At 51.1% G+C, this 70,616-nt stretch overlaps 1 protein-coding gene across 2 annotated transcripts; it reads left to right on the top strand.

The window, feature by feature from the left end:
* The first annotated feature begins 14,114 nt into the window (after positions 1–14,114).
* WNT9A (Wnt family member 9A) lies at positions 14,115–47,489 on the top strand. 2 transcript variants are annotated; one of them, XM_066352758.1, is made up of 4 exons: positions 14,115–14,318; positions 40,734–40,990; positions 42,363–42,625; positions 45,403–47,489. In XM_066352758.1, the coding sequence occupies exons 1-4, from the start codon at positions 14,224–14,226 to the stop codon at positions 45,880–45,882; spliced, it is 1,095 nt and encodes a 364-aa protein (XP_066208855.1). In that variant the 5' UTR covers positions 14,115–14,223; the 3' UTR covers positions 45,883–47,489. The 2 variants fall into 2 exon arrangements, with proteins under 2 accessions (XP_066208855.1, XP_066208846.1); XM_066352749.1 differs by having other exon boundaries at positions 14,136–14,318; positions 42,363–42,613.
* Positions 47,490–70,616: the final 23,127 nt, after the last annotated feature.

The raw sequence follows: 70,616 nt of genomic DNA, 5'->3' as shown, positions 1-70,616 counted from the left end.
GCCAATGTCCAGTGGCCTTTTTCTAGGGTGGTGGCATTTCCAGCTCTCTGTCCTCTGGGGCTTCCATCTTTGTCAAGCAGAGTTTGGAAGGGCCAGAGGCAGCCCTGGTCCAAGTCAACTCATGAGTCCAAGAGGGTATAAGATAAGCCTAAATGAAAGGTCCAGACTCCTCAAAGCTGCTGTGAGCCATTTGTGCTGGCTGTCACTCTGAACTCTGGTGGTGTGGCAGACACCTGACACCCAGGCAAATACAGGGCCCAAGAAGCTCTCTCCACCCAACAAGGGATATAATTGGGTTTAACGCCACCCCCTTCCGGGGCTTTTGCATAGTCCTGAGATTAGCTCATCTGTGGACACCAGAACCAGAGTTTAGATCTACGACTGAGTTCTGTGCCCAAGGGACAGGTTTAGACAATGGAAAGAGGCAAGACTGGAACACTCGAAGTTCTCTGCTGATAAATCAGATACAGACCACCAGGGGTCCCCTCATAATGAAACCACGTTGAGTGCTTTGACTCACCTTGCCAGGTGGCCTACTTCCAGGGGAGCAATTGGGGGCCCCAGGGAGAAAAAGGGTTATAAATGGCCTGGGCTTGGCCCTGGCTGGTTAGCTCAGCTGGTTAAGAGTGTTATCCCTTAATGACAATGTTGTGGGTTCGGTTCCTGGTCAAGGCACACACAGGAAGCAACCAATGAATGCACAGCTGAGTGGAACAACAAATGAATGCTTTTCTTCTCTCTCATGTCTCTCTCTCTTCTCTCTGTCTAAAAAAAAAAAAATTAGCCCTGGTCTGGATAACTCAGTTGGTTGGAGTGCAGAGGTTGCCAGTTTGGTCCCAGGTCAGGGCACATACAGGAGCAGCTCCATGTTCCTGTCTCCCTCTCTCCCTACCTCTCAAATAAATAAATGGCTTGGGGTCTGGGAGACCGGGGTCAGCTCTGGGCCACATGCTGTCAGTAATCAGGATTCCCAACAGTCTTTGCTGGGGAATGGAGGGAACGAGTGTTGGTCACTTGGGATGCATAGCACAGCCCAGGGAGAACCATGGCTTATGTGGCCTTCACCCGATGGAAACTGAACATTAAGATCAATAACATGGAACATCGCATCTGAAGAGACCCCTAGTGTATTAGTTGTTGGTTGTCGTGAAAGAAATCAGCACAAGTTAGAGCTGAACAAAACTCATGTATTATGTCATCAGTAGACACAGTAGAATGTGGCTGGGTCCTCTGGTCAGGGCCTCCCCAGATTGAAAACAGTGGGCAGTTGTGTCCTGACAGGGGGCTGGAGTGAGAACAGTGTTTCCTGAGACTTTTTGGGTTACTGGCAGAACCCTGGTCCTTGTGGGGGCAGAACCGAGGCTCTCGACCCAAGTGTTGGGAGACCTGTGAGCTCTCCCTGCAGGGATGTTCAGAGCCTGCCCACCACCACCATCACATGCTTCTGTCACCAATTCCTGCTCTTATCCTTGCCCCATAGCCCACAGGACCACACCCTAAGCTCCAGACCTGCATGCCTGCTTGCTCAGTGCAAGGGCTTGTGTGGTCAGATTCACTTTCTTCCCTGGCCCTGGTGCACTCTGGCCTTTCTAGTGATCTCCAGGCACTGACGACTGGGCACATGCACTCTGCTTGCTTTGCCCAGTTGGGAAACCATAGTGGGGAGCTTGCTTATCTACAGCGAGCCTTGCCTGGCCTGGTTAAAATGGACTTTGCAGTTAGCAGAAGGCACTTCCCTGCAATGGACAAGTCAGCTGGGTTCTGTCGGAAGATTGACTTAGGAATCAGCAATCACCACCCATTCCTGATCCTGGGGAAAGCTGTGACTTTGGAAGAATAGATGTTGATTACATACATCCTGCCTCAAGTTTTGCTTTCCTAGGCAATATCTCATATCAGAGTCACAGGATGTCAACTCAAATACCCAGCCTTGCACCACAGGGGTAAACTGAGGCACATCGGGGTGGTAGGCCTAGACTGGATCTTCTGTCCCATCTTGTCCCCCTCATCCCACATGGGCCCCAATCTCATCTTCACTCTGTTCCTCCCTGGCTTAGGGACAACCTGACATCCTTATTTCATATTTCTCACCTCTGTAAAGTTCTATCTCCAAATATAGTCACACTCTGAGGTCCTGGAGGCTGAGTTCCAACATATGAATTGGAGGGGGCACAATGTAGCCCATAACAGTCTCCTCAGATTCTGGCCGTCGGCTCAATCAGGAAATTTACTTGGACCCTTGCCTATGCTTTGCTAGGGGAATCCAGGCTAACTCTTTGGGGTCACTGCCCTGTGCTACCTGCTGTCAGTGTCTGAAAACCTTCTGTTAAACTTTGTCTAGTTTCTCAGTTGTTTTGGGAGGTAGAGTAAATCTAGTTCCTGTTATCTAATCTTGGCCAGAACAGAAGTCTCCCCAGTGCAGATGGTTAGCCTGCCACCAGACCCCCTTTTCCCACCTGTCCTCTTTCCAGCCATGCTTGTCCCTGGGACTGTGCCTGGGAGAACCCACTCTCCTTCTGGCTCTAGCTTCTCTGCTCACCAAATCAGTGACCTCTTGCCCATCTGTTTTCTTTCCTTCAAAATCTGTTGTAATCTCAAGTCAGCTTCTCCAGGTCATTTTTTTCCATTGGCCTTGCATCTTTTTATTCATTTATTATCATTTTAGTAAAGTCTTGGGAGGAAGAAGTCAATGTGTGGGCTTAGCAGTCATCTTTAGTCAGGATTTTTCTCATGTCCTTCGACAGTTAAAATTGCCGGGAAACATTATTTGAAAACATATGTCCTCTGGGGGACATTTATAATACTCGTAATTTTGTATGATTACAAATCATGCTTTGATCTCTACACCTGTCCTTGGTGTTTGTCGGCCTGTTACTTTTCTAGCATAAACGCCTAGAGACTGGGTCAAAGATTTGACAAGGTTCGAACTCTAGTGCCAGATGGCCTACAAAATTTGCACTGCCCCGCCAGCCTCTTCCTCCTGTGATAAAAGCACTGGAAAATTCTGTGTTTTATTTTCATTATTTTAAAGTCTCTTAAATACCTCTGAAAGCCATTTATGGCAAAGCTAAGGGTGTGTGACTCTTTCTTTTTCGAATAGTTCATTTATTCTCTTTTATCTTTTTTTTTTTTACTTAAAAAAATTTTTTTTTGATTTTTAGAGAGAGAGGAGAGAGAGAAGGGGGAGGAGCAGGAAGCATCAACTCCCATATGTGCCTTGACCAGGCAAGCCCAAGGTTTCAAACCGTCCGGCGACCTCAGTGTTCCAGGTCGACGCTTTATCCCACTGCGCCACCACAGGTCAGGCTGTTTGTTTTTTGATAGAGACATAGAGAAAGAGGCAGATAGGGACAGACAGACAGGAAGGGAGAGAGAGATGAGAAGCATCAATTCTTCATCACAAGACCTTAGTTGTTCATTGATTGCTTTCTCATATGTGCCTTGACTAGGGGCTACAGCAGACCAAGTGACCCCTTGCTCAAGCCAGCGACTTTGGGCTCAAATTAGTGACCTTGGGCTCAAGCCAGGAATCCCATGCTCAAGCTGGTGAACAAGGCACTCAAGCCAGATGATCCAGTGCTCATGCTGGTGACGTCGGGGTTTTGAACCTGGGTCCTATGCCTCCCAGTCCGGCACTCTATCCACTGTACTACCACCTGGTCAGGTTCTTTCATTGTTTTCAGTCAGCATGTCCCTGCTGCTCATTTGTGCCTCTTCCCACCTCACGGTAGTGCAGGGCTGCACAGGTGGGACCAGCTCGTGGTCTGGCTCAGAGAACAGTTGTGAGTCCCGCTGGCTCTGCTGTGACACCGCCAGCCACCTGCACTGGCATGAGAACAGCGCTTCACCTGCCACCCAACTGATGTGTCTCAGGAATGTCTTCCCAGTACAGGTCAGGTTTGAGCTAAGAAGGTCGGAAGAGGTTCATAATAAACACTTGACCACATGTGGTTCTGCAGCACTTCACACAGGTTCTCTGAAGCTGCTCATTCAGAAGTCCACACAGGACAGAGAGGATGGAGGTGAATGTTATGTCCTTGCATGGGGCGCTGCTGCTCTCTGCCCTGCATTCTGAACACCCTGGCTGGCTGGAGGGTCCAGAAGGAGCTGGGAGCCTCACCAACAGCAGGGACAACATGACCTGGCACCCAACCCTCAAGGATCCAGGCTGCTGAGTCTGCAGGATGAAGTCATGGGAAAGGCAGGTCCAACTTGGGGGTGGGGGGACTGTTCAGTGTGCCTGTCCCTTGGCTGCTGGCATCTGGACGCCTACTGACAGCCCCCCTCCCTGGCTTCAGAGGAGCCTGCTAAAACTGGGGTTGCTCCTGGGTCAGGGCCGATCTCAGGGAACACGCTGAGCATCTGGAGAGGTTCAGCATGGCTTGTGTATCCCCATCTGCTCTTGTGGGCCAGTGAGGTCCTGGAGCAGGGGCACCTGACAGAACACGGTAGTCTCAGGGTCAGAGCTCCACTGGCCAGAGAGAAGAGTAAAGAGCCTGAAATCAGGATCTGTGCTCCCCTTCAGGGAGCCTGAAGCCACTGGACTCCCGCCAGGGGCAGGGGCCTGTAGGGGCAGAAGCCAGGCCTTAACAGGGAACGGTGCCCCTTCCACTTGTGCTCTAGGTGGGAACAGTCTTTCAGTCTGAGCACCTGCCTGCGTTCTCTGCAGGCCCTTTGGCAAGCATGGATCAGCACCCACTGAGGGAACCACGTCCTACCAGTGGCAGATAAACCAAGGAAGAAGAGGCTGTTCAGAAATCCAGTTTGGAGTAGGTTATTCATGTGAAATCCTTTCTCAAATCAGGTGTCAACATCAAATTAGTGGACAGACTATTTCTGCTTTCATTAAAGAATGTATTCAATATTTTTAAAATTTCTTTTGAGACTCTTTGACCCATGGGTTATTAGAAGTGTGTAATTTAGTTTCCAAGTGTTTGGAAATTTTCCAGGTGCCTTTCTGGCACTGATTTTTTTTTTATTTTTAGATTTTATTTAATGATTTTAGAGGGAGGAAGGCAGTGGTGGGACTCAACCGGTTCACACCGGTTCTGCAGAACTGATACCTAATTTTTCGTTGAGTTCGGTGAACCGGTTGTCAAAGTGGCACTTGTCATCAGGGTTCTAAGGCCTGGGCAGCCGCCCAATGTGGAAATCACAAATTTACATTCCTTATTTTTTTTTTAACATTCATCTGTGCAACAGTGTATTCTAAGTGCCAGTAGTAATTTCATCCCATGCATAGGTGAAAAAAATTGCAAGTGAGGATGGCAATCAAGAAGCAATATGAAAGTATCTTAAATAAGTTTTATGTTTTTTGTCAGGTGTTAATATTTTTTCGCTAATATTTAAAAAGCCTTTCTTATAACATAATCTAGTTTTGTGTACATCTTTTATTGTTCTTATTAAAGTATTAAATGCATGAAATAATAAACTACCTTTCAGTATAGTGTTTTTTTTTTGTACTTAAAACAGTCATTAGGGCAGAGAACCAGTTGTTAAATTATTTGAATTTCACCACTGGAGGAGAGAGAGAGAGAAAGGTGGAGGAAGGAGGAGCAGGAACATCAAATCACTGTTGCTTCTTATATATGTGCCTTGACTGGGCAAGCCCAGGCTCTCAAACTGGCGATCTCACTATTCCAGGTTGCTACGTCATCCACTGTGCCACCACAGGTCAGGCTCTAGCACTGACTTTTAGTTTGATTCTATTGTGGTCAGAGAACACAACCCAATGACTTCGTTCCTTTTACATCAGCTCAGGTTTATTCTATGCCCTGAGGTTTGGTTTGTGTTCCACAGCCATTTGAAAAGAAGGTACATTTGGCTGTTGTTGGGTGGGTCTTAATCAGATCTCTTGGGGCGTTGAATTTTTCAATGTCCCTGCTGATTTTCTGTGTAGTAATTCTTCCCACTGCCAACTGAGGGACATTGCTGTCCCCAACAATTAGGGTTTGTCTACATCTCATTTCAGCTCTATCAGTTTTGCTTCATGGGTGTGGAGTCTCTTGTTGCTTGTTGTGCACATTGTGGAAATTACAATGAAAATACAATGTATCAAATATGTAGGATACAGCTAAAGCAACGCTGAGGAAAAGTTTATAGCACTGAATACTTAAACATTAAACAAGAGGACACTGCTCAAGTAAATATTCTAAGTTTCCATCTCAAGAAACTGGAAAAACAGGAGCAAAATAAAACCAAAGTGAGAAGGAAGTAGTAAGAGCAGAAATCAATGAAACTGAAAACGATAGAGAAATCAGTGAAACAAAAGCTGGCTCTTAAAAAAAAAATCAATAATGTTTATAAACCTCTAGTAAGACTGAAGAAGATACAAAGAGAGAAGACACAAGTCACCAATAACAGGAGGAAAGAGGGGGACATCACTATAAACCTTGGAGCATTACAGTGATAATAAGATAATGTTTTACGAAAAACTCTCTGCTGATAAATTCAACAACTTAAGAAGAAATGAACCAATTTCTCACAAACTAGACTACCAAAACTCAACCAAGATGAAAAAAAAAAAACAACCACAACAGCCCTACTATCATTTAAAATATTGATATACATAAGAAACAGATTTATAGATACAGATAACAAACTAATGGTTGCCAGATGGGAGGGGGTGAGGGGTCTGGGTGAAAAAGGTGAAGGGAGTAAGAAGTACAATTGGCAGTTACAACATAGTCACAGGGATGTAAAGTACAGTATAGGGAATATAGTCAACAATATTGTAATAACTATATACGATGCCAGGTGGGTACTAGACTTATCGGGGGATCATTTTGTAAGTTACATAAATGTCTAACCACTATGCTCTACATCTGAGACTAATATAATATTGAATGTCAATTGTAATAAAAAAAAAAACTCCCCAGAAAGAAATCTCCATGACCACAAGGTTTCATTGCAGACTTCTATCAAACAGTTAAAGAAGAAATAACACCAGCCTGACCAGGCGGTGTCGCAGTGAATAGAGCGTTGGACTGGGATGCAGAGGACCCAGGTTCGAGACCCCAAGCTTGCCAGCTTGAGCGCAGGCTCTTCTGGTTTGAGCAAGGCTCACTAGCTTGAGCCCAAGGTCGCTGGCTAGAGAAAAGGGTCACTCAGTCTGCTGTAGACCCCTAGTCAAAGCACATGTGAGAAAGCAATCAATGAACAACTAAGGTGCTGCAATGAAGAATTGATGCTATTCATCTCTCACCCTTCCTGTCTGTCTGTCCCTCTCTCTGTTTCTGTCATGGATAAAAATAAATAAATAAATAAATAAATAAATAAATAGAACATCAATTTTATACAATTCCTTCTAGGAAACAGAGGAGATGGGAATAGTTCACAACTCATTTTAGAAAGCTAGTATTGCCCTGTCTAACTCCTACACTAGGCAGACAGTACAAAAAACAAAACAAAACTACAAACTAATAGCCCTTATGAATGTAGAAGCAAAAATTCACAACAAAATATTAGCAAATTGAATCTAGCAATGTATGAAAAAAATTATATAACACCACAACCAAGTGGGGTTCATTCCAGGTATGCAAGTCTGAGTCAACATTTGCAGTCAATCTATTTAACTTATAATATCAACAAGCTAAAGAAAAAAAACAAACCCATACAATCGTATCAGTACACAAGAAGCATTTAGAAAAAAATCTAACACCCATTCATGACAAAACTTTTAGATTGAGGGGGAATATCTCTGCTAACCTACAGTTCATTTCATACATGGTGGAGAAAAGTGAATGCTTTCCTTTTAAGGATGAGAACAAGGCAGGGATGTCTGCTCTCACTGCTGCAAAACATTGTGATGGAAGTTTTAGTCAGTGGACTAAGACAGAAAAAAGAAAAAAGGCATACACATAGGAAAAGAAGAAATAAACTATTCCTATTGGCAGATGGCACGATTATCTACATAGGAAATTAGAATATTTTCCAGTGAATATTAAGAAAAAACAAAACAAAACAAAATACAAAACCTTCTAGAACTAGGTGAGTTCTGTAAAATTGCAGGATACAAGAACAAATGCATGAAACTCAACCACATTTCCACATACTCATAGTGAGCCTGTGGATACTGGAGGGTATCACACAGCACTGTTTATAACCACTCTAAAGAAAATAACAGTTACAAACTGAACTTGTGTAAAATATGCACATTCCAAGTTTGTGGATTGCAGGATTCCACTCTCTCCACATTGCTATACAGATTGAGCATGATTTCAATTACAATCCCAGCAAAGCTTCTTGTTGGCACAGACAAGCTTATTTTAAAACTTATATGAAAAGGTACAAACCCTGGAACAGCAAACAGTCCTGAAAAAGAAGAAAGTGGAAGAATCACCCTGTCTGACATGAAGGCTGCTCTACACCTACAGAAATCCAGACAGCACGGTATCACAGAGGGACATGCAGAGATGAATGAAGTTGACAAAGAAGTCACAAACGGCCACACACATGTACAACTGATCTTTGACAGATGTGCAAAAGCAACTTCAGTGGAGAAGGACCCTTTTCAACAAATGGTGCTGGAGCAACTGGACGTCCACAGGTTAAAAAAATGAACCTCGATCTAAATCTCACAGTTTAGATAAAAATGAACTCAAAACAGATCACAGACTTAAATGTAAATGGTAAAATATAAATATTAAACTTCTATTTTAAAAAGGATAAATCTTCAGAATCTCAAGCTAGGAAAAGAGTGTAGACAAGACCAACAGCATGAGCTGTAAAAGGAAATATTGATAAACCTCATCAATAGTAAAAAGTTTTGCTCTGCATATGAATCAGGATGAGAAGACAAGCTATAGACTAGGAGAAAATATGTGCATACCAGGCATCTGACAAAAGAATCATATCCTCAATATATAAAAAGCTTTCAAAACTCAACGTAAAATAATCCAAGTAGAAAATGGGCAAAGATGAACAGACATTTCACCAAGGAGGAGACAGAGATGGCAAATAAAAATAATTGATATTCAACATCTAGCCATTAGATAAATGCAAATTAAAACCACAATGAAATATACTCTATCAGAATGGCTAAAATAAACACAACGACAACCCCAAGTGCTGACAAGGATATGAGAAACTGGACCAGTCTCACACTACTGATGGGAATGAAAGGTCAGCTTCTCTGGAAACAGTTTGGTAGTTTCTTACAAAACTAAACATGCAGCCACCACATTACCCAGCTATTGCCCTCCTGGGCATTAGTCCCAGAGAAACAAAACATATGTTCACACAAACCCTGCATATGAATGTTTGCAGTAGTTTTGTTTGTAGTAGCCAGAAGCTGGATGCAACCTCGATGTCTTTCAATGGGCAACTGGTTAAACAGACTGTGGGACATACATACAGTGAATTCCTGTGCAGCAATAAACAAGAACTATGGATATGCTTAAAACCTGGGTAAATCTCCAGAGAACTATGCTCAGTGCAAAATCCATCCCAGAAGGTGACATACTGTATGATTCCATGCATAAAGCTTTTTTGAATACACAAGTGGTAAGGGGAGCAGTGTGAGGGATTCTGTGCTGATGGGGATGTTCAGTTATGACTGTGGTGGTAGACACTTGAACCTCCATGAGTGATAACAAGAGCACAGAACTAAATACATGTGCACACAAATAAGTGCATGTAGTGAGGTCAATGGACTATGTCAATGTCAGTTTCCTGGCATATTGTCCTAGGGTTTTGCAAGATGCTACCATTGGAGTAAGCAGGGAAGGGCTCAAGGTTTGGTTCTCGTTATTATTATTATTTTTTTTACAGCTGCATGTGAATCTACAATTCTCTCAAAACAATGTTTTCAAATTTTTGAAACATGTTAAAAAATGCATAGTACACATCTAAGTATCCAACTCACATCTCACAAAGAAAAGTTGGAATGACTAGACAGTGTCCCATTGTGAAGAATTAGCTCCACATCTATTTGGCATCGGTCCCAAGAAAGGTCCTCTGGTGCTGCACAGAGAGTGTATGCATGCTAGAACAGGATGCTAGATGAGGATGCTGGACTGGAAGCTGGACAAGGATGCTGGACGAGGATGCTGGACCAGATGCTGAACTGGATCCTGGATTGGATGTTGAATTCTGGATGAGGACGCTAAACGAGGATGCTGAACTGACATTGAGCCCTTCCCTTTCTGACCTGCAGGGGGCAGCCTGGCCAATCAAGGAGAGGGCTGTGGTGAAGGCCCTGCTGGTCTCAGCTTTCCAATCCTAACTGTGTGAGCACCAGTGTTCTCCCACCTCCCCACCCCACCCTGCACAGCACACACACATGCACACATGCACGCACGCTCCACAGCTCATGAGCTCATTCTGCCCACGACTGACAGGCTGGGTGGGATCATTTCTCCTTGAGCTCTTTGTCCAGCTCAGTTTCAAATGACTCATGAGTGGTCCCCTAGGGAGACCTCCTGCCTGGCCTCATAAACCTTCCCAGTTAGGCAATGCTTCCTGATAAGTGGTTGTTCACCCACTCTCCCAGACCACCCGAGAGAACTATTCCTCTTCCCGGGCAGCAGCTGGCAACATGGCCTCCCCAGCTGTCTTGTCTCCTTCTTCTCTCCTCTTCTGTCTCTGGCCTGGGGGGGGAGGGGACTGAGAAGGTCTCTGAATAGACAGTTGAGGACTCACCACTGCACCAAATACAACCCTGAATATGTTGGGTGGCTTGCCCTCACCCAGTCTGGGGTCATGGTGGCCTCCTCTGACTTTGCAGGAGTTTGCTGTTCAGTGAGGTCTTGGCAGCCTCACTGCATTGCTAGGCACCCCCTTCCCTAGGGCACAGGACCTGTTGTTGTGCTGACTCCGCCAGTTCACAGTGCCAAGGTCTCATGAAGTTGGATGTCTGCAAAAGCTCTGGGTCTGATGAGCATTCACGGCCTACTGCCTTTATGCTTTGGCTCCCTGAGTGGGTTCTGCATCAGAGCATATACTCCTGCCTTGTGCCCATGTAGCTCTCTTGGGGCTGTTGTGCATGTTCCAACTCTCATTAGGAGTGTGCAGGAGGGAGATAAACCCAGCCCAGCCTGGACTGCTCCTTATCGGCCTTGCTCTGCACACGGTAGCTGCAGTCTCTGGACCAATGACAGCTTGTCCTGCCCCTGACTCTGATGTTCTCTCCTGGCCAGTTACTCTGTGCCAGGCAGGCCTGGAGGCCATGGGGATGAAGGAAGCCCAAAGCTTGGCATCTCCAACATGGCCACTTTGTCATTGACCAGAGCACACCATACTAGCCGAGAGACCTCTGCCCTCTGGGAAAACACTGCTCCTCAGGATGTGCCCAAGGCCAGTGAGATGATCTGGGATGTGATTAAGCTGGGAAAGCAGGAGGCTGGGCTCAGGGATTTGTCCCCTAGCTTGCCCTGTGCCCTTCAGCAGTTCTCTAGGTCTCAGTTTACCATCCAAATCAAGTGAGCAGTTGCTGGTCTGTCAATGGTTGTTCCCCATGAATTCACCTTCCTTCTCCAGTATGGACACAAATGGAGATTTACACATATTCACTGGGTGGCCAGGGGAGGTGTTACAGATAATCAGTTAGTACAGGTGGACTAGGCAGAGTTTGGGGGAGGCAAGAGCTATAGGCACAGAGGTGATAGCACCAAAGTCCCATCTGGAGAGGGATAGACTCTACAAGATCTCCTTGAAGGACACCTTGGCTCTCCCTGCAAGTTAAGAAGGACTCTCAGTGACTGTGGGGGAAGTGGGAATGCAGGCAGGGGCAGGGCAAGGCAGCCAGGTGTGATGGAGGGGGGGAGGGTTCAAGGCCTGGCTGCTCAATCCTATCTGGGAAGGCAGTGAAGCCTGTTTCCAAGGTCCAGCTGGGGTGAGGGTAGCTGATGGTACCACCTCCATCTGCTGCCATCTCCTCAGACACAGGGGACAGGGGCTGGGGCGGCCCCTCACAGACCTCAGGTATATCCCCAATATCCCAGCATCACCTGGCATTCCCCCTATACCATGTGGCCCAGTAAAGTCTGGTTCTTCTATAGGCCTTGTTTGTTCACTATCCTATCCCCTTGACCCTGCATCCTGCACTGAAGGGGTCTCTTGGAACCCTTCCCCCGTTGATACTGGGGTTTCAACTGGGGTACTCAGGGCTGGCTGAGCTGACAAGATCATGGTGGCTGTCCCCTTCTGGAGTCCACAGGAGATGCTCCTCTTTTCAGCCCCTTGGGCTAGATGTTGCCCAAAGGTCCCAGGCTGGGCCTGGGGCTCTTACCTCCTTCCTCATATTCACTGGGTGGCAACAAGAACCCTGTGCTCTGGAAGAAGGGAGTTCTATAAAGTCGCAGAGCGTTCCAGATACAAACTTACAATCTCATACTTCATTTTTCTTGGACAAAATCTCAGTGCCTTTAAATATGTCATCACTCTGTGTCCCCATGCCACACTTCGTACTTCCTGGGTGTAGGGGCTAGCCTTTCAGGTGAAGGTGCTGTGGGCAGAGTCTGCTGTGGTGGGGAGGGCAGGGTGCTCCTAGACCTGTAGCCTGGGTGGGCTGGAGCTCTCTCTGCTGTGCTAGTTGGTTGGTGAGGTGATTGGGCAGGCAAAGGAGAGCCCTCTCCCATAGAAGGGTCCCTGGAGTGGAGAATGACATGAGGCTGTCACACCCATGTAAAGGTACAGCTATGCTGCTGCTTCTACAACATAACCACACGACTTAGAAAGAGCCACTGCCTCCTGGTGGTTGATGGGCTTCAGATGGGGAAACAGGCCCAGAAAGAAAGTGATCTGCCTAGGCCCCATCTCCTCCCTGCCCAACCCTCACCCAGCCATGCACCGAGAGCTCCCCCAGAGGACAAGGCATGCTCACTTGGGTGGCCTTCTCAGAGAGGCAGGAGCTGAGCTGGGTTCTGCTCCAGGTCCATGGTGGGAGTGCATTTTTCATTCCCCTGCTTTGCCTCTCAGCACTGTCCAGAGATAGGTCACCGAGGGTAGGTTCTCAGCCCAGGACTGAGAATTAGGCCCTAAACTCTGTCCTCCATATTCAGACGCTGATAGGGAGCTACACTCTGCCCTGTTGACCCAATCTCTCACCGAGCAGCCTAATCAGCCCACAGGCCCTTCACTGTCATCTAAAGGTCACCAACATTGTGTTGGCATCCAGCACAGCCCAGCAGGATTCAGAGCTATGTTCTCCTCCTTGTGTGGCTGCTGACAGGGGGCTTATAAAGGTTCTCACTGATGCCACACCCCCTCCAGTGTCTGCTAATTTGTTCATCTGTTTTAGTTTAGATTTTGGGGTCTTTAACACAATTTACTTCAGAAGTGGCTCCATCTCCTCTCCTTTCCGCCTCTACCCACTCCAGGCCTCGCTGTCCCCTGGAATCCCCTTCCTCCAGTCTCCCCTATACACAGGCTCTGAGAAGGAGGTCGACAGAGGATCAACAGTGGCTGTGACCTTGGCCACTACCTCCTCTCCTTCGATTTAAGGATGGGGAGACGGAGGTCCCAAAAGCTTGAGTTCCTCGGTCTGGCCCTGAAACGGCCAGGTCACCTAATTCCCAGGCCAACAGACCACGGAGCAGCGCCCCCAACCCCACCCCTCGCTTCCTGAGCGGTCAGGTTTCGCCAAGGGCGCGGACATCACCTGCTGTCCCGTTTCCCTTTCTTCCAAACGACCCGGGGAGAGGACAGGCGCGCAATTCAGCTCGGGCTGACACCGGGTCCCCAGAAACTCCAGTCCCAAGCGTCCCAGCCTTGAGTTCCACCTTGGGCCCGCTCCAACCCACCATGCCACCGCCGCTGCCCGTAGTTCTCCCCGCGGCTCCCCGCCCCCCTCTACACTGCAGGCCGCCGGGCTTCCACCCAGTGTCCACCTCTCCCTCCCCCCGCTCCAGCCGCCACCTCCGTCGCTTCCCAGGGCCGCCCACACTCTTCGCCAGCTCCGCCTCCACAGCCGCCCGGGCTCGCAGCGCGCTCCTGCCCCTCCCGCCGGTCCCTCCGGTCCCACCGCCCCTCGCGCACCTCCCCTCCCCAAGCTTTCCGCGCGCCCCAAGGCCCGCGGGGCCGGGAGGCGGTGCCGCGGGAGGGCTGGCTCGGGTTTCCGCCCGCCCCCGGCGCCGGCGTGACCCCTCCCCGGGCGGGGCGGGCCGGGCTCAGCTGGCGGCCCCGCCCCCGGCCTGGCGCTCCGGGCGCTATAAGAGGGCGGCGGCCGTGGGGCGCCCTGCACGGGGCCAGGAGCGCGATGGTCAGCCGCCGTGGCGCGGCAAGATGCTGGATGGGCTCCTGCTGGCGCGCTGGCTGGCCGTGGCCTTCGCGCTGACGCTGCTACTTGCCGCGCTGCGCCCCTCGGCCGCCTATTTCGGGTAGGTGCCTGGCGGCCCTGCGGACGGGCTGGCGGGTGGGCTGGCAGGCCCGGGGCGGGGGCGGGGGCGGCGCCCAGGCGGGGGAGACCAGGTGCGCGGGGCCGGACTGGTGGGGGCTGCCGGGTTTCCTGAAGCTGTTTGCGGCGCGCGCGTCCCTGGGTCAGCGAGTTTGTGTCCCCCCCCCCCTGCGCTGTGCGGGGAGAGGGGCCCGCGTACCCTACGGGCTGGCGTGGGGCTGCTGTCCTCCCTGACTCCAGAGTCGTCGTTGCCGCGGGCGCAACCGAGCGCTGGGATCCCTGGAGCTCGGGGACCAAGGTGTGGCCCCGGCTCCCTTAGGCCGCCGAGTCCTTGCCAAATGGCTGGAGCCTCCCAGCCCCTGCCCACCCACCCCCCTTGCAGCTTCCCCCTCCTTTCTCTCCTCGAGAAGTTAATGTAACAACAACAAAAAAATACGTACAAAATCCAGATGTTCCTTGCACTGAGCCCCAAAGGAAAAAAATAACTCCAAGTCGGAGGAATTTATTTTTCTTGTGCTTTGCTTCTGACGCTCGCTCGGGCCCGAGCTCGCGGGAGTGCGTCTATGTGGGACCCGGACAGGGCTATGAGCGCCGCCGCCCGCCGTCTGGAGGGCTGCTGCCCGGTGCGCTTCTCCGCAGCAGCCGTGTGCGTGTTTTCAGCGCGTTTCTCTCCGCTGTTCCTTCCTGCCCTAACTCGCCTTTTGCTCCCAGATCTGGGATATCTAACACAGCGACCTTTGGGGACCCTCGCTGCGATACGCATTTGGGCACACTTAAGTTTCGAGTGGCAACGTTCTGGCAGCTTTCGGCTCTTCTCTGCCTCCCCGCTTCCCGTCCCTAGCCGACCCGGGAATTTCGGCCCACTCTCTCGCCCCGGCCCCTGTCCGAGGCGCCCTTCTGGCACGCCGGAGCCGCTGCCCTCCGCCCTCCGCCCTCCGCCCTTCACCTGTTCCCTAGACCCTGGCCCCCCGCTCTGGAGGGCGGCGGCCTGGCCGGCAGAGGGCCCTGTTGGTCCAGAAATGTGGCACCGCCAGGGCGGGGAAAGGCCGACTGGGCGAAGAGCCCTGCAGGTGTATCCTGTTCTCAAACAAAATAAAATATTTTCATGGGAAACTTTTCCTTTGTGTTTTTTCTTCCCCCGCCCCTTTCTCCTGTTCCTTTCTCCTGAGTTGTCTTCCAGGGTCAGCTCCGTGTCTCCTTACCTGGATCCCCCACCCTAAGGCCCTCTCCTGTGGGTTTGGCCCTGCCTGAGTTCCAGGCTGTGTGGAGGCTGGCAAGCCCCTGCGCACCATCTGTGCAGCCTTTACCTCGCCCTCATGGGCAGAGGGAGGGTCAAAGGATGGCCGTCTGGCCGCAGGTCCACGGGTGAGTCACACGGGCCTGTCAGCCAGCTGTGCCTTCTTGCTGTCCTGGCTCAGCTGCAGGTCTGTTCACCAGGCTCTAGACACACCCTGGGCTTGTCTGTTCGAGTTGGGCTCTGCCTGGAGTCTCTACTGCTGCTGCCCCATTCCTCCTGGGGAAGATCAGTTGGGGGTGGGAGTGCTGGGTCTTGGCAGCATCCCCTTTCCCCCCTTTCCTTGTGCTGTGCACCTCTGGAGAAGTCTGAGCTGTTGACGTGTGGATTTTAGCTCCCTCTCAGAGAAAAGTCCCGGTGGGCATGGCGTGTGGGGAAAGATTGGCGCACTATGGCTCTTACAGCCCATTGAGCCCTGCTCTTTAGCCCCAAAGACCCCATGAAGTGAGACTTCTGGGGAGCATAGGAGGCAGATGTGTTGCCCTGGTGACAGCTAGCTCTGCTGTAGGCACTTGCCACCCCAGCATCAGGTGAGAGAGCCAAGAGTCTGCTTGGTGGAGATGGAGAGTGAGAGCAGCAGGCCCAGCACCAGCTAGTCAGCAGAACAGGGGAGGGACCAGGTGCTGGAGGGGTCCACCCCCAGCATACACCTCAGGACAATGTCAGGACAGAGTTGATTCCTGAGGTGGAGCCAGGCCTGGGAGGAGGGGAGGAAGGTGACTGACATATGCTCTGCTTTATGCTACTGTATATGGAGACCTTGCTTCTCTGGCACATAGTGACTTGCTGGGCTGGGGTCTAGGGTCCTTTCTCCTGGCTCAGCAAAAGGGCAGAAGCCAGAAAGAGGAGGAGATGGCCCAAGGGAGACAGGGTCCTGCTGGATCCAGGGGGCCTCGCTATGTTGCGCATGGGGCAGAGAGAGCAGGCGGAAGGATCCGATCCAGGCCCTCTTACCCTTCCCCCTCTCGGAAATCTCTGCCTGGCACGGAGGCTCACAGTCAGGGCAGCTCCAGTTACAGCCCAGAAACCCGTAGAGTCTGGCCTGGGGGAGGGTCACGTGGGCGGCCGGAGTCCTCCCTGCCCCCTCCCTGAGGCTGCAACCCAACCCATGAGCTGCTGCCCTGCTCCTGCTGCCCGCCTCTGGCCTCTGGCCACTAGGCAGGACCCTCTAGGTTGCCTGCTGGCTCCTCTCTGGAATGATTAGCAGGTGGCATTTCCATCTGGTTTTCTGGGGCTTTAGAAGTGCCTGTGATGGGGGGCCTAGAGCCCTTGGCCTTATGCCCTCCTGGAAGGAGGGAGGAGCCCGGCTCCCAGAAGGTGGGCTACCGTGGGTCTCTTGGCTATTTGGGGATATAGACTCATGTATCTGAGTGTGTTGAAAGCTTTGCTCTACCTTGGTTTGTGGGGTGCCTGGCCCCTCTCCTAGCCTTATCCTCAGGTGTGTGCTGAAACCTGTTCAGGAAGGGACTCCCCAGACCCAAGGACAAAGGCACTGCTACTTCCTGAGTGGGGAGCCAGGGACCAGGTTTGGGGCTTGGGCTCTGGCACACCTTACTGCCTTTTGCTTAGAGATTCGGATGCATACTTAGGCAGCCCCTAGCAGAGGACCTATATCACAGGGTTGCCACAGGTGAATGGAGGCCTATGACTTGCAATGTGGTTATCCTTCAAAGGAAGTAGGAATGGCTGTCTGATAGTGTTGGCCCCTGCCCTCTCCCCTTCCTCCCCCCATTCTGCAGGAAGCATTTACAGGCTGGCTTGGGAGAGTGGGGCCCTGCTGTAAGGTCTGCAGACTGGCCCTACCTCTGGTCCAGGATGGCTGGAGGCCTGCATGGAGGAGGCAGCACTAGTCATGGCACCGAGGGCTCCTCCAGCCATGTGAGGAATACTCGAGCAGGTCGGAAAGGCAGCTAACAGCAATCTGGGCCACTGTGAATGGGGGGCCAAGTGGGTGTGAGTCTCTTTTTGTTATTGAAATGTAATTTATATTTTTTAAATTTACTTTGTTAGAGTAGACAGTTCAGTGATTTTTAGTTCATCCACAGGCTGTGGAGCCAGCACCCTCTCTAATTCTAGAATATTTTCATCATCCCAGAAACCTCATATCCCTCCACCCCACCCACAGCCCCTGGCAACCACTAATCCACTTTCTGTTTCTGGATTTGCCTGTTCTGGACTTTTCATAGAAATGGAATCATATGATATGTGGCCTTTTGTGTCTGGCTTATTTCACTGAGCATATCATTTTCAATATTCACCCATGTTATAGTGTATGTCAGGGTTTTGTTCCTTTCTGTGACTAAAAATATTCAACTGGATGGACCCATGCAGTTTTTCTTATTTGTTAATTGGATATTAGGGTTGTTCCCAACTTTTGACGATTGTGGGTAACACTGCTGTGAATGTCAGTGTACAAGTTTTTTGTCTTTTTTTTGTATGTGTGTGAGTGTTTTTAATTCTTCTGGGTAGATACTAAAATGGAATTGCTGGGTCACATGGTCGTTCTGTTTAATATTTTGAGGAACCACTGAACTGTTTTCCACAGTGGGAGCAACATGTTACATTTCCACCTGCAGTGCACAAAGGCTCCAGTTTCCCCACATCCTCATCCCTGATTGTTATTCTCTGGGTTTATAACTCTTAATTATTTTTATCTTAGCCATCTGGTGGGTGTGAGTGCTTTTTATTTGCACATCCCTGTTGACTAGTGAGGTGACACCTTTTCATGGGCTTGTTGGATATCTCTGTGTCTTCTTTGGATAAATGTCTGTTCTGTTCTTTTGCCCGATTTTTGGTTGAGTTTCTCTTTGTTGTTTAGTTGTAAGAGTTCTTTATATATTCTGGATTTTTCTTGAACTAAGGAGAACCTGGTTTCTTGACCCGTAACAGCACTCTGTCTGGCCCCTGCTGTCTCCACAAGTCTTCAGAGCTCGGCCCTCCAGCCTGACTATGGGGGGAGCCAGGGTGCAGTTGATTGTTTACTATCAACTGGTCTGGGGGCCTGATGGGGACCCTGGCTGAGGAGGCTGCCTCAGCACAGCTGTGAGGTGCCACTCTGGAGGGGCTGCCATGGGGGGGGGGGCTGTGCATGCGGGTCAGGAAGGTGAGGGCTCTCTCTGTGTCTCCATTCACCCAGCCTGGGACCCAGCTGGAAGCCATGTGGCCACATGCCTGCTGGCTGCTTGGAGGAGGGGTGCCCAGCTGATGTAGGATGGGGCAAACCTGGTGCAGAATGATAAAGCTGCATGAGGAGCCTGTGAGGAGCAAGGAGTAAGATAAGGTGCTGCTGAGAAAATGGGACAGCCCCCATGGGGCACAGGGGCTGGGGGCTGGAGCTCATCTGTGGGTGACCAGGGAGGGTCTGGAGGGATGGCGGTGAGGGATGGATCCCCAGTTACTCCCCGACTGGGAGCCAGTGGTGGTGGTGCCTGGATCTGAGCAGGCAGGAGTTTGGATGATGGTCTTGAAGGTGCTGTCCATGGAGACCCACCTCAGGACAGCCATGCCTGGATCCAGAGTTTGGGGGGAGGCCGTGGAGAGCAGAGTGCTTTGGTGGGAGACTGTCTGGATTGGGAGAGTTATGTACCAGGAGCAGACGGGGAGAGAACCTAGTGAAGGACCTTATTGCCATGTCTGGGACAGCCAAGGGGACATAGAGAACCTGTTGAGGTCACTTGGATGTGGTTCTGTGAGTGAGAACTTCAAGTATCAAGTGCAGGGTGGGGGCTGCTAGCTGGGGGCAGGATGACACTCGGATCCAAGGAGGCTGGTGGGAGGTATGTGGAGGGGCCTAGCTTCCAGCCTTCAAAGGAGGGGAAATTCTGCCAGTTCACATGGCCTGGGGCCCCTGAGGCCATCAGAGGGACTGAGGTGTCCTGGTCTCCCAGGTAGATTCAGGGGAGGAGTGAAAGGCAGGTAGAAAGAGCAGGCAAACGGGCAGAGGAGATCCCTTGGGGGGACTAGCTACTTTTTGCATCTCTGATCTCCAACATCTGTTCCTTCTTCCTCCCCTCTCCTGTTCTATCTGCTCTGGGGGCCATGAACGCCCCACCCCTCTGGTGCCAGCCTGCCCTGGTCCCCTTCTATAGGCCCTGAGGGACTCTCCTCTGGCCCCTATACAGAGACCAGGTAGAGGCAGGTGGGAGCATGGGGCCACGTTGGAGCTCTGGGCTGGGGCCTCATGATGGTGGCACTGTGTGCAGGCCTGGCCCTGGGGCCGGAGGTGAGGAAGAAGCCGCAGCCACCTGGCTCCTCAGCTGTGTGAGCAGATGTCCTGCCACAGCTGGCCGTCTGGGTTGGGGGCGGTGGGACAGCTGGTCTAATCTTTCTCCTATCCTTGCCACTGTGGCCCTGGACCTGACTCCAGTGCCTCCACACGAGGAGGACCCTGCTCTGGCTCCAGGGTGGCCCCATCCAAGTGCACCACCCGCCGCCTGCCCAGGGGACTTTCGATGTTGAGAACAATAGGAGAAGTGTGTGGTAGCTTTCTCCTGGGAAGGAATCTGCGCACATGATTCCTCCCCGTGGGCTGTGGGCCCTGGGCCCTGGACTTGGGAGGAGTGATGAGCTGATAAGGGCCTGGCTCGGCTCTCCTGGCTGTGGAAAAATGACACCTGTTAGGGGCCAGCACTCAGCCCCCTTAATCCTGGTCTGGGGCACCAACTCCCTTTGTGTATTGTCCCTGTGGGTGGTGGGTGCCCCTGTGGTACCCACCTGGCTCTCTCACGGGGCTGCAGGGAGTTTATGAGGAGGTACCATTGTCTGGGAAGTAAGAACAGGCCCCACTTGGAGGTAAGCCTCTGGCAGGTGGGGGGGGGGGGCAGGGCTGCCATGCTCCAGGTTGGCCTCAACTGTCAACTATTCCAGGAAACCAGGAGATAGCCCAGTGGTGTCATTCTTTATTGTAGCTGGAGCTTACCTCTGAGGAAGCCAGGAGTGTCTCTCATGGGGTCTCTCCTCCAAACTGTGCTGGACTAGAAGCCTGTGAGATTCCCTTTCCCCTGGCCCTGGGCCCAGAAGCCCAGTATGAGCCCCAAGGCATTCATTCCCCTGCTACCCTTGGCTCTGATCTCTGCTTGCTGTACCCACACCTGCTGGCCTCAGGTGCATGGATGATTGGCCAGGTGCAACAGACCACTGGCTTGGACATCTGGACCCTGGCTTTGTGGTGGCATGGGTGCTGTGCTGATGGGTGAAAGGCTCCCGGGAGTCTTCCTGGCACGGGTGTGAGGTGTGGTCTGGGAGCTCTGCAGGATGAGGATAGGGTAGGGTGGTTAGCTGTACTGCAGGCCTGGTGGCCTGGGTTGGGTGATGACCAGCCTGCTTTCTCGAGAGAGCTAATCATTAAGGGACATCGGTTGGTTGGGCTGGGCTGGTTGGCAGGTAGCTGTGCTGGGAGCCACCACAAGAAGACAGCCCCCAACCTGGGTGGCACGAAGCCTCCAGGCTCTGTGACCCAAGGACCAGCCTGTGTCCTTCCTTGCCCCTCCCAGTGGTTCTCTGCTGGCCTGGTGCCTCTGGCCACAGGAGGAAGCCCGGCCGCCCAGTTGGCAGGCCCTGCACCGCGAGACCAGCAGCCGGACGGGGGAATGGAAAAAGGCGAGCCTCGGGCTACGTTTGTTTTTCTTAGAGATATTGAGGTGGATGCGGCCAGGGAAGTGGTCTGGCCCATGAGGAGAGGCTGCCAGGGGCTCCCAGAACAGAGCGTGTCAGAGCTTCTCCCTCCCAGCCCCGGCCACCCTGTCTGTGCTCTGCACCTGGTAGGCCAGCTCCAGGAAGTAAGCCATTCACTGAGGTGACTGGTGCTGGCTGAGGTGGGGTCCCCTGGGGCTCTCCAGGCGCCTGCCCAGCATCCTGCCTGCCCCTCCATATGACATCCTTATGGCTCTGTGGCCACCTCTGAGGCCTGGGGTATGGTGACTGAGACAGGGGTGGCCTGTAGGAGTGCATGGACTGAGCCTAGCTTCTCTGGTTCCTCCAAGAAACCGCCGCAGCCTGGCTTCTCCTCTCAGCTATCAGTGAAGCTGGGGTCCCACAGGCTCACTCTTCCACTCTGGGCTCCAGCATCCTGCTCCTGAAAGGGGCCAGTTTGTGCCCCTCTGAGTCTGTGGGTCATGCAGGTTCAGTTTACTCTGGGTCCAGAGTGGATAGGGTCATTTCCCTTAGGCAGTGCTGTGGGTCCTGGTGCCCTGCAGTTTGCTGAGTCATACGTCTGCCCACTGACCCCCTAAGGGGCTGGATCTGGGTGAGAAGCTCCCCGTAGGTGGCCGGACAGTGATGGATCTGGGGGCTGACTGAGAGCTCTCTGTTCCCTGACATAATAGGGCCCTGTGAGGTGGGGAAGCTGGGGTCCAGTGGCTAGAAAGCCAACAAAGGTGACAATCATTATAGACGTGAGGTCCTCGCACTGGTGTGAATGCCCTCCTGTCCCATGATCTCTTGCCCACAGTCTCCTGTCCTGGTTTCCTTGGCATGTTGGGCTTTGGGTGACAGGAGCCCTTGGAAGCCCCCAGGCCCTATCAGTGCCTATGCCCACTGTACCCTTGTATTTTCTGTCCACACACTGGATGAGAGGTCGCAGGCTGCAGGAGAATGGAGGGTTAATCTCAGAACCAGTGTTTCAGTGCTGGAATTTGTTTTGAATTTGATTCACACAGAAATTAAACGCCGTCTGGTGGGGCTGAGGTTTCCTTGGCAGGGCACTGTGGCTTCTGGAACTCCAGCCTCTTCCCCTCCACCCAACCCAGGGTCTTGTCTCCCTATACCCAGGGAGCTGAGTTTGCGGGCAAGGTGGCCGTTGGGGTGGCCAGGCCTGTTGACAGGAGAAAGGGCCTTCAGAATTTGTTGTCACCCCCCCTCAGCAGGAAGTAGTGAGACATTTGGAGGGGGGCTTCTGGGCAGGGTGGGCTGAGTCTGGCTGAGACATTCAGGGCTGGGATCCTGGTGACAAGGACATCTCTGGCCCTGGACTGGGCCACAGCTGCACCCACTAGCCCCTATATAGCAGTGTTCATCTGCTACCTGGCTGTCCATGGGGGCAGATTTGATGGTGTGTGACCAGCTGAGTGCTTAGCAGGGCAGTCCCTGTCCCCAAGCATGTGGGCATGACAACCTCAGGCCTGGCCCTCAGAGAGGGACAGTTGTCCCCAGACTTGGCTTTGTCTCTCCTAGGTTCTTTCCCACTCTCTGTGGGGTTGGGGTAGAATCTCTGCAGAGCTGCTGCAGGTGGTGGGAGGGGGAGGGGGAGGCTCTCAACAGTGTGGGACCCAGTCCAGGACAATCTTGTCTCTACTTCATTACCTTGATAACATCTGCAAACATTCCTGATGTCACATTCTGAGGTTCTGGATAGGCGTGAATATGGGTCCCTTTATCCTTTGCTTAAGATTATCCCTGTAAGCAGTTTCTCTTTTTTTTTTTAGATTTTTTTTAAAACTTATTTAATCATTTTTGGAGAGAGAAGAGAGAGAGAAGGGGGGAGGAGCAGGAAGCATCAACTCCCATATGTGTCTTGACCAGGCAAGCCCAGGGTTTCGAACCAGCAACCTCAGCGTTCTAGGTCAGTGCTTTATCAACTGCGCCACCACAGGCCAGGCAGCAGTTTCTCAAATACAGTGACCGGCAGGGTCAGGGGTCACTTGACTCTGGGGAAATGCCATGGGAGCCCTGCCAAAATGATGGCTAGTCAGTGTGTAGCACAAAGCACGTCTCACTGTCTGCAAGGAGTGAGACACCCAAGCTGACCCAGCAAGTCTGAATAAAACCATGTAGAATGGGGGAAATTTTTAAGAAACAGACTGATTTGAAAGCAAATTAAAAACTGCTGAAGGGAATTAGTGACCTGGAAGATAGATAGGTCAGGAGAAATTACTGGAGTATGGCCTGGGCAAGAGACACACAGAAAGCAGAGAGAGGGGTGAGGCCTGGGCAGAGAGGAAGCCACGCATCTTCTCCAGGGTCCAGAGGTGGGACCAGGTGGTGTCTGGAGAGAATGGTCAAAGATTTCCTGATGTTGCTGGGAGCAATGAAGGGGACTCAAGAGCCCAGTGTATTTCCAAGCAGGAACATGAAACTTCGTTTTGGAATATCATGACTTGGAAGCGCAGAGCACTGAGCCCAGAGAGTTGTGAAGCAGTATAAGGACACAAAATGCAGATTACCCTGCTGAGGGTCCTTGAGCTGATAACTCACTGGAGACACAGCAGTGTGAAGGAAAGTAGCTGTTCAGAGTGAGATGAAATGAAGACATTTTCAGCTCCTATCAAGAGCTGCTCTGAAGGAGCCATGGATACACAGCTCAGACCTGGGGAATGCCCCAGTGTGCATAGGATGTGGGATAGAATGAAGCAAGAAGACAGGTTGCATGGAGGGATGAGGGCACTGAACAGCCTCCTGTCAGGTGCTCAAGGTAATACCTAATACACAACATCCTATAACCTCACATCAATGGGCTTGTGCACTCAGGCCTCCCGTTTCCCAGAGGGGACAGTGTTGACCATGTTAGATGTAAGTTACAGATCCTTGTAATTTTGAGGGTATTCATTGAAAATATTAGAAACGTACAACTTTGGAAAACAAAGAAGAAAATAAAATAATAAAAAGAACTCAAAGCAAGAGAGGACAAAAAATATAAAGAGATGCAAAACAGGTATGGGTCAGTAAAAAGGATGAATTTAAAGCCCCAGGTAGAAGGCTGTGGTGATCAGGTTGTGGTCTGGTCCTGGCTAAGGCTGTATATGAGGACACAGGGAGGATGTAAGGAGATAGCACACCGACTCAGTAGAAGACAGGAAAACAAGGGAAGAGAGTGAAGGATGTACAGTGTGTCCATAAAGTCATGGTGCATTTTTGACCGGTCACAGGAAAGCAACAAAAGATGATAGAAATGTGAAATCTGCACCAAATAAAAGGAAAACTCTCCCAGTTTCATACCTATTCAGTGCAGTTCGATGTGGGCTTGTGCACAGACTTTTTAGGGCTCCTTAGGTAGCTATCCCATGTAGCCTCTACAGACTTGTCACTGACTGATGGTCTACCAGAAAGGGTTTCTCCAACAAACTGCCGGTTTCCTTCAACTGCTTATCCCACCGAGTAATGTTACTCCTATGTGGTGGCGCTTCGTTATAAATGCGCAGATATTCACGTTGCACTTTGGTCACGGATTTGAATTTAGCGAGCCACAGAACACATTGAATCTCTGACAACATGAAGAGAAACAATATCTGCATAATAGGGGTTCCTGAAAGAGAAAAGAAAGAACAAGGGATAGAGAACTTGATTGAAGAAACTATAGCTGAAAACTTCTCTAATTTGATGCAGGAAAGAGTCACACAGGTTCAAGAAGCGGAGACAGTGCCATTAAAAAAGAACCCAAAGAGCCTGACCAGGCGGTGGCGCAGTGGATAGAGCAACGGACTGGGATGCAGAGGACCCAGGTTCGAGACCCCGAGGTCGCCAGCTTGAGCGTGGGCTCATCTGGTTTGGGCAAAAGCCTACCAGCTTGAACCCAAGGTCGCTGGGTCCAAAAAGGGGTTACTCGGTCTGCTGAAGGCCTGCGGTCAAGGCACATATGAGAAAGCAATCAATGAACAACTAAGATGTTGCAACACGCAATGAAAAACTAATGATTGATGCTTCTCATCTCTCTCCATTCCTGTCTGTCTGTCCCTGTCTATCTCTCTCTCTGACTCACTCTCTGTCTCTGTAAAAAATACATAAATAAATAAATAAATAAATAAAATTAAAAAAAAAAAAAAGAACCCAAAGAAACCTACACCAAGACACATCATAATCAAAATACCAAAGCTAAGAGATAAAGAAAGAACACTAAAAGCTGCAAGAGAAAAGCAGTCAATCGCCTACAAAGGAGCCTCCATAAGAATGATATTCGACTTTTCAACAGAAACACTTCTGTCATCTCAACTGGCCTCCCACTGAGGCCAGAAGGGAATGGCAAAAAATATTCAAAGTAATGCAGAACAAGAACCTACAACCAAGACTTCTTTATCCAGCAAGGCTATCATTTAAAATTGAAGGAGAAATAAAAAGCATCCCAGACAGAAACAACCTCAAGGAATTCATCACAACCATACCAATGCTGCAAGAAGTATTAAGGGGCCTGCTGTAGACAGAACAAAGTGGGAAAAAAATCTAGTAAAAGAGGAATGTAGATTTAAAGAAAAAAATGGCAATAAACAACAACATATCAATAATAACCTTAAATGTAAATGGGTTAAATGCTCCAATCAAAAGACAGGATAGCTGCATGGATAAGAAAATAGGACCCGTACATATGTTGTCTACAAGAGACCCACCTCAAAACAAAAGATACACTTAGACTGAAAGTAAAAAATGGGAAAAAATATTTCATGCAAATGGAAATGAAAAAAAAAAAGCTGGGGTAGCAACACTTATATCTGACAATATGGACTTTAAAACAAAGAGATAAAGAAGGTCACTACATAATGATAAAGGGAGCAATCCAACAGGAAGAGATAACCATTAAAAATATCTATGCAACTAATATAGGAGCACCTAAATATATAAAGCAGACTTTGATAAACATAAAGGGCAAGATCAATAGCAATGCTATAATAGTAGGGTATTTCAAGGCCCCACTAACATCACTGGATAGATTCTCAAGAAAGAAAATTAACAAGGAAACAGCAGAATTAAGGAACACACAGATCAACTGGATTTAATGGATATCTTCAGAACATTTCACCCTAAAGCAGCAGATTATACATTCTTTTCAAGTGCTCATGGTTAATTCTCTAGGATAGACCACATGTTAGGGCATAAAATGAGTCTCAACAAATTTAAGAAAATTTAAATCATATCAAGCATCTTCTCTGACCCCAATGGCATGAAATTAGAAATCAACTACAATAGAAAAACTGAAAAACACTCAAACACTTAAAAACTAAACATGTTATTAAATAAAGAATGGGTCAACAATGAGATTAAGGAAGAAGTAAAAAATTTCCTTGAAACAAATGAAAATGAACATACAATAACTCAAAATCTATGGAACACAGCAAAAGCAGTCCTGAGAGGGAAGTTCATACCATTACAGGCATACCTTAAGAAGCTAGAAAAAGCTCAAATAAACAACTTAACCCTGCAACTAAAAGAACTAGAAAAAGAACAACAAGTAAAGCCCAGAGGAAGTAGAAGGAAGGAAATAATAAAGATCAGAGTGGAAATAAATGACTAGAAGCTAAAAATACAATACAGAGGATCAATGAAACCAAGAGATGGTTCTTTAAAAAGGTAAACAAGATGATGAACCTTTAACCATACTCATCAAGAAAAAAAGAGGACTCAAATAAGTAAAATTAGAAATGAGAGTGGAGAAATAACAACTGACACAATAGAAATACAAAGGATTGTAAGAAAATACTATGAAGAACTGTATGCCAAAAACTTAGACAACCTAGGTGAAATGGACAAATTACTTGAAAAATATAATCTTTCAAAAATCAATATGGAAGAATCAGAAAACCTAAACAGACTGATTACAACAAATGAGATCGAAACAGTTATCAAAAAACTCCCAACAAACGAAAGCCCTGGGCCAGATAGCTTCACAGGCAAATTCTACCAAATATTCAAAGGAGAACTAACTCCTATCCTTCTCAAACTATTTCAAAAAATTCAAGAGGAAGGAAGACTTTCAAGCTCCTTTTATGAGGTGAACATAATTCTGATTCCAAAACCAGGCAAAGACAACACAAAGAAAGAAAACTATAGTCCAATATTCCTAATGAATTTAGATGCTAAAATTCTCAACAAAATATTAGCAAACCAGATCCAGAAATACATGAAAAAAATCATACATCATGATCATGTGGGATTTATTCTGGAGAGGCAAGGCTGGTACAGTATTTGCAAATCAAGCAATGTGTTTCATCATGTAAACAAAAGGAAGAAGAAAAACCACATGATAAATTCAATAGATGCAGAAAAAGCATTTGATAAAATCCAGCACCCATTTATGATCAAAACTCTCAGCAAAATGGGAATATAAGAAACATACCTCTATGTCAGACCCACAGCCAGCATCATACTCAATGGGCAAAAGTTAAAAGCAATCCCCTTAAGGTCAGGAACAAGACAGAGGTGTTCCCTTTCACCACTCTTATTCAACATAGTTCTGGAAGTCCTAGCCACAGCAATCAGACAAGAAGAAGAAATAAAAGGCATCCAAATTGGAAAAGAAGTAGTAAAACTAACATTATTTGCAGATGATACGATACTGTACATAGAAAACCCTAAAGTCTCAAATAACTACTGAACCTGACAAATGAATTTAGCAAGGTGGCAGGATATGATATTAACACAGAAATCAGAGGCATTTTTATATACCTACAATGACCTGTCTGAAAGAGAAATTAAGAAAATAATCCCTTTTACTATAGCAACAAAAAAATTAAGTACCTAGGAGTAAATTTAACCAAGGAGATTAAAGACTTGTACTTGGAAAATTATAAAACATTGATAAAAGAAATCAAGGAAGATACTAACAAGTGGAAGCATATATCGTGTTCATGGTAGGAAGAATAAACATCATTAAAATGTCTATATTACTGCCCTGGCTGGTTGGCTCAGTGTTAGAGCGTCGGCCTGGCATGTAGGAGTGCCAGGTTCGATTCCCGGCCAGGGCACACAGGAGAAGCGCCCATCTGCTTCTCTACCCCTCCCCCTCTCCTTCCTCTCTGTCTCTCTCTTCCCCTCCGTAGCCAAGGCTCCATTGGAGCAAAGTTGGCCTGGGCACTGAGGATGGCTCTATGGCCTCTGCCTCAGGCGCTAGAATGGCTCTGGTTGCAACAGAGCAACGCCCCAGATGGACAGAGCACCACCCCCTGGTGGGCATGCCAGGTGGATCCTGGTCGGCCGTATGCGGGAGTCTGTCTGACTGCCTCCCCGTTTCCAATTTCAGAAAAATACAAAAAATAAAAAATAAAAAAATGTTTTAAAAAGTCTATATTATCCAAAGCAATTTATAAATTCAATGCAATTTCTGTTAAAATACCAATGACACACTTCAAAGATATACAACAAATATTCCAAAAATACATATGGAACCAAAAGAGAACACAAATAGCCTCAGCAATCTTGAAAAAGAATAAATTGGGTTGTATCACACTTCCTGATATCAAGCTATACTACAAGGCCATTGTACTCAAGACAGTTTGGTACTGGCATAAGAACAGGCATATAGATCAATGGAACAGAACAGAGAACCCAGAAATAAATCCACACCTTTATGGACTATTGATATTTGACAAAGGAGGTAATAGCATACAATGCAGTAAAGACAGTCTCTTTAACAAATGGTGTTGGGAAAATTGGACAGCTACTTGCAAGAAAATGAAACTAGACCACCAACTTACACTATTCACAAAATAACTCAAAATGGATAAAAGACTTAAATGTAAGTCATGAAACCATAAGCATCCTAGAAGAAAACATAGGCAATAAGCTCTCTGACATCACTCGCAGCAATATATTTGCTGATTTATCTCCACAGGGCAAGGGGAAAAAAAGACAGGATAAACAATGGGACTATATCAAACTAAAAAGCTTTTGCACAGTTAAAGACAATACAAACAGAATAAAATGACAAACCACACAATGGGAGAACATATTCAACAATACGTCTGATAAGGGGTTAATAACCAAAATTTATAATGAAGTTGTAAAACTCAACACCAGGCCTGACCTGTGGTGGCGCAGTGGATCAAGCGTGGACCTGGAATGCTGAGGTCGCCGGTTCAAAACCCTGGGCTTGCTGGGCCAAGGCACATATGGGAGTTGATGCTTCCTGTTCCTCCCCCCTTCTCTATCTCTCTCTGTCTCCCTTCTCTAAAATGAATAAATTCAAAAAATAATTAAAAAAAACCCAAAACCCAAAACAAAAACACCAAGAAGATAAATAATCCAATCAAAAAATGGGCAAAAGAAACGAAGAGACAGTTCTCCAAAGAAGACATACAGATGGCCAATAGGCATATGAAAAAATGCTCAACATCACTAATCATTAGAGAAATGCAAATTAAAACCACAATGAGATACCACCACACACCAGTCAGAGTAGCGCTCATCAACAAAACAACACAGAATAAGTGCTGGTGAGGATGTGGAGAAAAGGGCAGCCTCCTGCACTGGTGGTGGGAATGCAGACTGGTGCAACCACTATAGAAAATAGTATGGAGATTCCTCAAAAAATTAAAAATCGAACTGCCTTTTGACCCAGCTATCCCACTTTTAGGAATATATTCTAAGAACACATCCCTGATTCAAAAGAAGAAATGCACCCCCATGTTTATGGCAGCGTTGTTTACAATAGCCAAGATCTGGAAATAGCCCAAGTGTCTGTCAGTGGACGAGTGGATTAAAAAGCTTTGGTACATATACACTATGGAATACTATGGGGCCATGAGAAAGAATGAAATCTTAACTTTTGCGACAACATGGATGGACCTGGAAACTATTATGTTAAGTGAAATAAGCCAGGCATAGAAAGAAAAATATCATATGACCTCACTCATTTGAGGAATCCAATGAACAATATGAACTGAGGAACGGAATAGAGACAGAGGTGGGATCAAAGGGTCCAGAGGAAAAGTGGACTGAGGGAAAGGGGATGATAGGATGGGATCAGAAAAGGGAAAAGATTGGTTAAATTATATACACATAACACAGCATTTTCTAGAGCAGAAAAGCAAATCCTGGAGTGAAGGGGGGAGGGCGGTGCGGTGATAATTGGAGGGGGGCAAGGAGGATGTTGAGGGGAACAGAGGGGAGGAGGGATGCATTGGGGGGACACTAGAATCTATGTAAACACAATAAATTAAAATTTAAAAAAAGTGTAGGGATGACATTTGATGAAGTTCAGTATCCATTTATGGTTTTTAAAAGGCTCTTAGCAAACCAACAGCAGAGGGAACTTCTTTAACTTGATACAGGGAAGACAGGCAGTGAGCTTCATACTTAACAGGGAAATGGTGAAGGCTTCTCTTTAAGACATGGAGTAGACAGGAATGCCTGCTACCATCTTTGTCTGAATGGGGATGAAGCCAGCTGTCTTAGCAGACGCTCAAGCAACATGGAAGTCTCTCTTAGGCAGTGAGCATGTTCTGGCTCTGCAAGCACACTTGCCCAGTCTTGGGCCTTGTTGTGCTCTGCCAGTCTTTAAAGAGCCCTTGTCGCCCTGGCCGGTTGGCTCAGCGGTAGAGCGTCGGCCTAGCGTGCGGAGGACCCGGGTTCGATTCCCGGCCAGGGCACACAGGAGAAGCGCCCATTTGCTTCTCCACCCCTCCGCCGCACTTTCCTCTCTGTCTCTCTCTTCCCCTCCCGCAGCCAGGGCTCCATTGGAGCAAAGATGGTCTGGGCGCTGGGGATGGCTCTGTGGCCTCTGCCCCAGGCGCTAGAGTGGCTCTGGTCGCAATATGGCGACGCCCAGGATGGGCAGAGCATCGCCCCCTGGTGGGCAGAGCGTCGCCCCTGGTGGGCGTGCCGGGTGGATCCCGGTCGGGCGCATGCGGGAGTCTGTCTGACTGTCTCTCCCCGTTTCCAGCTTCAGAAAAATGAAAAAAAAAAAAAAAAAAAAAAAAAAAAAGCCCTTGTCTGCCACATGAATTTGTGCCTGTGGAGGGGACATGAAGCAGAGAGGGTGCCCACTTCCTAGCATTGGTGCACAGCAAGATAGGAAGCTTTTGGAGGATATTTGAGTACTATATTTATGATAGTAGAATCGGGATGGGTTTCTAAAAGAAGATAGAAGTAACACAGACAGCAAGAGGCTAAAAGTTGAGGTGCAATCAAGTTAAGAATCAAAAACAAAGAATGTTTTGTTTATGGAAAGACATCATGAAGAGAATGGAAAGGTAGCCATCTCCTGGGAAGGGGTGAAACTCCCATCCTTCCTGCCGATGATTGATTGTGTCTCGTGTGGTTGCTGTGGGGATTAGAAGGTGCTCCCCCCTCTGACCTCTGCAGGAAGGACTCAGCATCCCCTGAACACAGGTCATTTCTTTCTTTATTTTTAGAAGCATTCAAGTTTTAGGCTTTACATTTAGGTCTGTGACCTATATTAATATGTTAATATTTATATATAGCAGAAAGTATGGATCAGATTTATTTATTTATTTGCATATAGCTATATAATTGCTCCAGTACCATTTGTGGAAAAGAGTCTTCTTTTTTTTTTTTCAAGTGAGTGAGAAAGAGAGAAACAGAGGCAGAGACAGGAAGGGAGAGAGATGAGAAGCATCAACTCATAATTGCATCACTTTAGTTCATTGATTGCTTCTCATATGTGCTTGACTGGGGGACTCTAGCTGAGCCAGTGACCCCTTGCTCAAGTCAGTGACCTTTGGGCTCAAGCCAGTGCTAAATGACAACCACGGAGTTTTGCACCTGGGACCTCAGCGTCCCAAGTCAATGCTCTATCCACTGCACCGCCACTGGTCAAGCAAAAGGATTATTCTTTCTGCACCAAGTTGCCTTTGCCCTTTTATTAACAAAATCCGTTTCCCATACATGTGTGGCCCGTTTCTGGTACTTTGTATCTTGTTCCTTTGATTTATTTGTCTACTCTGATACCAACACTATACTTTCTTGGTTCCTAAGCTTTTTAATAAATCTTGAAATCAGGTAGTGTAAACCCTGCAACTTTGTTTTTTTTAAGTTGCTTTAGCTATTTTTATTTTATTTTTTTTGTATTTTTCTGAAGTTGGAAATGGGGAGGCAGTCAGACAGACTTCCGCATGCGTCCGACCAGGATCCACCCGGCATGCCCACCAAGGGGCGATGCTCTGCCCATCTGGGGCACCGCTCTGTTGCGACCAGAGCCAGTCTAGCACCTGAGGCAGAGGCCACAGAGCCATCCTCAGCACCCGGGCCAACTTTGCTCCAATGGAGTCTTGGCTGCAGGAAGGGAAGAGAGAGACAGAGAGGAAGGAGAGGGGGAGGGGTGGAGAAGCAGATGGGCGCTTCTCTTGTGTGCCCTGGCCGGGAATCGAACCCGGGACTCCTGCATGCCAGGCTGATGTTCTACCACTGAGCCAACTGGCAGGGCTAGCTATTTTTATTTTTCCATTTCACATTGCCTTCCCTTTGACAACTATCAGCTTGTTCTCTATATGAGTGATTCTGCCAGAAATTCTGTGCTGGTCCGCGAAAGAGTTAACTACTGGCACAAAATTTCTGGTGGACTGGCACCGGTTTGCAGACCAGCAGTTGAAAACCGCTGCATGGGGGTTTCTAACCTGTTTTGTTTTGTTTACTCATTTTGTTTTTTAAATTCCACATGCAGGAGAGATTATATGGTATTTGTCTTTCTTTGTCTGACATTTCACTGAGCGTAATATCCTCTAGGTCCATCTATGCTGTCACAAATGCAACACTTCATTATTTTTCATTGCTGGATAATATTCTGTTGTATATATGTAGCACATATTCTTTATCCATTTATCTGTTCATGGACATCTAGACTACTTCCATATCTTGGTATTACTAGTACTGCTGCAGTGAACATAGAAGTGCATATACATATCTTTTCAAATTAGTGTTTTTGTTTTCTTTGGATAAATATCCAGAAGTGGAATTGCTGGATCACATGGCAGTTCCATTTTTAATTTTTTGAGGAACCTCCATGTTGTTTTCCATGGTGTCTACCAATCTACAATCCAGTCAACAGTGTACCCAGGGTTCCTTTTCTTCACATCCTTGCCAACATTTATTTGTTGGTTTATTGATGATAGGCATTCTGACAGGTGTGAGGTCACATCTCATTGTGGTTTTAATCTGCATTTCCCTGATGATTAGTGATGTTGAGCATCTTTTCATATGTCTGTTAGCCATCTGTATGTCCTCTTTGAAGATATGTCTATTAGGTCTTTAGTGGTTACATATAAATTTTAGGATTATTTCTTCTAGTTCTGAGAAAAATGTCATTGGTATTTTATAAGTGATTGCATGAATCTGTAGATGCTTTGGGTAGTATGGACATGTTAACATTCAACCAACCATAAGAAAGGTGTATCTTTCCATTTATTTATATCTTCAGTTTTTTTCATCCCTTTCCTATAGTTTTCTGGGTACAGGTCTTTCACTTCTTTGGTTAAATTTATTCCTAGGTATTTTATACCTTTTGATGCCATTGTAAATGGGATTTTTTTTTTGACAGAGACAGAGAATCAGAGAAAGGGACAGACAGGAAGGGAGAGAGATGAGAAACATGAATTCTTCATTGCAGCTTCTTAGTTGTTCAGTGATTGCTTTCTCATATGTGCCTTGACAGAGGGGCTACAGCAGAATGAGTGACCCATTGCTCAAGCCAGCGACTTTGGGCTTCAAGCCAGTGACCTTTGGGCTCATGCCAGCGACCCCTAGCTCAAGCTGATGAGCCTGTGCTCAAGCCAGATGAGCCCGCACTCAAGCTGGCAACCTTGGGGTTTCGAACTTTTTCCAAGTCCCAGTCTAATGTGCTATCCACTGTGCCACTGCCTGGTCAGGTGGGATTGTTTTCTTACTTTGTCTTTATGACAGTTCATTATTGGTGTATAAAAATGCAACTGATTCTGTATATTGATTGTGTATCTGCAACTTTACTGAAGTCATTTATTCTAGTAATTTTTTGATGGATTCTTTAGTATTTTTTATATACACTATCATGCTGTTTGCAAATAATGAGTTTTTCTTCTTCTTTTCTGATTTGAACGCTTTCTTATTTATTTATTTATTTATTTATCTTTTCTATATCTTTTCTTTCAGTAAGAAGCAGGGAGGCAGATAGACTCCCGCATGCGCCTGACTGGGATCCACCCGGCATGCCCACCAGGGGGCAATGCTCTACCCATCTGAGCTGTTGCTCTGTTGCAACTGGAGCCATTCTAGCGCCTGAGGCGGAGGCCATGGAGCCATCCTCAGCACCTGGGCCAACTTTGCTCCAGTGGAGCCTTGGCTACGGGAGGAGAAGAGAGAGACAGAGAAAGGAGAGGAGGAATGGTGGAAAAGCAGATGGGTGCTTTTCCTGTTTGCCCTGGCTAAGAATCGAACCCAGGACTTCCACATGCTGGCCTGATGCTCTATTGCTGAGCCAACCGGCCAGGGCTTGAATGCTTTTTTATACTGTTATTTTTTTAAAATGTTTACTTTATTTATTTTAGAGAGAGAGGAAGGAAGTGGGAGAGGGAGAGAGGCAGGAATATCAATCTGTTCCTGTATGTGCCCTGACCAGAGGTTGAAATGACAACCTCTGTGCATTGGGATGATGCTCTAACACAGTGGTCAGCAAACGCATTAGTCAACAGAACCAAATATCAACAGTACAATGATTGAAATTTCTTTTGAGAGCCAAATTTTTTAAACTTAAACTATATAGGTAGGTACATTCCTTATTGAGGTAGCACCCACAAGTGATATTTTGTAGAAGAGGCACGCTCAAGGAGCCAAAGAGCCGCATGTGGCTTGCAAGCTGCAGTTTGCTGACCAGGGCTCTCTGATCAACTGAACCATCTGGCCAGGGCCCAATTTGAATGCTTTTTATTTTTTTCTTGTCTTATTGCTGTGGCTAGGACTTCTAATACTGTGTTGAATAAAAGTGGTGAATGTGGGCGTCCCTGTCTTATTCCTTTCCTTAATGAAAACGCTTTTAGCTTTTTACTATTAAGTGTGGTATTAGCTGTAGATTTGTTATGTTGAGGTATGTTCCTTTTCTGCCCACTTGGTTGCGAGTTTTTGTCATGACAGGATGTTCAACTTTGTCAAAAGCTTTTTCTACATCTATGAAGGTGCTGTTTTTCTCTTTTGTTAATGTGATTTGTTATATTAATTGATTTATAGATATTGAAACACTTTTGCATCTCTGGTATAAATTCCACTTAATCATGCTATATAATCCTTCCAATGTACCATTGAATCCAGTTTGCTAATATTTTATTGAGAATTTTTGTATATGTGTTTGTCAAGGATATTGGCCTATAATTCTCTTTGTTGGTAGTGTCTTTATCTGGTTTTAGAATCAGGGTCATGCTAGCTTCATAAAACCAGTTTGGAAGCATTTCTTCATGTTTCGATTTTTAAAAAGTTTTATAAGGATACATATTTTTCTTTAAATGTTTGGCTGTTTTCTTGAGTGAGAGCTGTGTTCCCTGGACATACTGTATCTTATGAGAATGTTTTGATTTTTTTTTTTGTTATCAAACCCTTGTGTCGAGGGCTGTCTTATGAGAATGTTAAAGCTTAAAAGGAAATACCTGAATGTGGTCAAGTGCATTCACATCTGTCCTTTCTTCCTGGAAAGTGGGCTCAGCACTGTGAGAGGACACATTCCTGTCTGCAGCCTGTGAGCTTATCACACATTGTCCTGTGCACATATAAACTATCCCAAACAGCAACTCTCAGCATACAGCAGGTGGCCCAGATGAGTTCTCTCCCCTACCCCACCCCCACCAATCGCAGGCTCTCAGTTCTATACTCTAGCCTGGATGAGGAGCCTCTGCTTACCCGATCTCCCTCAGGGGCTGTGCCTTCCAGTCCAGAAAGTAACCCAGGCCACCTGGCACAGCCCAGGCTCCCCAGTCAGCCAGCTCAGCTGCTCATTGCAGCTGTGCCACCCCCTCCCCCTGCCAGTGAATGTCTGGCCTGGGACAGACAAACCCACAAGCCTACACAGGCAGCCAATGTAGGCAGTGAGCCTGGGCAGGCTGCCCACAGGCGGCAGCCCCTTGATTGTCAGCAGAACCCCTCCAACCCCTGCTTCATCTGGCTGGTTGCCTCTCACAGTGCTGAGCCCACTTCCCGGGAAGAAATGACACAACCACCTGTGTCCAGGGTCGCCCATGCTCCTGCAGACACACATGCAACGTAGAGGCAGGCAGGCCAAGTATGCCATGGAGGGATGGATCCGGTTATTCAGCTGGTCTCCAGTTGTGTATAGTAGCCCCTAATTCATGTTCAGTTTCGCTTTATACAGTTCTAGTGACCCATGGTCAAAAAATGAAAAATTCCAGAAATAATTCATCAGTTTTAAATTGTGCAGTGTTCTGAGTAGCATAACAAAATCTCACGCTGTCTTCTTTGTTCCATCCAGGGCATAACTTGTGCCTTCGTCCAGCATTTCCAGGCTGTGGACACATCCACCTGTTAGTCACTGAATATCTTTCTTGGTGATCAGATCAATTACCAGAGAAAGAGGGACCCTATTCACATAACACTTATTGCAGTATGTTGTTATAATTGTTCTGTTTTATTATTGTTGTTAATCTCTTACTGTGCCTAATTTATAAATTAAACTTTATCATAGGTGTGTATATTTAGGAAAAACACAGTATATAAAGAGCTTGGTACAACATGCAGTTTTAGGCATCCACTGGGGTCTTGGAACATCTCCTGCAGATAAGGGGGACTACTGGATAACAAAAAGTGCTTCCATTGTTTTTGTACAACAGTATTGTGTTGAATAATGTGTGAGTGATGTGTGCATGTATGTTTTAAGATAATATACCTGTAGCTTGTATTTCCAGAAAGAGAACTGGTGGGTGAAATTTTACAGATATGTAAGACCAGGCATGGAGGGCCATTCTTTTTCTCCTTGTTCTTGACAATACAGGGAGTCCCCAGGTTACAACAGTCTCCACATACGATGTTTCAAGTTTGCAACACTCACTCCCATAAAAACTTTTAAAAAATTGAGACATGAATGTTTTGGCTTACGCTGTTAGCATTGTACTTACGGACTATGTGGGCGAACTAGTTTGGTTGTGTGCAGCGGAAGAATATGCAGTAACCCGTGTATGAGCGACGGAGTTGACGTTCCCCAGTACGCTTACCTACGCCATTTTGGACTGTGCAAGTGTTTCGTTTGTGTTAGGCTAGGTAGGGTCTGTTTCGACCTACACCAAAATTCAGGTTCATCACTGTTGTAGGAATGGAACTGTGTCGTAATCCAAGAACCCCCTGTGATTTGATCAGGCACTGATTTGTGCTCATCTGATGAATGAAAAATGACATTGCTATCGTTTTATTTTGGTTTCTTTGATTTGAGTGGAGCCTAAGTTTCAGTAACAGCTATATTTTCTTCCTTTAAACTGTATGTCCATATGCTGTGCTCTCTGCACTTGACTCCTTTCATTATATTGATCTTTAGGAAAAGGCACACACACACACACACACACACACACGCACGCACGCACGCATGCACAAGCACGCTAGCAAAGGAAGTTGTCTCTTGGTCTGGGGTCTGAGTTGCAGCATTTCACCTGTCTCTTGTTTATTATTTTTTTAAAACTCTATGCTACTTTTTCAATGTGCAGAGATTCTTGTATTTTTAGAGTAAAATTTATTAATTTTTCAGATTTCTGGATTCTGAGTCACTCGGAGAATAGGTTTATAAAACACTTGTCTTTCTTCTAGCTCTGCTGTGGTTACTCTTTTTGTGTTTGGATTTCTGTCCTGGATCCCTGACCCCTATCATTGGGACCTCTTCCACTGAGCCCAGGCCAGCTCTGCTCCCCACACCCTGACCATTGTCTGCCCATGTATCTCACCACCTGACACGTCCACAAGGATCTGTCCTCTGCGCCCCAGGCTGTGAGCCCTGAGTCAGACCACACACTGAACACACCCTAACAGTTTAAGGGTCTGGGCCATCTGGGTGCCGGTGTCAGAGAATTTCAGAGGGCTGCCTTGGGAGCAGAACACTGTAGCTGCAGCAGGGTTCCAGCCTCATATCACCTCTAGGGGTGGGGTAACCCTGCCCTCAGCCTGCACTTATAATGTGACTGGGCACAGCCCCGGGTGGGAGACCCCTACTCTCTTTTTCATGTGCAGCATAGACGGAGGGCAGCGCAGCCCTGGGTGTGGGGAGACCCCTGCCCTCTGCTTGCCTGGCTTGGAGGCAGTGTGGCCTTGGTATGTTGGGACCCTTGCCCTCCACCTCCATATGCAGTGTCAAATGAGAAGCAGGTTAGCCTGGGTGTGGTGGGAATCTTGCCCTCAGACTCCCTGGACTGGGAGGAACCGTAGCCTAATCTTCCCTTCTCATTGTTTACTCTCACAGCTGCCCTTTCTGGGCTGGCCCCAGGTTCCCTCATGTTGGCCCCACCTTAGGGGGTCCTCTTGGGTGCTGGAGTGTTTTGACACTGCTTGGAGCTTGGTTAATCTCGTGCAGGTTGGAGGCTGCAGGGTTTCTGCTGCCTGGCATCCATTCTGGACACAGCTGTTGACATTCCTGTCTGGGGACAAGTCTCCTCTGTGTGAGCTGTCTTTGTGTGAGGAGCATGGCTTTTCCAGCTCCAGGCTTGGGTTCTGCAGGCCCTGCCTGTTCTCTGTCTGCCTTAGCAGTTGTCTTTAGGCAGGAGGTCTGGAAGTCTACAAAGCCGTCTATGGTAGCCTCTGCTGTGTCCCTGTGCCCTCAGGCATAAGCCCTAACCCCTGCTGTGGTGTTGGGGGTATAGGTCAATGGCCTGCATGCTGGCCACTACTCCTCCCTCACTACTGCCTCTCTCAAGCAAGACCCCAGCTTGGAGCCTACAGGCACCTTTTTTGAGGCCTTGCTATCCTTCTTTCTCACCCCTGGGCCACCCACTCTGGGCCCCTCCTGTGTCTCAGGGACCTTTGGGGTTTTCCCCCAGCCCATGCTAATGCTGGCCTCCCACTGTATATGGGGTTGGGGAGCAGGGGGGCTCCTGGCTCAGAGCATCATTCAGAGGAGAGCTGGCCCTACAGTGAAGTCTGCAGGGACTGGGGTCAGTGGGGACATGGCCAGGGCTGTGCTCCAGTGCCATGTCTGCTCTGGGAATGTGGGGAATAGGGCCCGGGCCTGGGATAGCCTTCTTACCAAACCTGAGTATGAGAGGGATGGAGTATGAGGGTACATTCTTGGTCTAGGACCTGCCTGTGTGGCCTCACTCTCCGGGGGTGCCTTGCTGCTGCCTGCCTGCCATTTCCCTCTATACCCTGGGGTCTTCTGCCCTCGAGGTGCTGACTAGAACTAGTAAGGCAGGTCCTGCCCCTTCAGGGCTCTTAGGGTAGATGGCTTCACCCCAGGCAAAGCCCAGGAGAGGCCATGCTGGGTATGTATTCCCCTCCCTGCTCCAGGAGTAGCTGGGGCAGAGAGCCTTTGAAAGCCAGTGCTGCCCTGGCCGGTTGGCTCAGCGGCAGAGTGTCAGCCTGGCGTGCGGGGGACCCGGGTTCGATTCCCGGCCAGGGCACATAGGAGAAGCGCCCATTTGCTTCTCCACCCCCACTCCTTCCTCTCTGTCTCTCTTTTCCCCTCCCGCAGCCGAGGCTCCATTGGAGCAAAGATGGCCCGGGCGCTGGGGATGGCTCCTTGGCCTCTGCCCCAGGCGCTAGAGTGGCTCTGGTCACGGCAGAGCGACACCCCGGAGGGGCAGAGCATCGCCCCTGGTGGGCAGAGCATCGCCCCTGGTGGGCGTGCCGGGTGGATCCCGGTCGGGCACATGCGGGAGTCTGTCTGACTGTCTCTCCCCGTTTCCAACTTCAGAAAAATACAAAAAAAAAAAAAAAAAGCCAGTGCTTAGGTTTTCCTCAGAGGGGCATCACTGCTGGGGATCTGCAACAGCATGGAGTTCTAAGAGGGCCCACTACATCCCTTTTCCTACAGAAAACTGTGGCTCTTGGAGTCATGGCCACTATGCCCCTGAGTGGCCTTTCAACAGGCAAGAGGAGAGAAGATGGGACATGGTGAGGGGACCTTGGTTTCCATGGGTGGGCTGGGTGCAAGGCTTTTTTCTAAAGATGCTTGGGTGGGGGCTCTGAGCCAGGCCCCTGTCCAGGTGGGCATCTCTCCCTCCCAAGGGCTGAGATCTGGTTGTGGCTGATCATGGACATGCCCAGATGTACAGTTGTCTATCTGGGGATACCGAGGCCATAGCAGACAGGCCAAGCCTGTCGGTTGCTGGATGGAGCAGGTGGGTGGGAGGTGTGGTGAGCCAGAGGGCAGACTACAGACCCTGTGGGCCAAGGCCACAGGTGGAGCGGCAGGAGAAACAGGCACTGGTTCCCCAGTGTCCCCTGGGTCCTGCAGTGGCTCTTCCTCTGGGGCGGTACTCACCCTGGTTTCTCTGTGTGCAGGCTGACCGGCAGCGAGCCCCTGACCATCCTCCCGCTGACCCTGGAACCTGAGGCAGCCGCACAGGCACACTACAAAGCCTGTGATCGGCTGAAGCTGGAGCGGAAGCAGCGGCGCATGTGCCGCCGCGACCCGGGCGTGGCCGAGACGCTGGTGGAGGCGGTCAGCATGAGTGCCCTTGAGTGCCAGTACCAGTTCCGCTTCGAGCGCTGGAACTGCACCCTGGAGGGCCGCTACCGGGCCAGCCTGCTCAAGCGAGGTGCGCTGCACTGGAGGTGGGGCAGCGGGCGGCCAGGCCCAGGTGCATCAACTGTGGGAGGGGGGTCTCAAGTTTTTTTGTGTTTTTTTTATTTTTTATTTTTATTGAGTGAGAGGAAGGGAGGCAGAGGGACAGACTCCCCCATGCACCCGACCAGGATCCACCTGGTAAGCCCACTAGGGGGCGATGCTCTGACCATCTGGGGCATTGTTCTGTTGCATGGCAACCAAGCTATTTTAGCACCTAAGGTGGAGGCCATGGAGTCATCCTCAGTGCCCAGGGCCAACTCGCTCCAATTGAGCCATGGCTGCAGGAGGAGAGAGAGAAGGAAGAAGGGTGAAGAGGCAGATGGTCACTTCTATGTGCCCTGACCAGGAATTGAATCTGGGACTTCCACATGCTGGGCGGACACTCTACTGCTGAGCCAACTGGCGGGGGGTGAGGAGGTCCCAAGTTAAGGAAGAAGAGCTGGGGATGTGGGAGAAGACCCTGTAGCTAGTTCCTGCACAGCTCCTCCCCAATGCAGTGCCTCCACCCTCCCTCCTGCTGGGTCCTCACAAGATCCTGAACTGTTGCTGGCAGGATGATGAATATTTGGCAGCTTTGACAGGGCCCCAGGCAGCTCTGATGGCTTTTTCTACATGCCTGTGGTCAAGACCCAGTGCCAACAGGGACAGTAGGGGTCCAGCTGGTGCCCGAGTATAGTGTTTCATCTCCTGTGTGCCCTCCACATGTGGGAGCTGCTTTAGACTCTCATCTGAGCCTCTCAATGGCCTTGTTTAAAAACTGGGGGCCTAAGCCTGACCAGGTGGTGGTGCAGTGGATAGAGCATCGGACTAGGATGCAGAGGACTCAGGTTCAAGACCCCGAGGTCGCCAGCTTGAGCGCAGGCTCATCTGGTTTGAGCAAGGCTCACCACCTTGAGCCCAAGATCGCTGGCTTGAGCAAGGGATCACTTGGTCTGCTGTAGCCCCCGGGTCAAGGCACATATGAAAAAGCAATTAAGGAACAACTAAGGTGCTGCAACGAAGAATTGATGTTTCTCATCTCTTCCCTTCCTGTCTGTCTGTCCCTCTCTCTGACTCTCTGTCTCTGCCACAAAAAAAAAACAAAAACAACCACACAAAAAATGGGGACCTGAGGCCCAGGCAGGGCTCCCCTAGGGCTTTGGGCCATACTGGTGAGTGGGAGACCCTGCTCGGTGGGGTCCCTGATTGCCATGGTACTTCTGGATTCTTTGCCCCCCTCCATGTCCATAGGAGAGCCTCTTCCCCCTAGGTACATAGTCAGCCCAGGTAGTTATCCCCCAGACCACCGGCCCATGTTGATCAGCTGCTGGTGCCACCACTGACTGGCCCTGCTGTCCTCCCAGGCTTCAAGGAGACCGCCTTCCTCTATGCCATTTCCTCCGCGGGCCTGACGCACGCGCTGGCCAAGGCCTGCAGTGCAGGCCGCATGGAACGTTGCACCTGTGATGAGGCCCCTGACCTGGAGAACCGAGAGGCCTGGCAGTGGGGTGGCTGCGGGGACAACCTCAAGTACAGCAGCAAGTTTGTCAAGGAGTTCCTGGGCCGACGGTCAAGCAAGGACCTGCGTGCCCGTGTGGACTTCCACAACAACCTCGTGGGTGTGAAGGCAAGCAGGGCGGGGGTGGGGTGCAGGGTTAGGGAGGGTTGCTGTGGTGGTGGTGGTGGTGGTGGTGATGGGTGGTGGTGATGGGTGGTGGTGGTGATGATGATGGTGGTGGTGATGGTGATGATGGTGATGATGATGGTGGTGGTGATGGTGGTGGTGATGGTTGATGGTGGTGGTGGTGGTGGTGGTGATGGTGGTGATGGTGGTGGTGGTGGTGGTGGTGATGGTGGTGGTGGTGGTGGTAGTGATGGTGGTGGTGGTGATGGTGGTGATGGTGGTGGTGGTGATGGTGGTGATGGTGGTGGTGGTGATGGTGGTGATGGTGGTGGTGGTGGTGGTAGTGATGGTGGTGATGGTGGTGATGGTGGTGATGGTGGTGATGGTGGTGGTGAATGGAACAGGCCAGGCTCAGAGAGCGCTGGGGGACAGGGAGGAGGTGAGGTTCGTTATCTCTGTGCTTTAGCCATGTGGTGCCAGCCAGGGTCTCCCAGTCTTCCTGCTTGTATAAGGTTCATTACCTGCCAGATAGATGGAGATGCCGTTTGTATGGAGGGTGCCTGTGGTCCCCAGTGGAGAGTGTCCTGTAGTGTCTGGTGGTCTCTCATGGAGAGGTAGAGCTGGAAGGCCTACTTTTTGTTGCTGGGGAGGAGCCGGGTGGGTCTGGGCCCACCTGTATCTGGCCCTGGGTGGTTAGGCCACTAGAAGGGTCTCTCTGTTTTGGGTGCCATCTATCCAGGAGGATGGCAGACTGGGAACCCTGACTGCTAGGGCCGAGGGGCAGTAGGTCCTGTTACCAGGGGCCTAGGTAGAGGCAGTCTGGGGAGTGTGTACAGGCCAGGGGTTCCAGGGAAGGACTGAGGTGTGACTGGTCCAAGTGTGTGTGTATGGGTGTTTCTGCCTCAGGAATCTCGTCTGTAGCCAGGACTCTCCTCTGGGGCACACAGCTCAGAAGACTCAGGAAAAGAAATGTCTTGGCGTTTTGGCTGGGCCCTTTTGGGGGCTGCTGGCTGCAAGCATGGCTGGTCTTGAGGGAACCTGGCCCCTGCCACCCTTCATCCTCCCTGCAGTCCCTCTGCTTGTGGGTGCACAACACTGGAGTAGGTGTCAGACCCATGCCTGTAGTACTTACTGTGAGTAGAGCAGTGCCCCTTTAGTCTCCCAGCAACTTGGGCCACCACATGCCCCCAAGGCTTAGCCGTTGCCTGGGACCTGCAGGGGATTGCCAAGAATGTGGAGCCCTAGCCTGGGGGCATGTAATTAGAGCCTGCCTACTCTGAGTCTCCATAATGACTAGCCGGGCCTCTAGAAGAGTCACACACTCAAGAGCCACAATCACAGATGGGAGCTCCTTGCCTCCTTCTGCCCTGTAGGGAAGGGTGTGGGCAGATTAAATCCCCCAGGCAAGGCCCTTCTTTCTTTTCTTTTGTACTTGCCCTTTGTAAACTATAAAGGAAAAATCAGAATATGAAAAGTGCTCCATTAACTCCAGGCCTGGGTAAGCAGTGTTTTAATTAAATTTGTCATGTTTCTTAGCAAAGTATTGTTGAATGTGACTTTTCTATTGTGTGGTCAAAGAGCAGCTATATTTCTTAATCCCCTCAGGTGACCCTGGGAGCTCCAGCCTGGCTTGAGTCACTTGGGAGGACTTCACTGCCCTTCCTCTCCACATTCCTCCTGGGACCCCTATGTGGGCAGTCTGGCAGAATGCTCAGTGGGACAACTGGCCTGACTTCCTGGCTTTGTAGGGGACACCCAAGTTCTGCAAGCGGAAGGACCCATTTTGGGTCTCAAGTAGCTTCCCAGAGCCTGAGTAGGAGCCACACCTGCTCCTACCCTGGCCAGCTGCCTCTCATTTCTGGGTCAGTCAGGTGGCACCTATAGATGCAGTAACAGCAGGTCCCAGGGCTCAGGCAGGGACATGGTCAGCTCAATTGTTGACTCTGAGCATGCAGCTCTGCAGAGAGCAGACTGCTAGGACCTGCCTGACAGGATGCTGATGCTGGAGCTGAAGGATAACCTGCGCTGCCCTGGTAGGGTAGCCCCAGACACAGGAAGAACATCTGGGTGGGAAAGGAGTGTCTCTACAGGGCCACAGGTACTGTGCTGGCCACTCTGGAGGCTACGCTGCTGACCAGAGGGCTTCTGTCCTAGGCCGTCTGTGGCTGAAAGGTGGAGGGATTGGTGTGTAAGCCAGGGAGCCTGGGTGATGGGTGGTGGTGGCGCTGTGGGCCGTGCTTGGGTCTGGGGACCATGAGGTTGGGCCCTGGGGTGGGTGCTGATTTTAGCCTATCTGGGGTCATCTGTAGGGTTTGGTCTCTGTTCTGCCAGGCGTGGCCCTCTGTAACGCAGGAGGCCCAGATCTAGAATATTGATCTGGTGTTGTGAGACCCCAAAGAAACCACAAGGAGGACCAGATGGAGTGGACATAGCTTTTATTACTTACATAAGAGGGCAGCACCTATGAAAGCTTCACATCCCACTGAGGGGGCCCATGGCTTTTATAGCTAAGCCCTGGGCATTGCTTAAGCAAACAAGCAGGCAAGTAGGGGCTAGGGGCAGAGTTGTATGCACCTTTCTGTGCTGTTTCTCTTTGATAGTATCTGGCAACTCAGTTCCTTTGTCCTTAGTAAAAATGTCAGCTGCAGTTTAATTACCCTTTCTTCTATAGCTCAAGGCCAGGATCCATGACCAGGTGCCAGGGACTGGGGAGGGAGAGGAGCCATGTCCAGCATCAACCCTGCACCCTTACGCTCACTTCCCTCCCTCCCTCTCTCCAGGTGATCAAGGCTGGGGTGGAGACAACATGCAAGTGCCATGGTGTGTCAGGCTCCTGTACTGTGCGGACGTGCTGGCGGCAACTAGCACCCTTCCACGAAGTGGGCAAGCGCCTGAAGTACAAGTATGAAACGGCACTCAAGGTGGGCAGCACCACCAACGAGGCTGCTGGTGAGGCAGGCGCCATCTCACCACCAAGGGGCCGGGCCTCGGGCACAGGTGGTGACCCGTTGCCTCGTACCCCAGAGCTTGTACACCTGGACGACTCACCCAGTTTCTGCCTGGCTGGCCGCTTCTCTCCAGGCACTGCTGGCCGCAGGTGCCACCGTGAGAAAAACTGTGAGAGCATCTGCTGCGGGCGCGGCCATAACACGCAGAGCCGTGTGGTGACACGGCCCTGCCAGTGTCAGGTGCGCTGGTGCTGCTATGTGGAGTGTAGGCAGTGCACGCAGCGGGAGGAAGTCTACACCTGTAAGGGCTAGTGCTAGGTGGCCAGGCTGCCACAGGGGTGCTGGCAGCATATGCAGCAGAGGCATCGACACTCCCAGACTGAGCCCCAGGCTGGGTGCCCCCAGCACATTTGGGCATGGGCCTGGTCTGACTTCCACATACCCTCTGCTTGTCCCTCCCTGGGACCCAACAGCTTTGCACTGATACTTTCAGGCTGTGTCTGTCCCTAAGACTCCAGTTCCTGTGTCACAGCGCCCCCTCACTACTTGGGCTCCTTCTGAGGAGCATGGGAGCACCTTTGTGACCACACAGGGCCTCTATGGCAGCCTGTACCAGCTCTGGTTAGAGTCAAACCACTAGAAGAGGGATGGCCAGCCACCAGGTGTGGGGGAGAACTGCTGCCCCGTTATGACATCAAGCACTTCTCTTTGTAGTGATATCAGTGACATTTAAGTTATTTTTATTTAACTAATATGTAATAATTATTTCCTCTGTCCCCACTATGTCCTAGGCTGTGGCTCTTCCAGTCTGGAGGGGGCCCTTTCCTTTTTCTTCCCCCCCCACCCCAGACTTTTTTGCCTAATCTGCTTTGTGTTTGAAACCACTAAGTCAAGTAAGTCAAGAGAGACTTTGCTGTCATTGTTCTAAAGAATTAAAGTGAGCTGTGTCTGGCCACCTCCCTCAGGGCTTCTGAAAGTCAGGTCCAGGCTGCTGCCCCCAGGGAGGTTATCCTGGGAAGGGTGCCTGTGGGCAAATAGCCCTGCACTCCAGCTCCAAAATGCAGAATTGGGGTGGGGGGGGTAGGCTGTGAAAGAGGCTGGACTGCCCTCTCCAAGGGATGTGTGTGGACAGAGTGATAGGGCCATCCCCTTGGAATGTTTGTTTCACAGAGAAGGTCCAGCTTGCTCTGTGTCACTGGGAGAAGCAGGGTGGGGATAGGTGTGATGGACAGTGTCTGGGGCCAGGATCTGGCAAATGGGAAGGCTGTCTTCTTAGCCATAAGGTGAAAAGGTTGGCCTACAGGGACCTAGTTTGGTTCTAGTGTGTGCATACCTGTGCGTGTGTGCTTGAGTATGCCTCTGCATGTGTAGTATGTGTGCATGCATGTGCAGTGTGTATGCACAAGTTGCATGTATGTGAGCATGTGTGATGCATATAAATGCATGAGTGCATTGCATGCTTGTGTGTTAGCATATGCACATTTCTGCATGTGTTATCTGTGTACATGACTGCACCTGTATTCATGTGTTCATGGGTGTGAGTATGCATACATGGATGAGTGCATCTGAGAACATGCATGTGCATGTGTGTTCTATACGCATGATTTATGTGCCTGTGTATGGAAATACCAGTGATGTGTGTGCATGCGTGAGCATCTGCCCATGTGTGTGTGTTGGTGTGGTCTCTGGGTGGCTGGTCTGTGGCATCCACCCTGTGCCCTTCCTTAGCATGGGCCTCTCCTTCCCACATCGACGTTAATGGCAGCCTTGGCTCTGAAGCCTCTGCCCTGGGCCTGTCCCGCTTGGCTGGGTGGTTGAGCTCCAGGGTGCAGGTAGTGTGGAAGTAGGAACTACTGAGCTGGGGTGTCCCTTGGAGTCCCGGGGGCTCCAGGAACCCCAGGGAACTGTGTTTTGTTTTTTTAAAGAAAACCTATTTATGTTGATTTGGGTGTCTTTGTCCCTGTTTTATAGTGTAAATAGTAAAGTTTATTCTCCTGTGGTTCAGAGAACACCCCATGAATAACTGCTGTGGAGGCCCATCCTGGAAGGGAGCCAGGTGGCTCTGCAGTGGCAGGAGACGTGGACCTGTGCCTCAGTCCCGCAGGCCTGGCTGGACGGGGTGAGCTAGGGTGCTTCCCAGCCATCCCTGTCAGTCCCCACCTGCTGAGGTGCACAGCAGGTGGAGCGGCACACTCTCCCTTGACAAGACTGTAGCCAGTCACTACTGGGTTCTGGAAAGATGGCAAGTCAGAGGAAGGATATTTTTTTAAGTTAAATACCACATTTATCTATATGTCATAAGTATTAAGAAAAGTATTTTTAAAAACAAGGCAGGCTGAAAACGTCTGCTGGCTGGTTTGTTTATATATAAATATATATCAAAATGTTTTGCTAAGCAAAGAAGCAACTCCCACTGATGGAACCTCTCCTAATGTGCTTCTCTCCCGTGTGGCAGAGCACCTTTGAAGAAAACATGTCTGTAGTGGGGCCAGAGTCCCAGGTTCAGCCTCTCTAGGGCCATGGGGGCAGGCAGCCATGCTGAGGGCCAGGCGGGTCCCGGCCACCTGCTCCCTACCAGCCACTCAGATGTGGGTTCTGGGCTTGGTTCTGCCAGGTTCAGAGGTCAGGAGGAGAGGGGCATTCACACACAGTAGCTCTCCTCTCTGTTCAATCACTCTCCTGCCGGCCTGCCCACTTCTCTACCTCATCTGTATAGCGAATAGGTGTGTACTCAAGTGACTTGGAGAATGTATTTATTTAATGGCTCTGTGTAACACAACCAGAAAAAAATGGAAACAATAAACGTATTTTAAATTATAGCCTGTCTCATTCTGATGACTTGAGAGTAGTCACGAGGAGCCTGTGGGTGGAGGGTCGAAGGGAGGAGTGCTTGAGGGAGGAGGAGCCGAATGAAGATGTTGGGGCAGGGGCAGAAGAGGGTGAGGTAGGGAGGCTGGGCGTGAAGACCTGTGCAGGTGGGTCCTGACACTGTGTGCTCAGGGAGCTGAGTGTTTTCTGCAGCCCCGGCTTAGTGCATCTGCCCCCAGATGTGGGATGGGTAGTGAATCCATGGTCACAACGGACAGGCTACAGCACTCAGGTGCGGAGACCTTATCTGATATCCCTGTCTCTGAGTGGCCTACATGGTCCCTCTCATGGTGCCATCACTGGGGTCCCAGATGTCCAGCAATGTTCAGCTTGGCCTCTGTCCCAATATGGCCTCAAACTGGGGAGGTCCTAGTAAGTCTTGAGACCCTTGTCTCTCCAGACCTGGAGGCAAGAAGCCAGATGAAGGTGTAACAGGGCCGCATTCCCTCTGGAGGTTCCAGGGGAAGGTCTTTCCTGCCTCCTCCAGCAGCTGCTGCTCCTGGCTTCCCTGTCTCTGCCGCCCTCATCATGTGGCTTCTCCCTTCTCCATGTTGTCTCCCTTCTGTTCAGGTGTGGGCACTTGTCATGGAATGGAGGGCCCACACAATCTGGGGTGCTCTCATCTTCAGATAATTAACTAAGTATATCTGCAGAGACCCCATTTCCAATTAAGGTATCACCTTGAGAGTCAAGTGGCTGTAAATTTTGGGGAACACACCTCTACCCATAGCAGTCATGGAGACCTGGGTGAGGGGTGAGCCCTGGGTAGGGGAGGAGTGAGCTCTCTGCTGAGTGGCTGGGCTGGGCAGGACATACACCTCTTTCTCTTGATCTTTTGGAAACAAGGCTTCCGTTTCTTGGGCAACCCTTCCCTTCACACTTCAAGGCCTATGTCCTTCATTGGTCAGTGGGGAAAGGCCTCCGGGATGCTGGAGGGTAGGTTACCTCCCAACATACTGGGCACCTGCCTCTGCCTCCCTCTCCCTTCTGCAGGAGTGGGGTTTTTTTGTTGTTGTTTTTTCAGTGAGAGCAGGGGAGGCAGAGACAGACTCCTGCATGCACCCTGATCGGGATCCACCTGGCAAGCCCATTAGGGGGTGATGTTCTTTTCATCTGGGACCATTGTTTGTTCCGTTGCAACTGGAGCCATTTTAACACCTGAGGTGGAGGCTATGGAGCCATCCTCAGCACCTGAAGCCAACTCGCTCTAATGGAGCCCTGGCTGCAGGAGGGGAGGACAGAGAGAGAGAAACGAGGGAGAGAAATTAGAGGGGTATGGGTGGAGAAGCAGATGGTCGCTTCTCCTGTGTGCCCTGACCAGGAATAAAACCCAGGATATCCACACGCCAGGCTGATGCTTTACCACTGAGCAAACTGGTCAGGGCTCCAAGAGTGTTTGAGGTGACTTCAGCTTGCTCTCAGGATGCCTGCTCTCCCTCCTGCTCTGAGTCTGAAGCCTCTCCCAGAAGCATGTTCCTCACAGCACTGGGCCCCTAACAGTTTGTTGGTCCATCTGTCTACCCACTCTGAGTCTGGGGTGCTCCGGGTACAACCCACAACCCCCATTTGGCCCTAGTCCCTGGGCCTCACCACCCTCCCTGCTGGCCTTTGTATTTCCTTCAACTGCCTTGTGTGTCCTCCCAGAGCTATGATGTGCCCTACTAGACTGGTGGCAGGCCATGTCCTGAGAGGTTGCCTGCCTGCCACCTCCAGTCCCATGTGAACACCCTAAGTCCCCAAGAGAGAAATGTGGGTTTACTAACCTAATCTCTGTGCCCAGACAGAGAGGGGAAGACCCTCTTTCCAGCTCATGGACATGGCCATGAAGAGGCCAGGAGCTACCTCCTGGCGCTAGACCCTGTGCCAGGCTAAAGACCACCTGGCAACTCTGTGATGCCCTCAGCTGGGCACTGGACTCTGTAGGTGAGGGATAGGCGACAGTGGCACAGCAGGGGAGGCGTCTTGGGGCATCCCATCACTTAGGGGATGCATGGGTGCCAGCTCCTTCTCATTGTATATTGTAAGACAGAAGTCTCCTCCTGGGCACTGGGGTGCATGGGGGTCTTGGGCCTCTGTGCCTGGCAGGAGGGGCTGTGAGCTGCCCAGGCACAGGGAGCAGCAGGCTGCTTGAATAAGGTCATTCTTCCTTGGGACTGGTGGCTGAAACTGTAGCTGCAGCCAACCCAGTGTGAGAGGACAGGGACCAGGCTTCCAAGGGGAGCAGGACTGCAGGTACAGAGCCTCCACCACGGCCGTCCTCCAGTCTGGACACGTGGCCCTTCGCTGAGCAGCTCTTTCTGGACCCTTGGGTCTTCCCTGGATCACAGGGTCCAAAGTGTGGTGGCTCCACCCGATGTAACTGGCTAGTTTTGAGTGTCTCTGTATCTGCGTGTGTACATGTGTGTGAGCATGTGGGGGGCTGGGTTCATGCATCTATCCACACATGTATGTGCATGTAGGCTTGGTTGTGCATGTGTCTGCATATGTGTACATATGTGTTTGTGCCTGCATGCATGTGTGTCTGTGTGTATACTGTGAGGTTGAAGTGCTGGGCTGTTGCTCTCCTTTCTGGCCACTTGTCTTGCCTGGTGACCATGGTGTCCTGCCTCACCTCTGGCCTCTTCTAGCTGAGTATTTCCCGATGGCCTGGCCCAGCACCTGAGCCAGGGGAAGATCTGCCTTGTCAGACCACATCTGCCAGGTGGGCAGAGACACCTAGGAGACTACAAGATGCTTCCTGTCTGCAGGGGAGCAGACAAGAGGCCTCAAGAAGTTCCAGAGGACAGGGTATCCCTCCAGCTCACTGGCGAGGCCCCATGGGGGTGAGGAGAAGAAGAAGAAGAGACTGAAGGGCTCAGGGCTCAGGTTGGGAGGCTGCTCAGAGCTATTTATAGCCAATTGGGCTTGGCTACCATTTGCAGGTGTGGAGGCTGCCCAGGATGCATAAACAGGTGGCCAGAGGAGAATCTGGCTGGTGCCCAGCCTGGCCTGGTGGCGGGAGGCAGGAGATGGTGGGGGACTAGGAAGAAGGCAATGTTAGGTAATGTCTCAGACAGGAAGGTATTCAGCTGGATCCTGCTTGCCCTTTCCAGGCTGACTTCAGAGATGGAGGGTGAGGTGGAGAAACAAATGAGGGGGGAGAGGGGAGGAAGGGAAAGGGAAGGAGGGTGAGAGGAGAGAGTGGAAAATATGAGGCCAGCAGTAGGACATAGCGAAGGCTGTGTCACCTCACTGTGAGACCCTGTGGGACCTAGGACCATCGGTACCTTGGATGGGGGTGCTCGCTGCCACGTGGGGCCTAGCCAAGCCACACACAGCAGGTGCTAAGGATGGGAGAGGGCGGCTGCCTAGGAGGGCTGAAAGCTGGGAGGCTAGGGGGTTCCATGACCTGAGTGGCTCTCACCTCTCCTGGGGGCTCTTGGCTGTGGTGAAGGCCACACCAGTGGGACTGTGGCAGCAGGGCACTGGGCTTGTGTGCTAGTGCCCTGGATGTCCAGCCTCACCCAGCTTCTCAGCTCTACTCCAGCTTCCTTCTCCCTCCTAACCTGGGCTCCTGTGTCCTCCTCCCACTGTGCTCCTCTGAGCCCCTCCCTGCTCACTGCCTCGGGGTTCCTTTCCTGGATGGGCTCCTCTCAGCCTGCTGTCCAGTGCACAAGTCAGCTGTGGGACATAGCCTGGACCCCAGTTCTGGGTGATGAGGCTGCATGCTTAAGGCTGCCCAATCCACCCAAGCTCCCAGGTAGAAGGATACCCCAGTCTGGGGGCAAGTCTCCTTGTCTACCTGGTTTCTAGGCCTCACTTTCCCCACTCTTTGGACATAGAGCTGACCATTATTGGCTGCTCCCTGACAGCCCTGGATTCTGGGTGGGGCCAGGCCAGAGTGGGAGGTGGAGCTAGTGGCCTGGATCAACTTAGTCCCCAGAACCAGCAAACTTTGAGTGGAGGAGGGGTCTAGCAGGTTTCCATGGTAACAAGACCAAACAAATATCTGCACCCCTCCCCCCACCACCCCTGTGGCAATGACCTCATCTGCCCACCAACCCTGTGCTGTGGGGGGTCCTGGGCTGGCAGGGGAGCTGCAGCATCCATGTCTGTGTTGGGCCCGCGTCCATGGAAACTGGCTGGAGAAGGAGCCCAGAGGCTCCTGCTGTGGTTATTAGCTGGGTAGCCAGAGGCCCTTCCCAGAGCAAGGGAGAAGAGGGGAAAGGAGAGAGATGGAGGGGGGAAGGGAGAAAAAGAGGAGGCAGAAGGATAGAAGAGGGAAAGAGAGGGGAAGGGAGAGGGGATGAAAGAGAGGAGGACAAAGAGGGAGGGGAGAGCAGAGGAGGGCGGGGAGAGAAGAGAGGAGGGGGAGGAGGGCGGGCAGAGCAGAGAACATAGGAGCAGCTGTGATTTGATGACAGGATACTGGCGTGGAGGTGGGAGGCCTGTACTGGTCCGCACGGCTGTGGGCTGAGAAAAGGGACCAGCATACCAGTCAGGTGGACAGGCTGCAGGGCCTGCATGGGAGGTGCCGTCATGTTGGGACCTGGAGGGCAGGAACTGGAGTGGGCTGAGGCTTGGGGCAGGGCCTTAGTGTGGATGTTGTCACAGGGGCATGGTGCAGTCTCCATATGATTCTGCCCTCAACTGTGCAGGACAATCTGATGAGGAGGGGGGCAACTGTCTGCCTCCAGCAAGCCCAGATCCTGTGCCCATTTCACCAGCTGTTAACTCAGTCATGTTTACTTTGTCCTCTCTCTGAGAGCTGTTGGCCCATCCCAGCACATCACCCATCGTCACTGTCAGTGAATCCTCTGACATGGCACTTACCACATGACACTTGACAATTGAGCATGGAGGAGAAACCTCATTGTATATCTTGTTTTCTTTTTGGTTTCCTTATCTGGGACCATAGAGCATGTACTGTTTGCCCTTCAGGGCTGCTGAGGTCGGTCCTGGGCAAGGCTATAGCCATTCTTCCTCTACTCTATTATGGGCAACAGGAACTCTCCTGGAGATGTCCGAATCCTGCCATTTCAGCTTTGGTTATTACATGTTGTTGTTCTGCAAAAACACCTACCTACCTTCGCTAACTTTTTACTGTTGCTAACGACACATGTGTTGTCTTTTTTTTTTCAATTAGAAGTTTCTATTCCAATGTTCTTGGTATGCTTTGAGGGCTGACATTTTTCCAGATATGGCTGGAAGGCCCCTCCAAATGGCTCCTCTATCCTTCTCTCAGTCTGTAAAGACGTCCTGCTTTTCTGGATTTCAGGGGTGTTAGAGTGACATGTGGTTACAGAATCTCTCTGGCTGTTCTTGGGAGATATACAAAGAGATGACTTTGGAAGAAATAGAGATAATTCAGGTCACAGAAGGAAGTTTTTAAGTAAAATCATTAAACATATTTATGAAGAAATTATACAAAACAAGCCTGACTGGTAGTGGCACAGTGGATAGAGCATCAACCTGGGACACTGAGGCCCCAGGTTTGAAACCCTAGGGTTGCCAGCTTGAATGCAGGCTCACCAGCTTGAGTGTGGGGTCGCTGTCTTGATTATGGGATCATCGACATGATCTCATGGTCGCTGGCTTGAGCAAAATGTCACTGGCTCAGCTGGAGCTCCTCAGTCAAGGCATATATGTGAAGCAATCACTGAACAACTAAAGTGACGCAACTGTGAGTTGATGCTGCTCATCTTTCTGCCTCCTGTCTCTCTATCTTTGTCTCAAAAGAAAGAAAGAAAGAAAGAAATTATACAAAACAAGAATAGAATCAATAAAAAAAGTAAAAAGAAAAGTGAACTATTGGAAATAAAAATATGGAAAGTGAAATATAAATAACTTCATCTTGCTTATCTTGCATCCACAGAGATCACCTGACAATTTTGAAGATGTGGTGATGAATTGCTGTGGAGAGGGTCCCTTCTCTAATGAAAAGCAAAGCTTTTTAAGAGAATGCCTGTTTTGCTTATCACCTCCACCCTTCCACGATTTTCTGACCTAGAACATAGGCCATGATAAATGACGTGCAGTAGCCATCCTGGGGTCATGAGTATGGAAACCACACATGAAGGATAAAGAGACAAAAATAGAAAAGGCTTGATTTCCTAGTGACTCCATAGAGCTACGCCCACATTGCCTCTTTTGTTTCGTGTGTGTGTGTGTGTGTGTGTGTGTGTGTGTGTATGTTTCCATGTGATTGAAAACAAATGAACTTCTGTTTGCTTAAACTCTCATTGATTAAGTTTTGTTCTCTGCCGTCTAGATTATTCCTAACTCCTGTGTACATGGAGCCTGGAGAAGGATGGACAGGTATCTGACATCATCAGTAGTGGGGGCACTAGACTAAAGTGGACCATACCTTTCAAGCTCAGGGACAGCCTTCTTCAACCTAGAAGTTTGTGCCTAGCCAGGTTTGCATAAAAACCAGAACAGAGGCATTTGGGGGCAGGCAAGTTCTCAGAAAGTTCACTTCTGTTACACACTCTTTTTGGTAAATTACAGGATTTGGAAAAGCAATGCACAGAGCAATTCAGGGGATGCAGAGAATGAGGCTCCACCTGGTGGGTAAAGAGAAACCATGGAGAACTTGGGTAGGGGCAGGGACCAGGGCAGGGGAGAGGTCAGCTGGGAGCAGGAGTGCAGACCCTTGGTGGGAAAGCGGAGAGGTATGCAGCCCAGGAGCCTTTTAAAAAAAAAGAGTCCTTCATTTATTTATTCACTTATTCAAACACCTGTTGAGCACCTGATAGATGCAAATGCTGAAATTAGGGATGTAATCATTAAAATTATCAGCTTAATAGAAGGAGATATATTTGCGGAAACCTCTGTGGACACGCCACAAGAGCACAAGAAGAAACCGGAGGTACTGATGCCAATTAATTCAGGGGAGCAAGGAGGGAGGTCTCTCCAGTGTCTGCCCACAGGGGCACTCCGGTCAGGGCCCAGGGATACACGCCACCCCACAGGAAATGGTTTGTGGATGCACCAGAGCCCTCTGCAGAGCCATATCCTTATCACTGTCCTGGAGGGCAAGACACATGTCTTTGTACTGGTCACAATTTGAGCACACACAAGATTCCAGAGGCAGAAAGCCAGATGCTGCTGCCTCTTGTTCACCTGGCCCCTCCTCATCCCTAGGGAGCTGAAAGGCTGAGAGGAGGGGATAATGGACATGCCTAGATTGAGCCCAATAGCAACACAAGCTGGTCCAAAAACACGACCTAGAGGAAAAGGTTGGTGCCAAAGAGATCAAAGTGCAGTACCACTCAGGTAAATTAATAACATGCAGATGGGAACAGGACAATACTTCATGGGTACACTCTCAGCATAGAGGCACCCTAAAGACAGGAGCATGGATGAGGGTGGCCCCACTACCCATACATACCCTGTTCTGGGTGAGTGGAAATGAGAGAACAAGAAGGAGCAACTGATGATGCAGAAAAGAGGGGATTCCTTCCTGCAGGAGAGAGCCAGGACCAGTAGCCATAGGTGAGTCATGTTGAGGGTGGGTCTGCTGACCACCCCTCATGGTCAGCTGTTCAGGTGCAGACAGATGAGGTGAGGTTTGGCCCAGTGGGACTGTTGGAGGCAGGGCATCAAGGGTCTCCATGGAGGGACTGTACCAGTGGGCATGGAGGGCGTAGAAGCAGTGAGCACAGGGACTGCTGGGGCTGGACCTGGAGCCTCGTTGGGGGCAGCATCAGGTGTGGCTAGATGGAGGTGGCTGGAGGTGAGAGGGGTGAGATGACCCGGCAAGGGGCCAGGTGTTTGGGTGGGGCTTCCTCCCCAAGGCTAGAGCCCCTTCCTGCCCACCCTCAGAGGCATCTCCTGCCCCTGAATTTGGAGCAGAGCCAAGCTGGGGCGGTAGGCAGTGAACAGGGCCCCTTGTGGTGCAGCTGCTCTGAGCCATGGCCTCTGGCCCACACTGAATCTGGGGGAAGGGGAGCCAGGGCAGTGGGTACTGTGGGCTGGTCAGGGGTGACTTCTAGAGGACCTCTCTTTTTGGAGTAGACAACCCACAGTCACTCTGTACTGGACTGTTTTCAGATGAACAGGCAAGTGTCCTCTGAGTCTGGACATGAGGCCTGAGGGACTCATGACCACACCCTGAAGCTGCTGTCTCCTGCAAGGTGGTGGTGGGCATCAGGACTTCCAGGTTAGGGATGAGAGTAGCTGGAGCTTCTCTCAGCCAGGTGGGAGGCATAGGGGCTGGGAGCCTAGCATGAGCCTGCCTGGTGAGAGTTGGTGCAGAAGCTGAGGGGTTGAAGGCTGTCTGAGAGGAAGCTGGTAGAGGGGCCAGCTGGGCAGACCCAGAGAATAGCTGGGGGCAGGGGGTGAGGGAGAAGGCTTATATGTAAGTGTGTGTAACTGTCAGTGATTGTGAGTGTGTGAGTGTGCATGAGTGACTGTGGGTGTGTCAGTAAGTGTGTGTGCGTCTGTGTGAATGTGCGTGTATGTGTATGTGAATATGTGAGAGTGGGGGGGGAGTGTCTCTGAGCGTGTGTGTGTTTGAGCTGAGATTGCTGCGAGGGACTTTGGCCCTGGGCTGGAGTGCTACTGAGCCAGTGCTTCCTAGGGTCTGGGAATGGATGTGTCCAGGGTAGGACAGTCTTAGCAGAGCCTGGAAGCTTCCAGTATGTGAGCTGGGGAACCGCCTTCTCTGTGGGGTTACTCAGGGGCTGGACCACTGTGGGAAAGCAATGGAGATCCAGCCCCATCAAATCAGGCTTAGTGCTTGGTGGTTAAAGTGTCCTTGCCCAGGGGATGGGTAGTGGTCCTGGGAGGGACCACAAGTGTCACCCTGACCATTTCTCTGGGTGGCCATTAGTCTGCATTGGACCCACAGTCCTGCACTCTGAGGTGTTTGCTCCTCCCTCACCCAACCCTGTGCCTGTGTCTGAGTGAATTTCGGGGTGGGGGGGAGGGCAGAGAGAGTGAGCGCTCCCAAAGGCCACACAGCAGGTGGGGAGGAGAACAAGCCCAGTGCTGGCTGGGACACTGGTCATGTCACTGGTGATGGTGTCCATGGCCAGTGACGTTTTTATTGCTCTGGGGGGCGGGCAGTTCCATGCCAGACAGCTTTGCAGGGCTGCTGTGATGAACACATGACCAGGGTGACAGGGACTCTATAGGCTTCATTGTAGGTGTCTGGGCTAAATGGTCTTCTTGGCCGCTGCCTGGGTCCAATTTCTGCCAAGCATGTAACTCATCAAGCTGGGAATGTTTCAGCAGCCGTGGTTGGGCTAGGTAGATTCCCTTGACCAGCAGAGCTGGAAGGGGGCTGGGTCTTGCTTACGTTCCCCCACCAGCTGAGAGGGCACACAGTGGTGCTCAATGCATGCTGATATGTGGAGCAGGCTCAGAGAAGACAGGCAGGCCCTTCTGGAGGTTAAGACCCTGGACCCTCATGTCAGGGGATAGTGTGCACCCCAGACACCTGACTGTTCCTGAGAGAGAACTGAGTGAAGCTGGACAATAACCAGAGGGACCTTGAAGTGCTCAACCTGCTCTGCAGATGTGGCTTTGCAGAAACCTGCAACCACATAAATTGTGCCTCTCAGGCTCAGTCTATGCTGGGCCTGAAGGGAATGTCCCCATATCCTGCCACATCCTGCTGTGGGTCCAGGTAGCAGGACCTCCAGAGTGTTAGGCCATGTGAAGGCCCAGCCACGTAGATCTCAGGTCCAGGATGTCAGGAGGGCTGGTGCCAGCCTCGAAGAAAGCCCTTGAACAAATGAGGCTTAGATGAAGCAGAGGCATGCTCCAGTAGCTAAGAGGAATGCAGAGCCTGCCTTATAGCCAGTTGAGTTCTGCCTCTTCCCATGCCTGAGGGTGGGAGTCACCCTGCAGCCACACCAAGATCATGGCCTGGAAATGGCTTAACTCCTGGCTCAGCTGGCCATCGAGACTGACCAGTTCTTCTAATTACCGCCAGGAGTCCCAGACCAGACCCTAGGGCATATCTGTGTCACCCAAACCAGACCCCACAGCAAGGTCGTGTCCCCCAGGCCCCAGGGCCAGGTCCAGATTCTTTAAGGCTAACTTCCTGAATCTGCACTTCACTCAGGTAGAGTCTGAGATCTAGAGGCCTTGGGTAGCTGGAGGGTGAGCACGGTCAGCTGGCCCTCCCCTCACCTCACATAGCTTGGGTGTCTTGTGCTGACCTCAGCCTAGTGCAGCTGTGGGGTGTGGGAAGCCCTCTCGTGCTCCTGGGCTTTCTGGTTTTCCATGCCTGGGACAGCACTCCCGTTTGGCTCAGGTATCCACCGAAGGAGGCCTGTGGGGGTTCAGGACTAGACCTCTTTCCTGTGGCTTCTATCCCTGGGCTCAGAGTGGCAACAAGTGCCCGAGGCCCTCTTACCCCTTGCTCCTCTCTGCACTGGCTCTCACTTTATCTAGTGACCATAGCTGTCCGGGTCCCCATGGGTCCTGGGGAACCCTTTCCTCCTCAGGTTGGTGGGGCAGTAGCTGTGATGCCGGCCTCCCTTCTGTGTTGGCCCCACACCTCTGTCTCCAGGCAGTCATAAAGGTTCCAGGATGAACATAGCCCTTTGTTCACCTACCTGTCTTTGGACCTGCAGGAGGGTCCTTCTTAGCCTCCTCAAGGCATGGGTGAGAAAACTGAGGCCTGAGGGTCTAGAGCCAAAATGGCCCCCTCCCCCGACAGTGCTCATAATCTCAGGAGGATGGCTGAAGACTGGGGAGGCCTTAGCCCTTGGGCCCCAGGTCCAGGTTGCCCCTCAGCCCCACTGGGTGAGGAGTGTCAGAAGGAATGCCTAGAGCTGTACCCTCTGGTATGGTGACTAGGGAACAAAGGCCTGGAACTGAGGGAACCTGGTCTGAGACCCTCAGAAGCCCTGGTCTGGGAGGCAGCCAGGAGTCAGAAGAGAGTGGCTGCTGAGCAGGGGGTTGCTGGTGTGAGGGATCACCCACTGGGCCCAGAGGCAGCCAGTGCCTTTATCGAAGTTGTCTTCAAGCCTCTGCCCTGGGCACCCCCCAGCATCACCATCTCCCTGAGCATCTGCACCTGTGAGGCTGGTCCCTGCAATCTCTCCCTACCCAGTCTTCTCTCCAAGGATTCGAATGCAGAAAGCTGGGGGCCACTGTTTTCCTTAGGTGTGCCCTCATGCTTTGGCCCCAGTGGCCAGTGTCTCTTCCCTTTCTGTGGCCCAAACTGCTTTAAGGCTTCTGAACTCTGCCTGGGTCCTGACCCTATCATCTACCTGATGTAATCCCATTACGCAAGTTCAAGGATGCTGCCACTTCCTGCAGGCAGCCTTCCCAGATTGCCTGCTACAGGTGTAAGTGTACCCCTGAGTGAGAATGTTTCTATTCTCAGTGGGATGGGTCTGTCCAGAAAAAGGAGACCTTTCTGGGTCAGGGTGGGCTGGCCATGGAAAGCCAGGGAACGGGTCTTCTGGCACTCTGCCAGCTGGGGTTGCACATGGAGGAGATGCATCATTGGTCTAATTTGTAGCCTAAGAAGTAGCTCCAGAGATGGACAGTGGTCTGGGCTCACTGCCTGGACTTAGCGGGCGGGGAGCTGGGCACCCTACCCACCTTCCACACTCTCAGTTCCAGGGGCAGGGGGGTAGTGAAGTGTTTATGTAAATAGTGCGTGCTGCCAGATTCTGGCTGGGTGAAGTCATTCCCTTCTCACTGACAGACGCACAGCTAGAGCTTGCCAGGGGGGCCAGGAGGGGCTGAGACCAGCCCAGGCCCACCCAGAGTGGGGTCCAGCAAAGGAGGCGTTGCAGCACCTGGAGTACCAGCAGCAAAACTGGGAGAAAACCCTTGGCGATGACTGTGATTGGATATATCAAGGTGACTGCAATTGGCTACATCAGGGGAGAGGGACTTGGAGGGTGGGATCTCTGCCCCCCACCTGGCCCCAGACCTTCTCCCAGTGCTCTAGGAGGGAGGACCCAAGGAAGGAGGGCTGCTCGTCCAGGTGGCTGACACCCAGCCAGGTTCCTGTGTGATTTGGGCCGATTCCAGGAGATTGTGAGCCCAGGGGATGGGTGTGCACACCGTTGGTGCTCCATAACTGCACAGGGATGACCGGGAGCTGGTGAAGGTCACTAGCATTGAAATGGGGCCAAAAGGCGCCACTCTGCAGGGTGCACATTTCTTACTGTCCAGCTGCCCTGCGAGCTCTCTCAGGTCAGAGGTGTCTGTTCCCATTCTGTAGGAGTTAGAAGTGATGGACAATGGTGACTGGTCAAAGGCAGTGCAGAGAATAAGAGACCAGATAATCACACTCATGTCAGACCCAGCCATGGTATGAACCAACCTCAGTAGAGAGTGTTTTAGGAGAGATAGTGACTGAGAACCCAGGAGCAAAGGAATAAATCACTCAAGAAAACTGTGAAGAACAGAGAAGGCTGGTTCTCATCCATGAGACATGGGGACAAGGGCTGAGGGCATGTGCTCACCCAAATGTGTTCATTTACTCACCTACTTGTTCATTTGTTCATGGGTCCATCCATCTATTCCCTCATCCATCATTTAGGTTGCTGTGAGTCTGACCCTGAGTCCCTGGGTCAAGCCAGGTCAGGGGCCCCTCAGCCTGCAGGAATGACAGCCATGTTTCCATCTGTCACCCACCCCATGTGGATAGCTGGCAGTCTCTGGTCAGCAGGCAGAGCTGACCTAGAGGACTGTTCCCTGGAACCACTGGCGGCTCTGAGAGGTGGGGGCTGCTCATGGCTGGGGGTACTGAAGGGATCTCCAGGCAGGGTCAGCTGGACATAGAATTCTAGGTTGACCCCACACCCCAGTCCAGCCATATACCCCCTATCCTCTCCCTGTTCTCAGCCCCTCACTCTTGAGCCCAGGAAGTAAAGGATTACCCACTGTAAGGCAGATAGTTTGGAACCTGTCAGTAGTTGGCAGGTCCTCCTCTTAGCATCTGTCTCAAAGCAGGGTCCAGCACTGTGACCTTCTGTACCCTGAGCTGTGTGGGTTGAGAACCCCAAGGGCGTCTTCTGTGCCCACTACTGGCGGCATCCTCAGTCCTTTGCCTGCTCCAGCCTTGGGCTTTGGCCCTGCGTGATCAGACCCTATCTTGTTCCCCTTGCTCCATCTAGGCTCTACCTCCAGTGGCTCAGGATCTCAGTGGCTGCCTCCAGCCCAGTGTGCCAGCCCAGCATCCTGGGGCTAGCTTTCTGAATGGCTCAATGGTGAATCAAGCACGTGTCACTCATGGTATCTGCCATGACTGCAGGCACCCAGTGAGTGGCTTTGCCAAACTCTCTTTCAGGTGGCCTCCATCTGCCCACCCCGGAATGCCCCTTCCTCTTGGCCACTTGATGAAGTCCTCAAACAACCCAAATCTAGGCCACACACCCTCCTATAGCTCCCACATGCCAAGTCTTTGGCCCTAGGAAAGAGCCTGGTACATCCCCCTCAGCACCCACTCCACACCTTCACTCAGCTGTCACTTTCTCAGGGATGTTTTCCTGAACCTCAGAATTATTCTGAGTTCTTCCTTGGGACTCACTGAGGGGCAGCACTGTCCCATCCACCTGTTCTCGAGCTTTGAGACTCCTATAGAGCCCCTGAGGCCAGGGGCAGGTGTTTGGAGGAGGCCTGCCCACCTGCTTGGCTGAAACTTCCACAAAAGAAGGAAGACCCTCTGGCCCATTCTAGTCTTTGTCCTCATTCCCTTCTCTTGACCTGGGTGATGAATGTAAGACTCAGCAGGCAGCAGCCATCTTTGGACCATGAGGATAGGGCCAAAACTCCTGCACTGATGGGGTCGAGCCTGGTCTGGAGCAGCTGCTCTACCCCCTCCAGTGAGACTGGACATGTGTTTTTACGGCCCCTACCGCTCAGATTGTGAGCTAAACATCAGCATCACCAGGTGCTTCGTCCCCACAGTCCAGTGGTCAGAATCAGCCTTTTGACAAGGGCTAGGAAGGAGATGGCAGAGAACTCTGTGTTCTGTGGGTTCCCAGAGGAGGAAGGGTGCTGGGCTGAAGCTCCCCTCACCGGGGCTGTGCTGCCCCCAGGAAGACTGCTGACTCCCCCCCCCCCCCCCCCCCCCGCATGGTCAGGCCTTTCTGATTCCTTCTAGTCCCATCATATGAGGGAGGTTTCTAAAAATCAAATTACGGTACTTAAAAAAAATTGATTTGGTTTAGTTACACTGGAGAAGGCAGAGCCCTGCTGTAAGTGGGGGACGAGTGGAGAAACAGAAGGAAATGGGCTTCAGCTGGGCCCACTTCCTCTGACTGAGCAGCATGGACCTGCAGGGGGGGGGGAAACAGGGAGGGGGTGAACAGCACACTAGGGCTCTCGTGGCCTTTGTCATGGTCCTGGGATGGACTTCATTCACCCATTTCCCTGGTGAGGACACTGAGGCCCTGGCAGGTGAAGGAGGCCCAGGGCACAGGCTTTGCATGTAGAACTCAGATTCCCCGCTCTCCCTCCCTTGAATGTCTTGGTGGGCTCTGGGACCTCTGAGGATTCCCCAAAGGCCTAAGGACCCCCAGTGAACAGGTGTGTGGCGCAAGGTCTCTGTGTCCCCTGTAAGCTATGCAGAGGCCTGGGCGGTGGGGGGTAGGAGTGGGTAAGGGGCCACAACTCTGGGGGAAGAACAGGAGGGGTGCTACTGTCTCAGCCTTCACGGATAAACTTGATCCTTCTTGCTACTGTCAGGCACTGTTTTTGCCCACCTGATCCTCAGTCTGTCTGCGCTTCTCTCTCAGGCTCAGGCTTCAGACACAGGACCCCAGAACCTCTGGTCCCTGAGCACCACCCTCTTTCACGTCCCCCAACTGCCCAGAACATCCTTCTTGCTTTGTGCACTCTTATTTACATTACAAAGCCCATCTCACATACCCTCTTGCCTGGGTTACCAGCCCTAACTCCGGGAGAAAGGGCTGGATGCTTGCCCTGGACACTGACAGGCCCCTGGATGTTGCTTCTTCTTCCCTTCTGCTCCTTGCTTATGTGCCTGACTGTGGGCCCTCTGGGCTGGTTTGGGTCTGAGCTCCTGGAGCCTGGCATGGGTTTGAGTGAATGAGCCATTTAGTGAACAAACGAACACCTGAGCAGATGAATGGAGGAGGATGCCCAGGAGAAACTTCAACAAGCATGCTTTGTCCTTGACCTTTGCTAATAACTTGTCCAGGCCCTGCTCCTGGGAAAGAGACTGGGCTGGGGTGGGAGGAGCTAGATCCTGGTGCCTTTGTCCAGTGAGAGTCTTGGAGGGGTCTGGTGCAGGTGGCTGCCCCAGGCACACTTAGGGAGAAGATTCCTGCCTGTTGGAATAGGCCCTCAGATGGAAAGTCAGAAATGAGGTCCTAGGACACAGCTAGACTGTGCCATCCTGGCTGGCCATGCCCCAGAGCTGAAGCTGCCCAGGAATAGAGCTCCTGAGTCCCATTGGACTCTCCTTTCCTACAGATCCTGTGTGGCCACCTCCACCTGCAGAGCTCCTCCTGGGAAAGGTGGCTAAGACTGGAGGACATAGAGACCCCAGGTCTAAGGGGCCATGGAGTGTGGGCTTCAGGCCCTAACTGGGGTGCTGGGGACCAGGTCTTCTGACCAGTTCATGGCCACTGGAGCAAAGAATGGCTGTGGCAAAGATGGCCAATGCACCTGCATTTGGGAGAGGGGAGGCAAGTTAGGGAACTGCCTGAGTCCCAACACTGTGGTCCATCTGAGAGCATTGGGAGCCTCATGACCCAGAGGGTCGCACAGCACGACAGGTGAAGGTAAGGGGCCGACGGGGGCCACCATTTGAACACCTGAACACTGGTTACCAGCTGGCCTCTGGGCCTTTGAGTTGTAAGGGCTCCAGGGCAGCAAGGCCACCATCCTGGAGAAGCTGGTTGCAGCCTCTCTGCTGTGCCTTTTCCTTCTGTCAGGCTTCCCCGTCCTTGGAGCTCCCTTGTCCTTTTCCACCAAGCCCCTAGGTCCTCTCCGTTCCAAGCTCCTGGGACTCCCACAGAGAGTGAGTCTTGGGTCTGTGTGAGACTGGTCCACACGTCTGAGCTCCCCGCCTCTCTGGGTTGCACCTGTCCTGTGCCTCTAGACTGTGGCCTCCTCCCACACCTGCTTCCCTTCTTACACAGAAAACCCCCCTGAACAAGCCACATTTCAGAGGCACAATTTGGTTTTCTAAGGTTCAAGAGAAACATGCCAAGAAGCTCCAGGAGACCCATTGGTGCCTTGTTTTGTGTTTTGTGTTTGTTTGCTGTTTCTTGAGCCTAAATGTTTGAGAACTAGGAGCTGGGTTGTGGAGAGGCTGGTGGGCCCCTGAACCATGTCTGAAAGGGTCACTTGGGAACCCCCTACGTGCTCCAGCTTGGACCCTGTCTCCTAAGGTTGGTCCAGCTCCCAGGACCCTAGCATTGCGGACTCTCCCTGCATCCTCAATGGTGGACAGACACTTTAAGGCAAAGCTGTTATGGGTTCCTGCAGGAGGAGGTGCTGGTTGGTCAGGATAATTACTTCCTCCAGGGTTTGAGAGGAAGTCAGCATTGCCAAGGAGAGGGAAACTTGGGGACCTCCAAATGCCAGACAGGGATACCTACTTTGTTCTCCCTCCTCTTCACAGCCTTCCCAGGGCCTCAGCCTTCCCAGGGCCCTTCCTCCTTGTGGAGATTCCTCCTGAGGCTGCAATACCTGTTCTCACCTGTTGGGCAGGCTTTCCCCGTAGAGCCTGCGCCTGCTCACTGGGGACAGGCTGTTGGGCCAGAACATGAGCCTCTTCCCTTCTCCTGGCTTCAGGGCTCACTAGCTGGTAGGGCTGCAGCCGAACCACTGCCTACCAGCCTGGGAGGACAGGAGATGGGGCACTCATGGCTTGCCCAGGCTCCTCCCAGGGCTGCGAACATACCCTGCACACCCACCTCCCTCCTTCAGCATCAGGCGTCAGAGGGCCAGGGCTGTGATGATGCCCGTGAGAAAGCGAGGTGCCTGTCCCACCCGGCCCTGCTCTCTGCAGGAGCCACACTCAGGAGCCAGAGTCACAGAGGCCCTTGCTAGGGGCCGGCACACACATGAGACCTCGATGGTGGTGTGTGCTATCACTTACTGATCTGCCCACTGAGAATGCCTGGCCCTGGCTGTGTGTCCTTGCCTTCATTGCCCTTTACTCCAAGGCAGGACCTCTCATCTTTGCATCTGGATGCTGGCAAGAGAGCGTGGGAAGCCCAGGTGGCCCCTGGGTGGGACCTGGGAATGGCTGCAGCCACAGTGGTCAGCAGAAACTAAAAAATGTGGCCTTAGCCTGAGGGTGGGGAACTGTTAAGGGTTAAAAGTTGTTTTTTCTGGCATAAACTTAACACACACTTTGTCTGTTGACCAGGAAAGCAGAAAGAAGAACAGTGTGCACCACCCGTCAGAGAGCCGGGCAGGCGAGGAGTCCCTCCTCCCTTCCTGCTCCTTTTTCATCTCCCCGCAGATTCTCAGAATTCCTTCTCAGTCTCCTTTCTGGCTGGTGGGACCAGGAACCACAGCCAAAGCAGTTCTGTCCAGTCCTTGCCCCGTGGCCTCCAGTCTCAGCTCCAGGCCAGTGCTCAGTGGTGCCCGTGGCATTAGAATCTACTTTCTGTCATCACCATCCAGGATCCAGGGTAGGGGCTGCATGATGCCTGCCCCCAAACACGTCCACTCCTAGCAGCAACACTCATCCTGCTTGGGGGTTCGGCTGGGACAGGAGTTGGTGGATGGCTTGTTCCCACTCCATGTGGCTGCGGGCACTGGCAGACCCTACAGGTCTTGTGGGCTTATCCACTTTTGGCTTCTTCCACAGCACGGTGGGGGCTCCAGGTGGAAGCTTTGTCACCTGGGGTCATCCCCAACATGTCTAACGTTTCACAGAGCCCCCTTCTGATGAGAGAACCCTCCCAGACACCAATGGGAAGGTCCAAGGGCCCAGCCTGAAATATTTTGGTAGCATTCCTGGAAAACACAAGAGCCAAATGGGTGCCAAGGCACACTGTCCCAGGCCAGAGTATAGTGTCCTCTCTGGCACCTGAAGGGGAGACCTGCTGCCAGGGGAGGACACCCTCATTTTCCACTCCAAGGCCTCTGCACCTCTTCACCTGTCCTTTCCTTCCCTCTTGTAGTGAGGCCTCGTAGGCAGTTCTGTCTTTCTGTTCCTAGAGTATCCTGTCCAAGCCACCCATTAATACCTTTTCTCTGGGTCCTCGCTTTTCCTTCTTGGCATTTATTGTTTGCTGTTAGACCCATACCCCCCAACACCACCCTACCTTGGCTGGAAGTTCCAGTCAGGTTTGTCCCTGTGGCATTCCCCGACAGGCCTGCTGTAGAGAAGGGGTCTGTGGAGCCCTAGATGCCTACAAGAGGGTCCCTTCTGGGTGGGTGGTGCCTCACAGCCCACTTTCTGCTCCTGAGGGACCTACCCAGGCTTTTATGGGTCCCGCCTCAGTGGACAGGCTTCTGGACTGTGCCACCTCCTCATGAATCCCTTCCTCCTGACTCTCCTGGGCATGGCGTGCTCAAACCCCTATCTGAGGCTCCCCATAGGCGTCACACGAGGCCTTGATGTGGCCTGAGGTGTACTGAGCCCACCTTAGACCCCAGTCACCTTAACAGTCCCTCACACTCAGAAAGGCTCCCCTCCCCCCCATGGGTCTCTCATCAGGCAGGGGTCAGAGGAAACCAAGGCTGGAGGACACTGGGGCCATGCTAAGTCAGGGCCCTTATAGCTAGAGTACTGAGCTTACACTGAGCTTACACTTCGTCCATCTGCAACCAGCCCAAGTTGGGAGGCCTGTATTCTGAGGGCCGTGGGGTGGGGCAATAGGCTGCCTCTTTTACCTCATCTGCCCCTGTGGCCCACCCACACTCTCTTTCCCTCTGTACTCAGATAGTAAGACCTTCATATTCCCCTCTCCCCTACCCCACCCAGAGACTTCTGTTGCACTTGGGGGCGGGCAGGGGCTTGAGCCCTCCCTGTCACCACCTTGCTTGCCTGCTCTCACCTCCTGATGATTTGCAACCTCACCCAGTCTCAGACACGTGCTGTCTTGATGATTGTGTCCCTCTCTGTCTCTCCAGAGCTGTCCCCCAGCAGATCCAGAGGTGTCCTGGCTACAACCTCCATCCCAGACTCATCATGGCCTCCATGTGGTCAAGGTGAAGTCTTTAAACGACAGAGGCCCTTGCAGTATGTGGTACCCGAATTTGAGAAGCACCTAAATCTAGGTCCTGCTGGGCAGCCAGGGCCAAGGCAGCCAGCCACTGAAGCTGACCAGAAACTCTGCTTCTACTGCAGAGGCTGAGGCCTAGCAGCCGCCTGGCTGACTCAGGAAGGCTCCCGAGTAAAAGCCCCAGCCCAGAGGGGAGCAGTGGGCTGTGCGTGAGTGAGGGCACAGCACCTCGGGCACAAGGGCTGGCCACTCTGTCGATGGCTACAGCCCTGGAGGAAAAGGGCAGGTCCTTGTGGCTGTGGAGCTAGGGCTGGGGCTTCCCCGTCACCCCACAGACAATGTTGTGATAGAACACAGACCACCCTCAGGTTTCACACAGACTAGCCACCTCCTGACTCAGGGAAGAAGACACTATTCCAGTGGAAATTGCCCTCCATGTGGGAACACTCTCTACATGTGGACAACTCTGGTGTGACAGGGATGCTTTTTCGTAACCACAACGAACTGACTGATAAATCTTCATATTCTCTGTTGGGTGAGGTTGCAGCTTCTCCCTCACCCATACACTTGTTCTCTCTCCAGTAGCAGAGGTTGTCTCCAAGGCAAGGGTCATGCTTTCTTGTGACAAAGCACCAGTAATGGCTCAACCTACCTGGCCCCACAGCAGCAGGTCCTATGTAGGCCACCCCATTTGGCCTCTGCAGCCTGCCCACAGCACATACTAAGGGGTGAAGGGAGATCTGAGAGGCAGCCCTCCCACCACGTATCTGTACGTCCTATCCAAGCTGTGGGTCCGGGTTTCAGGGTTGCATCTACACTGACCTGGTTTTGCTCCCTGAGAGGACGGGAGCCCTAATACAGCATCCCAGCTGCCCAGGCCCCTGTGTGTGCAGTGGCCCAGTGCAGCCGTTGACATGTGTTATTTCACTTGCTGGATCCAGCATTCCAGGGCAGGGCCGAGGAGGTCATAAAAATGTTGTGATAACCTATATATTATTTCTACGCTGGCACTTAACACGACACCTTTGATATATGTGCATGTAGGACCCCGTTGTCAGACCCAGGTCTCTGATGCACACACAGCAGGACCGCCGTGCCTCTTACACACCTGCACAGGCCGTGGGGCCGGCACTGAGCTTCTCCAGCCTGGATCTGGATGGAGTCCAGCTGCTAGCTGCCTCCCATCCTACTTGCCTCCCATAAAGCTTCCCTGGGTGAGGGCCAGGGAGGGGGCTGGCCAGTGGCAGCCTCCTCCAGCTCAGGCCAGAAACTAAGGGAACACTCAGGCTCACTTGGCAGCCATGCTTGCATGCCTGTGTGAGTGTGCGTTCGTTCCCTTATGTGCTTGTGTGTGTGTGAGTCTGTAAGTGTGGCTGAGTAGACTCTACTCACTCCAAACCAGCCCCCAAAGCCCTGCGGGCCTTGTCCTTGGCCTGGTTGGACCAGGACTGGGCTCTTTACCCCGTATGGTGACCCCTGAGCCCCAGGGCATGACCTCAGGCTTTCCCCTGGGCAGGCAGAAAGCTGGCAGCTCCCCAAAGCTTCAGAGTGTCTTCTGGTCTTAGGGGACATACTGAGTCAGGCTCTGCTCCCTAGCTCTCTGAGTTTCCATTTCCTTATATACACACGAGACTGGCTCTGCAGCTGAGTGGGCAAGGTGATGGGGTCTTAGAAGAGTAATGTGCTGCTTCTGAGTGGGGAACCTGGAGGGCATCCTGGACTGGTGAGTAGGAGGGACACACAGCTTCTGAAGACCACCAGGTCTCACATATGATGGGCTAGGGCCTCAGGCCTTCCTCACCTGCCCCATAGCTGCAGATTCTGTACGTCACTCCTGGTCCCACTGCTTCGGGCAGAGGTCCTGGATCAGGGAGGCCAAGTGCCATGAGCTCTGCCTGCCTCTGGTTCCTTCTTTTGGGCTCCTGGTGCCATGGTGTGCAGTGCTTCTTCTGAGTCCCCACGCTAGTGGGCTTATCCTCGCCCTCCCTCTTCTCATCCGTGAGAGCAGCTCCAACACACTCCCTTGTACTTGGCGGGGGTCTCATATCACACCCTGGCTGTGATACAGGTGAATGAACACCCCTCTGGCTGCTCTGGAGTTGATGGGACACCACAGCTGTGCTCGCACCACCTGTGTGAACAGCTTACCTGGAATGGCACATCATACCCCGTATGCTTGGAATACTACCCACAGAGGGCTTTTGGATTATGTATATTGGTTGCATAATGAACTAGGGTGAGTGACACACAATAATCAACAATTACTCATTGCCTGATTTGGGGGTCCGGCCAGAGGTTCTGGCCGAGGGCCCCTTGCAGGTGGCTGGGACTGCATCTGTCCTCTAGCAGAGCTTGCTCGTGAGTGCTGGACTGGGGTCTCAGTGTCCTTCGCATGTCTCTTCACATGCTGCCTGAGTCCCCAGAACATGATGGCAGGTGTCCTTGAGCTGTCAGTCCAGGACCTCAGCTGCATTCCACTTCGGGAGTCTGTTGGCTGCATGGCCATCTGGGGCTCATGGTAGAAAGAGTGCTCCAGGGCGTGAAAGCCAAGAGCACTGCTTCTTCCACATGGAGAAGGCTGCTCACAGAGTGGCTTAGTGAACATAACAGGTGGCTGACACCCAGCAGATGCTAAACAGAATCTGTGGCTCAGCCCCAGACCAGGTTCAAAAAGGTTTCACTTCTTCCCAGTCTGGACCCTGAGCCCTGAGTCCAGGCACCGGCACCTGACAGGCCCAGGAGGGGAACCTGCAGATGCTTCTCTTGGAAACAACCCTAGCTGCCTCATAAGATTGGGGTGCAGCTACATCCCCTCTGTGTCTCCTCACCTAGGGCCCCTCCCTCCCAGGGGCACTGACTCCATCAGGAGCCCATGGGAAGCCCTGGGTCAGGATGTCCCTGAGGCTGAGGCCCTGACCAAGCCTGAGAATAGCTGAGAGGTTGGGGAGGTCAGGGACTACAGTTCCACTCCCAGATGCTCTGTCTCAACTCCAGCAGGGTCTTGTGGTGTCAGAGGTTCTTCGGAAGACAGGCAGAGTAGATGAGAGCCACTGTGGGGGC

The sequence above is a fragment of the Saccopteryx leptura genome, chromosome 1 (assembly GCF_036850995.1).
Source record: "Saccopteryx leptura isolate mSacLep1 chromosome 1, mSacLep1_pri_phased_curated, whole genome shotgun sequence".
NCBI lineage: Eukaryota > Metazoa > Chordata > Mammalia > Chiroptera > Emballonuridae > Saccopteryx > Saccopteryx leptura.
Note: the sequence above shows the minus strand (reverse complement) of the source record. Positions and strands in the feature narration are given on the sequence as shown.

What these genes read in the sequence shown, in the direction of transcription:
- WNT9A (XM_066352758.1), top strand. Translation starts at nt 14,224, where the DNA reads ATGCTGGATGGGCTCCTGCTGGCGCGCTGGCTGGCCGTGGCCTTCGCG. An exon ending in CCCTCGGCCGCCTATTTCGG is followed by an intron (nt 14,319 to 40,733) that starts GTAGGTGCCTGG and finishes CTCTGTGTGCAG; the next exon opens with GCTGACCGGCAGCGAGCCCC. An exon ending in ACAACCTCGTGGGTGTGAAG is followed by an intron (nt 42,626 to 45,402) that starts GCAAGCAGGGCG and finishes CCCTCTCTCCAG; the next exon opens with GTGATCAAGGCTGGGGTGGA.